This window comes from Drosophila hydei, unplaced genomic scaffold (genome assembly GCF_003285905.1).
Source record: "Drosophila hydei strain 15085-1641.00,03,60 unplaced genomic scaffold, DhydRS2 tig00000070-arrow-arrow-pilon, whole genome shotgun sequence".
NCBI lineage: Eukaryota > Metazoa > Arthropoda > Insecta > Diptera > Drosophilidae > Drosophila > Drosophila hydei.
The window spans coordinates 1-66,771 of NW_022045659.1; the positions used below are offsets into that span (position 1 = coordinate 1).

General features: G+C 42.3%; 5 protein-coding genes across 5 annotated transcripts; 1 reads left to right on the top strand and 4 right to left on the bottom strand.

The window, feature by feature from the left end:
• Nucleotides 1-9: 9 nt before the first annotated feature.
• LOC115482813 lies at nucleotides 10-1,241 on the bottom strand (the record flags this gene model as incomplete). Its single annotated transcript, XM_030222977.1, is given in 6 exon segments — nucleotides 10-139; nucleotides 199-470; nucleotides 473-488; nucleotides 550-741; nucleotides 805-1,035; nucleotides 1,125-1,241. Coding segments are annotated over 6 exon segments (958 nt in total), but the record flags the coding sequence as incomplete, so codon positions are not given.
• Nucleotides 1,242-1,282: 41 nt separating this feature from the next.
• On the top strand, nucleotides 1,283-5,735 carry LOC115482815 (peroxidase-like; the record flags this gene model as incomplete). Its single annotated transcript, XM_030222979.1, has 8 exons — nucleotides 1,283-1,364; nucleotides 1,434-1,524; nucleotides 3,404-3,792; nucleotides 3,852-4,025; nucleotides 4,091-5,021; nucleotides 5,080-5,358; nucleotides 5,421-5,517; nucleotides 5,582-5,735. Coding segments are annotated over 8 exons (2,091 nt in total), but the record flags the coding sequence as incomplete, so codon positions are not given.
• Nucleotides 5,736-6,118: 383 nt separating this feature from the next.
• LOC111601442 (eclosion hormone) lies at nucleotides 6,119-6,802 on the bottom strand. The gene is made up of 2 exons (XM_023318018.2): nucleotides 6,694-6,802; nucleotides 6,119-6,626 (listed from the first exon to the last, which is right to left on the bottom strand). Exons 1-2 carry the CDS (start codon nucleotides 6,800-6,802, stop codon nucleotides 6,442-6,444), a joined length of 294 nt encoding a protein of 97 aa, XP_023173786.1. The 3' UTR covers nucleotides 6,119-6,441.
• A 9,150-nt stretch (nucleotides 6,803-15,952) lies between these two features.
• LOC111601516 lies at nucleotides 15,953-16,489 on the bottom strand. The gene has a single exon (XM_023318122.2). The coding sequence runs from the start codon at nucleotides 16,439-16,441 to the stop codon at nucleotides 16,079-16,081; it is 363 nt and encodes a 120-aa protein (XP_023173890.2). The 5' UTR covers nucleotides 16,442-16,489; the 3' UTR covers nucleotides 15,953-16,078.
• A 19,639-nt stretch (nucleotides 16,490-36,128) lies between these two features.
• Nucleotides 36,129-58,629, bottom strand: LOC115482814 (Down syndrome cell adhesion molecule-like protein Dscam2). Its single transcript, XM_030222978.1, is given in 41 exon segments — nucleotides 36,129-36,569; nucleotides 36,694-36,939; nucleotides 37,111-37,306; nucleotides 37,367-37,588; nucleotides 37,644-37,889; nucleotides 37,979-38,142; nucleotides 38,535-38,850; nucleotides 39,416-39,515; nucleotides 39,517-39,542; nucleotides 39,713-40,087; nucleotides 40,161-40,340; nucleotides 40,552-40,707; nucleotides 40,808-41,116; nucleotides 41,782-41,925; nucleotides 42,137-42,392; nucleotides 42,452-42,662; nucleotides 42,728-43,157; nucleotides 43,160-43,249; nucleotides 43,330-43,482; nucleotides 43,660-43,779; nucleotides 44,078-44,213; nucleotides 44,357-44,452; nucleotides 44,454-44,503; nucleotides 44,579-44,728; nucleotides 44,849-44,980; nucleotides 46,324-46,393; nucleotides 46,395-46,529; nucleotides 46,698-46,798; nucleotides 46,929-46,971; nucleotides 46,973-47,057; nucleotides 49,175-49,401; nucleotides 51,343-51,423; nucleotides 51,425-51,464; nucleotides 53,054-53,174; nucleotides 53,262-53,411; nucleotides 53,760-53,920; nucleotides 54,382-54,402; nucleotides 55,097-55,185; nucleotides 55,187-55,223; nucleotides 57,683-57,923; nucleotides 58,504-58,629. Coding segments are annotated over 41 exon segments (6,192 nt in total). The 5' UTR covers nucleotides 58,538-58,629; the 3' UTR covers nucleotides 36,129-36,517.
• Between the last annotated feature and the right edge of the window lie 8,142 nt (nucleotides 58,630-66,771).

A 66,771-nucleotide genomic window follows, 5' to 3' on the forward strand; every position in this document is an offset into this window, starting at 1 on the left:
TTCACTTACTTATATCTCCCTGTTGCACGAGCCATCGAAGCGCTTGGCATTGAAAGTAGCATTCGGGTGGCGGCACCAGCAGCCAGCGCTTGTTGCCTGCCAGCTGCGCCTGCCACGACGGCAGACGCACATTGTCAATCTGGCAAGAATTGAGGAATGCATCACATTTATGCTTATGCCTAAGACGTCCTTACTCACATGCATTTGGGCGCCCAGTCCCGCGGTGCCGATAAAAAACCAATCAACGGCATTGTTCTCCGAGCGCTCTGGCAGAAAATAGGGCCTGCCATAATGCCGACGGAACTCTTCGGCTGTTTCCGCATGACAGTTGCTCCAGCCGAAGTACCAAGGTGACTCGTCCGACTCCGAGTTGACGCGCGTCTGCGACATGTCCAAAGCCTCGTAAATATCCCGAAAGCCCGTCTTGTAGGGCAGGAACTGACAGTCGCGTATGCGCTGCTTGCGCTTAAGTACCAGTAATTAAAGAGCTAATCATAGTATGTGTGAGCCAAGAGGGCGTACTTCGTTTGTCTAACATAGCCAACTCACCGTTGAGGCTGTCCAGTTTTGCATGGCATCGCTCACTATGACGGGTGCGCCGCTGTATGCGTACTCCGCCTCGAATCGGGCTGGAGTAAGATTGCTAATGCGAGGCACGCTTTGAATATTCGCACAAAAATCACAGCGCTCAGGTGGCCGCAGCGCGTAGCGCAGAGGGCGTGGCAGTGTTAAAGCACAGCGCTATAAATATTTCTCGATTTTTATACGTAAATTATTTCAATGATTCTAAACATATGCAATCACCTGTCCCTGCAACTCCGCTAGGTAGTAATTCAAGAAATATATGGCCAAGACACAAATTAACAAAATTTTTGTCAACTTGAGCAGCTTTTTGCTTAATGCAGATGCTGAGCAGTACCTGTGCAGCAGCTGCTGCATTGTTGTAGTCAAATCAGTTGGGCGATGGGTCCACAATATGCGCCTCAACTGGCTGCGTGCTTGTTCCATGTTGCCTCGACCAAGGCACGTAGCCAACTGTGGCCGACATTTCCGTTTCCTGTTTGCCTTGCTACATCTTGCCTGCTGCTCTACTCGGTGGCCCGTCAATAACTCGATTATCAGACTAAGTGCAGACAGTGTGGGCGTGTGTGCTGCTGCTGCTGGTGGTGGTGGTGGTTGAGTATTGTGTGCGCCTGGTTAGCATGCGATAGCGACAAATTGCTTGATATTGGCAATAGCATTTCATAATCGAATTGTGTGTCCTTGCCTTTGTCATTGCAGAAATCCTTACAACAGTGGTGCGGGCACTTGCATCACCTACGATGCCATCAATGCGGCGTACGCAGATGCACGTAAGCGCATACGTAAGTATACATATTCATAGTACATATATATATAGATGTGTTTAAATGCATATCTGGTGCACTTTACAGGTGTGGCCGAGCCCAAGTCCGATTGGAAGCCAGAGGAGCTGGCCACCGTGGGCGAGCTACTGCTCGATATATCCATACAGCTGGCTCGCACGTAAGTAAATGTTACGGTAATAAATGCTAAACGCATTTGAAAGTTGCGCCTGGCACGCCCACAGCCCCAATAAACGATTGCCAAATAACGCATGACATGGCACTTAAGTCGTGCTCGTGCTAAAGCTGATGCTGGAGCCCGTCCAGACCGCCTGCAGTCATAAATATGTATGAGCGCAAAGCTGGAACTGAACTAAACTGAATTGGTGCTGCGCCTGGTCTCAAGGTTCTGCGGCTTTAGATGAATTTGAAAGTTTGGCACATGCAAATGCTAATTGCAATGCCAAATTTGCTGTCGTCGTCGCTGTCGGTGGCTTTGACTGATGGCCACTTGGCCACCTGTAGCCAGGGTGCCTAGCTCCATCGATGGGGCAACAACAATCTTCTTCAAACTGGCGCAACTGCATTTTTTCAACCTGCTTCCAAAAAAACTATGAAAATATGTTTGCCAGTTATTTGCTGTGATCGCTACGCGGGATGGCAGTCGCAGTGAGAGTGCTCGCAGCTGTCCCCCCGACAAGAAAACGAGCAGAAGCCAACTGAGGATGCAACAAAGTATTACCAGTTTTACGGTTGGCCAACTGTCGCTTGTGGGTAATCGTGTTGCCGAGTCAGTTGGTCACAGCAGCCGTTTTGCAGTTCCATTCACAGTCGTTGCCTGTGCTTTAACCCATTTGACTTTCTTTTTTGCTCACTCCCCCCGCACTTGGCTCATCTAACATGAATGCAAAGCTTGGCTTTGAGGATCAGCAGCTGCAGCAGTAGTTGTATAATCCTACGATTATTTTACAGTCCCGGCTGCTGACCAATTATTATCAGATATCAGCGTTTTATATGTGAAGTCACTTTTATTAGGATTAGAATGGAGATTTGAAGCAAGCACACGATGGTACTAAGACTGTCATAAATCAGTTTACTTCATATATTTTTCAATTGTTGCACAATCACTCCAAGGTGTGTTGAAATTTCAGCTCAAGCTGCTAACTTAATGAACGAAATGTACTGCTGAGTTTAAAGTCTTCGTTATTAGTCTTGGCTATAATTAGCATATTTTTAATTACCAACAACTGTGTTGGCTTTTGACTTATGTATATACCTTCTCAAGAAATAAAAATAAAATAACAGCAAAAAAAACCAAATTACAATAAATCGTCTCTGTTCAAGATCGGTTAGTTTGTAATGCTTTTTGGAAAGGTTTTCAACGCTCTGCTTAAGGTTTCCCTTTAACAACCTCAACTTCTGGCCATTTCCTCAGTTGGTCTAATTTATAGACCTTCAGTCTATTTAACTGCCAGCCCAATCGACTATGAAGCTGTTTTGTTTTTCACTTTATATCAGCTTGCACTATCTCTGCCAGGGGCAACAACAATAGCTTTGGCCTACCTTCAGCGCCCTTCCCAGTGCTCAGTTTGTTGCACTTTTTCTCACTTTCCCATGCACTTGAGGAAGTGTCGGACAGCAATTTATTTTGCAGCAGTCCCAGAGCTGCATTAGATAAACGATAAGCCACGTTCAGTTCACGGACCACAGAGCTCGCAGTCCGATTCAATAAAACGGCAACTGGCTTCAATTTGCCATTGATGTCGACGTCAAATCTCAAGTATCCACATCAGTGTCTGGCACGGTAAGCCGGGCCAAAAGCGCGTTAATTGCATGCCGCTTACGAACCGGGCTAATTCGATAATTTTGCAATTTTTTGACAAGATTGAAAAATAACAGCTCAAAGGAGAACCAAACGAGCTAAACAGCTGGCGCGACAGGAAAACGCCAAGTTGGGCGATATCCGCAGCTGCTGGCAGCCAATACAGATATAGTTAGATATAATTTGTCAATATTTAGCCATAGTTGGCAGGTAGCTAATTGGCTATTTTGTGTTGCAGCTATGGACTGTCCTATGAGGAAATCGAGAAGGGCCTGCCCACCATAGACACCTCGAAGACACTGATTCGAGAGGTCTGCCCGCCGTTCTTTGCGGGCGTCGAGTGCCGACCGGGCAAATATCGTCGCTTCGATGGCCTGTGCAATAATATTGAGCATCCCACCTGGGGCGCTGCCAATTCGCCATTTCAGCGCCTAATCGGTCCACTCTATGCGGATGGCATCAACGCGCCGCGCATTTCGGTAACCGGTCGCGACTTGCCCTACTCACGTGTGGTCTCGCGCACAATGCACCCAGACGATGGGTATCATGATCACGCAGGCACTGTTATGGTCATTGCCTGGGGCCAGTTCATGGATCACGACTTTACGCTGACTGGCACGCCTCTGGGTAGGTCGAGCAACTGTGCGAATTGAATAGTTGAATAGAACCCTTCACTCCGATTACAGATCCCATCAATCGCAACGATCCGGAGGAGTGCTGCAAGCGACCGCTGCACAAGAAGCATCCATATTGCAATGAGATACGCATTCCAGATGACGATTACTTCTATCGTCTCTTTAATGTCAAGTGTATTGATTTCGTGCGAGGCTTTCCATCGCCGAGACCCGGCTGTCGCTTGGGTGAGTTACGCCCAATAAAGCCAATTGATGATAGCGCATACTCATGCCTTGCACTGCTCTCTTAGGTTCCCGTCAGCAGTTCAATACCTTGACTGGCGTGATTGATGCCAACACTGTGTATGGCGTTAAGGAATCGTTTGCACGCAAGCTACGCACTGGCTACGGGGGACTGATGCGCATGAATCCCGTGTTCCAGGAGTATGGCTTGAAGGACTTGCTGCCACTCAAACTGGATATACCTGATGAGGGCTGCACGCGGCCCAACAAGAGCATGTACTGCTTTGAGGGCGGCGAGATCCGCGTTAATGAGCAGCTAGTGTTGACCTGCATGCACACCCTAATGGCCAGGGAGCACAATCGTCTGGCCACGGGCCTGGCTCATATTAACCACCACTGGGATGACGAGACGCTGTTCCAGGAGGCACGTCGCATCAACATTGCCATCGTCCAGCATGTCACATTTAATGAGTTCTTGCCCATTCTGCTGGGCAAAGAAGTGATGGAGAAGTTTGGCCTGGTGCTGCAGAAGGACGGCTACTGGGATGGCTATGATCCGAACGTCAATCCGGGCATCATTGACTCGTTCGCTGGCGCTGCCTTCCGGTTCGGTCACTCATTGTTGCCCACCGCAGTGGAGCGCTGGTCCAAGGCCCACAAATTCATAGCCTCGAAGCGTTTGTCAGACTTGATTCGACGTCCGTACGATTTGTATAGAGCTGGCGTGCTAGATGAATACTTTATGGGCCTGATGAATCAAGTGGCCCAAGCCATGGATGACTCTATCACCCAAGAGGTTACCAATCACCTTTTCAAAAAGGAGGGCGCACGCTTTGGCATGGACTTGGTGTCATTCAACATGCAGCGTGGACGCGAGTTTGGCATACCCGGCTACATGGAGTTCCGCAAATTCTGTGGCCTGCCCACCTCGAATACCTGGGATGAGATGTATGGCTCCATGCCAAATGAGACTGTACTCCGTTATGGCAGTATATTCGAGTGAGTAATTGAGGCTGCTTCTGGATTAGCTTGTTAATCATCTGCTATCATTACCTAGACATCCTGCTGACATTGATTTATGGTCTGGTGGCGTGTCGGAGAAGTCGCTGCCTGGCTCCATGCTGGGACCCACCTTTGCTTGTGTAATCGCCACACAGATGAGCTACTTGCGTCGGGGCGATCGTTTCTGGTATGAGCTGCCCAACCAGCCGTCCTCCTTTACGCCCGAACAGCTGCAGGAAATACGCAAGGCCAAACTCTCACGTTTGATTTGCGACAATACCGACTTAATTGATACCGTGCAAATCTATCCTATGGTTCTGCCAGATCATGAAATGTAAGTTAAGAACTGTCAGTCTGTCCTGATCTGATCTGACTTAACTTTGGCTTAATCCTCAGCAATCCACGCGTGCCCTGCAAGAGCGGCATTATACCCTCAATTGACCTGAGCAAGTGGGCTGACTTTGGCAGCCACGGCCTGGACCCATCTATCTACGTAAGTCAAGCCCATTGAATATAATGGAACAAGATATTGTACAATGTCTTCTTCTTACTTTTAGAACTACATCAACGAAATACCCGAAACGCTGCTCAACTTTAGAAAGTAAACATCATTTAATACAATTTCTATACACCATTTCGGAAGCACCTCTATACCTTTACCTTTGGCAAGAAGAAGCCCACATGTCTTCAGCATTTAGTTTCTGACTCTACTCTCCCACTCTTCATGTCTCCCACTACCGCTTAGTCTCTTTTACTAGTCTTCTCTCTTGCTGCAACGCCACTTTCGCTCTGATACATCCTAAAGCCAGTCAGTTGTAGCTTCACACTGCCATTTTCTATAGTGATTCCAACATTTCCATGCATGATCCATACATTTTTTGTATATATGTATTATTTTAAAATAGCAAAAGTACAGGGTAAGTGAAAAGAAAAGAAAGGAATAAGGTCGTCAATGACACGCAAGGCCTTTAGTAATGTTAAACCATACGAATATTTCGTTTGTAAGTTTTGTATATGCAAAATCTATGATTTAAATAAAATAAAAACAGAGTTAATATTTGTTCAAATTCTTGTATTTATTTTATGTTGGTTAAGACTATTCAGATAAGTATGTATATAAGTAGGTGCTATAGGAACTTCATTAGTTGCGTGTTGTGCGGCAAAGCCATGTTAGGACTTGCCGGAAACTCTAGGTAAGCATTGTAGTTAAAGCCATTAAATCGTATAGTAAGCGCCAGTTTCAGTGTCGTCGTTGTCGTCGTCGTGGTAGTCATCAGCCAAGATCGTGTTAAGCATCGCATCGCATCGCATCGCATTGACCCAAATACGCGTCTGAGTCACAGGCGATGAATAAACACACACACACACACATATCTATATATACTGTTAATATGATGTCTCCGCATCTTTGAAAGCTCTACTCGAGCGCGTTAAGAAACGGCGCTATGGAGCCAATATCTTCGCAGTCGGGGATCGCTTTGCCTTTAAACTTGAGACAGGACTCGGCGCAGGTCTGACCCTGGAAGTAGTCTCCAAACATTTTCTTGCACTGAGCGCAATTGTTGAGGCAAATCTGTATGAAATCAATGCCACCCATGGGATCTACAAGTCAAAAAGATCAATTAGCATAAGAGTGACTTATGCTATGCCCTTGCCTGCCACGACTTACCAAATCGCTTGCCATAGTGCCCGATCGAGGGCAACGCCTCTCCGTATTGCAGCAGACAAAGAGTAGCCAGCGCTATGCTAGCCAGCAGTAGGGTGTTCTTGCTGCACATGGCTGATAAAGGTCAAGATCTAAGTCAAGCAAATAGTTAAATATATATATATATATGAATATATACGATCAACAAGATTGTGGCTTCTGGTAGAGTACAGCGCTGCGACCGTTGCGCGCCAAGTGCGAAGTTGAAATAATTAAACGCCACGTTTGTCTCTTCTTATTTTATAGGCGACCCAAACACAGATGCGAAAGCTCAACAACGTCAAGAAGTCTGAAACGTTGCCAGCAACGGCAATAACTACGACAGCACTCCAAGCCGGTCTCAGAGAGCCCGCTGTACGTCAGATATTCAAACAAACAGAAGAAAAAAATAGAAACTCAATACAGATTCCACAAACTGCCAATTTGTCTGATATTCGTATGCAAATGTCTATCAGAAATTCTATTTGTTTTTGTCAGGAGTCGCGTGGATCTTTGATAATATAAACTGTCAATCGATTTAATTTTAATAACAATGATTATAACAAGCAAAATATTTATCATCTCACAACGAAATATGTAAATGGGCCCGTTTAGAAAACATCAATTTTAATGCTTGCGAGTTTCTAGATTGCTTAAAAGTGATAAAAAAGTGCGTTGTAAGCTATGGGCAAGATAAACTAGAAAACAAAATACGTCGAAATGTTATCGATTCACGATCGTACGATACTTGGAGACCTGGGGTAGTTGGCACAAAAATCCCCACTCTCAAGAACAAATACTAACTTTGGGAAAGAAAGTTGAGAGAATCGCACGGAAAGTAACAGCAGGAAGTATCGTGGAAACGGGCAGAGCCCAACTGCAGCCGCTGTCATGTTTTAAATAAACTGCATTTAATGCAAATTGCATGAGGCCAAGTTGTTGGTTGCCCAATCGGCGTTCGACCGTTCGCCCGATCGCTCATTAATTAATGACTGCAGCTTAAGGGCATACAACGTAGAACAGAGTTGGGCGAGCCTGTCCAGATGGCAGCGGGTGTTGGCGCTGGCGCCAGCGTAGTCGACCCAGCCGGAGCAACCATAAAATAAGTTACGCCCAATAAAATGCGTGAAATTCTTTTGTTCCAACCGGACACGATGCCAGCGACTGGTTTAGCACTACAGCCAGCCAGCGGCTACACGCTGTCTGGCAGCTTGTCAACAGTAGCGTCACTTTCATTACCCTCGCAGAGGGTAAGTTAGCTATGCCAGAAGCTTTCTAACGCACAGAACTAGACAGAGCCAATTTCACAAAGTGAAATGTTCCTAAACTTCTTCTGCTAAAAATTTATTTGCTCTAACCTCATGTATTTCTTGAATAAAGACAAATTGGTTGCATAAAACAGTTCAGATCAATCCAAAGCAAACCATGCTTTATGCAATATCAATCAATGTCGAACAATATAAAGCCTGCAAGAGTATTTACTCATCGATATTTCGAGCTTTGATTGAGCTTGTATTGTTTACACTTTATACAGTTTTTAGCACAAACAAAATCAGACGTTAACTAGTCAGCTATGTAAATCGTGGGAAAATATCAAGTTATGCTAATTTTATGCACATAGACAGTTTTGCTATTATTATTATTTCAAGCTAATTGCTAACACGCGCCGTACGTATGAGTAATGTGAATTGAGTGCTTAATGCAGCTGCTACGTCACAGACGTTTTGTGGGCGGGACACTTGACACTTGAGCTGGCAACAGCTTTTTGTCTAATTGCTCTGGTGACGTACACAGACTACACAGAGTACTCGGCACTCACCGGTAGTTGATCTTAAGATCTGGAAACGTTTTGTGAGCTCAAGCGCGTACGTGGGTTCGTTGCCAAATCGAAGATTCGGTGTTGGCGGCGTGTTGTTTGCTGAAAACTGGTTCTACACCGACTGTTGCCGAAGTGCAGAGTTCTTATTGTATTATATGTTGTCAGGGAAGCTTTGGGTTTCTACTCACAAATTAATCAATTTGTCTCAGCAACAAACACCTAATTGAATATATGCTCGCCAGTGAGCAAAAAACAAAACTTACTTCCGCTGGCAGCGGTGGCAGCCACTTTCTTGAGTGGTTTTCTCAGCGGTGCTCGGGCTGGATGTCGCTTATCCAGTTTAATTGCGTTTCTTTCGTGACAACTGTAGAAGTCGCTGCGGACTTAAAGCAGGAAATATTAGCAAAGCTTGTTCAACTTATAGGGTTTGCGTTTTCCTTGCCTATAAATCTCGCTCCATAAATCATGAATCTGTAATAATAGACTAAATAGTTGTCTATGTTAAATGTTTGATTCTTAACAATTGCAATTTATTTATACGATATTGCGACTTATATATCGCATGCATCTGGTAAGCAAAAGACTTTGGAGAGCATCCTTCACTTTTACATATGAACTGCTTTACACTGCTTGCTTTGTGTAGAACTTAAGCATTTTCCAGTTATTGAAATAATTATTTTTATTTGATAAAAATAATTAATTGTTTGTTGAAAGTAATGATCTAAGTAATTATATATATAATATTTATTTAGTCAGTATAAAATAATAGAAGATATATAGACTAATATTGGATTTCAGCAGCAATTAAACGAATTATAATAAAAATTTGTAGCTTAATTTGTCCGTTGCAGTGACAAATTTAAATATACATTAAAATACTGCTTGATTAACGACTTCTGTGCACTGCTTGCTGACTACTTATTTTGATCAATGTGGCAGCACTGAGACGCAAGCTTGCAGAAATTTCCGGTAGCTGGCGCCACGCAATGCATTCTGTTATTTGTCATGAGTGCTGTTACTATAGTATATAGTAAGAATATTATTAAATTACCAACTGCGTAGGCAGCACATTATCTGTATACCAATCCGGGACTAGAGCTCGAATTATCGCTGTTATGTTTAGTTTAATCAAGTCATCTACCAAAAAACTGTTAGAGTAAAAAATTATGATACTTATAGCACCGGTTACTTAAGTATTTCTAATAGGCAGTGATCTGATTTATTAAGTCTGATGGCCGCTTATAACGGTATCAAATAAAGGGGAGAATAAACCAAGTTTAGATGAAACTATTCCCCCAACAGTCAATCAACTGCGCTTCAATACAAATCTCATTATTAAAGTGTTGGCCAAATTAAGTTTTTCCCGGGCGTACGTGTGCTGGGAAGTTAGATGATGCCGGATGCTGCTTGCCCTGTGGTTGATAGCCATTTGCTGTTGAAATTCCACAAAAGCCAAAAATTTTCTCCGCTGACCGGCATTTGTGAGTGTTTGTGTGTGTGTTTGTGTGTGAGTGATTGTGTGTGTGAGTGTGGAACCACATTGAAAGTATTGCCGCACAACAAACATCAGCGGCTACGATCTGCAGAAACTTTTATTAGTGGCTGGCTGCAGCACTCGCGGCTCAGCGGGTAAATCAGCAAAAGATTTTCTTCAATGCAGTGCAATTTTATTGCATTTTCTTCCCTTTTTTCTTGTTTTTTTTTTCGTTTAATTTTATTTTGCAACATCAACTTTTATTTTAAGGCAAGGCAAGGCAAGGTTTTCTGCGTTTATTTATGAGCTTTGCTCGCAATCGATGCGTTCATGTGCGCCAATACATTGCAACAGTTTTTCTTATCCTTCCTCATATGCTCGACGAAGGCTCCACATTTCAGTCGACTCGGTCACGTAAGCATTAAATTTTGAAGCAGACAATACGTTCATTGTCCCAGTGATTTGAGCTTAAAGATATATTGGCAGCGAGCAGCGTTTCGAGAACATGACAATGGCCCAATGAAGCCTATTTGTAGCCTGGCTGCAAACTTTTACAATGCGAACAAAAGTTTATTTAAATGTTCATAATCCCTGCACTCGGGAGCCAGTCACGCAGAAGGGCAGGCTAGCAAAGGGGACTAATGAGATACTTAATATAGTTTCAGTTTTTAATAATAGACAGGTGCATGCATCGGTGGCACATACACAATTTTGGCCATGCCAAAAATAAAATGAATGCTTTAAAAATAATTGGTAACTATAAACCCGTTTCATGCACAGCTGGGCACTGGGTTTTCCCTAATAGACTGAAGAACTGCTCGTCAACGTGTCGTATGCGTAATTAAGCATTGAATCCCTCACGCTTTTGACCTTCTCTTGTGCGCTGCCGGGACATGTAAAAAACGTGTTAATCCACAAACTAATTTGATGTTGACGTGCGGGTTTTAGGGGTAGACGAGTTAATTGTTTTTCGTCTCACTTTACACTGGCGCTGGCTGTTGTGGGGCTTTAAAGGCGAGTCATTAGAGCGTTAAAAATTTGTGCGCACTCATTAAAGCCAGAGCTAAAGGTAGAAGTAAAGTTAATTGTGTGGCCAGCTGACAATGGGTCGCATCTTAAAATTGCTGCAATTCAGATTAATGCATCATTCTGCGCATTCAATTGGCGTCAACTTGCTTCAAGCTGCCATCTCTGTTGGTGGTAACAAAAAGGCTTTTGGCATCGGCAACATTCAGGACAGCCCATCGCCCACCTCCCGCAGCTGACAGCTCCCCGCCTGTCGCCCGTCTCACTCAATGTGCTCAAAATGAAATCAGTGAAATGCTGGAAATTAAAAAATAACGAGATAATTAAAAGCTACCCCGCAGTTATTTGCGTGTGTGTCCTTTGCGCACGTAAAGCAGCTTAAGTAGCGGCATTGTGGCTGCCCTTGCGGGATGCTGTTCTCGCTGTTGATGCTGTTGTTCTTCGTCTACTTTTTGTTGACGTCTCCATGCTAGGCCATCCGTTAACGCTTGAGTATGTGTGCCCTCCCTCCGTACTTACCCACATCAGAGCTGATAATCACGTCAGTTTCTTCTTCCACATTTTCACTGCCATTCACAGCTCAAGCTTAGCTCGCTTCCCATCATTGTTAGGTAATTAATATTTGTACAAAGTCAACGACCTAATTGTCTAACTGAAGTACTTAACAGTTATTAATGGATTTCAATAAAATAACAAAGGTACACGAGCGTGCTCTTGTTTTGTAAGTGAATGACAATGTCGATAATGATATACTGCATATTATCTTTAGAATATAATATACAATATTTACAGGTCTGCTACAGGTTCACTATTTTATTCGCTTGTTAAGTACCAACACACAAAAACACTCTAGCGTACTTGTGATCCAATGATACATAGCAGAATATACGATATGCTTCATTTGGGATACGATACGATACGGTATTTAGGGTTTTGCAGTATACAGTGTACCCGCTTGTTCTCTACACTCACGCACAATATACGATATTCAATATTACGATATTTGCAATTATATTGTTTCTGTATTCTGTATTTGCTGGTACGATATACGGTACGAAATCTGCAGTTATGTTTCTGTAAGCCCACTCACACCCACTCTTTGACACTTACGTATATACCATAATAAACATCTATTAAGACTACTTTGCATAGCTTGAGGCAAAATAAATTTAATTTTTAATATTTATGCGCATTTAATTGCTTAAATTATTTGAATTCTTTTATTTCAATGATTTTATGAAGCTCACAATGTTTTTATGAGCATTTATTTTTATTCTGACTTTCACATATTATTCAAGAATTTTTTGAAAATAAAAAAATGATATTTTGTTAGTTGTTGCGTTTGTTGGACGGCATATGATTTCCTATTGCCGCCGTAGGGCATCAGATATGCTGATGTGCTTGATGCAAATGTATCCGAAATGCCAAACATTTTTAATTAAACATTTATTAGTTGGCCAACTGAATAAAACAACAGCTTTTGTAATATAAGTAAATATAATTGTAAAACCTACTCAAACGTACTTTACGCTAATACAATTAAAGAGCATTTAGCTTTTAGAGATGCCCGTCGACTGCACTTGCACAATGCCACGAAAATCAAATGAAGTGCAAAACTGTCTATCTCTTTCTCTCTTTCTATGCTTGTTGCTATCCCCGCGCATCAATTAATTCACTCATCGAGCAATGCCTGTCAATTACGAGCAGTTGTTTTAATGACCGCGAAAAATTGACCAAGACTCGACAAAAAATACACAAATGCTACATAATTAGGACACATTCAGGAATTTACTAATTAAGTTCATAATATGGCGCACACATGTAATTACAACTAATTACTGACTGAGCTGTCTGGGGTAGCAGCAAGAGCGATGAATGCAGAAACTAATTAAGCTCCAACTGAAGTACAGTTGACAAACAGTTCGTGGTTTGTGACATTTATCGATGAACGTTTCTGATTAACAGCAGAAATTAACATTTACTTGTTTAATTACAAAGTACAATTAAGTACAAAGTGCATGATAAATTTGAAGAATAGAATCCCTATTTCGATAAAATGTTAACAATTTGCTAGCCTTGCTCTGCCATACGCTTATTTACAATAAAATGTCAAACTAAACCCACATAAAAGCAACTATCAGCTGCTAAATGGGTTGTCTACAGAAGACAGTGTAGCCAACTCAAAGTTGTAAGCCTCTAAAAAACACACTTAAGTAATAACAATATGGTAGCTTCAGATGGACTTATAAATTATGTATTCCGCCCATGGAGGAGTGACAAATTTCAACAAAAAAATTTTGCTATTTTGAAGTCTCAACAAATATTTTGCAATCGCTTGTGCCCAACCGTAAAACTCTAGCGTTTGGAAATGCATAATGAAAGAAACACAATTTTGACATAAATTAACTATTTTAAAGGCAAAAACTGTGAATGCTAACTTTGCCCCTTCACTTCATGCTTTGGGGTGATAGTTTATTAAATCTTTGTTAAAAATAGAGCAGCATTAATATTACAAAGAGGAAAACAATACTGGCTTTTGACAAATTTATAAAGAAATGAATGCAAAACCACTTAATAAAAACGATATTAGATGCTGAAAGCCGTCAGACTATGTCTAAATAGCAAAGCCACATCCTTTCTTTATGGAAAATTAAAATGTTGCAGTAAAAAGTGCTACGAATATTGACTGGAACTGACAGACGTGTAAGGAGCTCATAACTTATTGGCTGCGCAGCTAAGCCAGCTCGCATCGAAGCCAACTCGCATCTAAGCTGGCTATCAACAGCAAACAACAGGCTAATGCTGAAGGAGAAATCGAAAGAGCTTGAACTTTTGAGAATAAGGTAAATAATATAATAGAAATATAATAAAGTCTAAATAAAGGATACATTTGCTGGCTCAGAGACCCACTCACTAGTTAAGGCTTAGATAAAGTCTAAGACAATAATGTTGGAAGCTTGTTGGTAACTCGGACACCAATCATACGAAGTAAAGGCTTCAGCTGACTCAGTATAATTCGATTTGTATTTTGTGATCTATTGTCAAAGGACAAAAGCAAAGAATAGAAATTAGGAAATAGGAAGCAGAATTGAATAAAAAAAATGGTAAGAGAGTTAATTAAATTATTGAATGTAAAGCTTTCATTTGACTTTATTTTTAAAAATTTACTATAAATATATATATAATAGTATCATCAATAATTAAAGTAAGGAATGTAAAGCTTTCATTTCACTTTTTGAGAGTAAAACCTAAGTTTAATATACATACAAATAGTATTATCAATAATTAAAGGGTATAGTCCAGCAGTCCATTAGTATGGAATTCATTGGCTGTCATAACTGAAATGTGATTATCAGAAGTTTGATTGTTTCGCAGCTAGATTATGTAACCCAATAGAGCCACTTCATTACTGTGACAAAAGAGCTTTGTTTAAGCTAGGTTATAGACATATTGTCATATTGTGCTGAGTTTCCTGTAACTAAACAACAAAGAGTGGAGGGCGAGAGTGCAGGCTTGTGATTACACTGTTTCAATAGATTGTAATATTGTCAAGCCGTTGGCCGAATGCATTCACAGCTTGGATGGGGCAACTTCAAAGAGCTGGGGCTTCACGATAAATAAACCATCGCATAGCCACAGGCCTTGCAAGAGCAGAGGAGGCTTAAAGCCCGTACATCAGTTATTCAAGTTGAGCTTAAAGAGGGCTGAGAACAAACTGTTTATTGAATCTGCCACCATTTTGGCGCTGAAAATAAGCAAGGCTCGCATTGGCCCAAAAATAGCCTTGAAGTTACATTTAGTAACTTGCAGCGCCGATGTCCGTATCGTGCGGCATTGTAAAACTTTTCTGCTGCTGGAGCGTTTTTTATTTGAGTTTTCACTTACCTGGCGCTTAAGTGTTCCATCGCCAGGACCATTTGCCATTTGTTTTGGTACAACACACGCAACGGAGGCAGGCGGCGGCGGCAAGCGGCAGCAGCCGTGGCACCCAGGAAAAGTTTGCGCCAAAGGTAGCCTAGTCTGACAGGCAGCTGGGCGTGCGGGCTACTTTTATGATTATTGCTTTCTGACGCTGCCGCTGCCTCTGCCGCCTTGGAATGAAGGTATTTGTATCTATGCGAACGATTGTGTATCTTCTTACAGATGGTCTTAAGTGTGCCTTAATGTGGATTTTAAGCATTTCTGAGCATAAGCTTGAGATTTAAGGCGCCCAGCCTTGGCGTGCTGCCATTATACGGTGACAACCCCTCTTTATGCATGCTCTCTCTCTCCCTCTCTATGTGTGTGTCTTTCAAGTGGCAACCCTCTTCTGCTGCCGTCTGTCTCTGTGTCTACCTTGAGTCGCACTTCACTTTGTCTAATTGTAAAATAAATAAATGAAATAAAAACGTGAAGTGGCGCGAGCTGCAAAACATGCTAAGGAAATGGCAAATTGTGCACGAGCTGCAACGCCTGGCAGCTACCACACACTTCTAATGCACGCCCACGCACACGCGAGCACACAATGTTTAAATTGAAGTGCAGGCAAAGCCACGCGAAAAGAAACAACTGTCAAAAATAATAAATCAACATGGTGGATACATTGAAAAATGCAAGGTGTTGTCTGCCACTTGGCAGTTCTCTTTGCCAAAGACAGTAGCAGCAGCAGCAGCAGCAGCAGCAGCAGAAAGCTTTCAATTTCTAGAGCAAACCACTAAGCAGGCAGCCGACAGGGCGATCCCGACACTTGGCTGACTAGCTGACTAGCTGAGCAGAGGACTGCCAGACTGACAACCTGACTGACAGCGCTCAGTTATAAAACTCACTCAACAACAACAATCAAAAGCAACCCCTGCAGGGCTTTCAGCTTTCAGCTATCATCGCCCCGTTCCCCATTCTCCTTCAATCTGTGGCCAGCATCAGCTCGACAAGAGTCGACGAAGTTGTTTAAGTACTTTGCGGGCAAAATGGCTTGCCGCCGCAATTTAGATAAATTTTAATTTTAATAAAGTGTTTGTGCTGCACTCCCGGCACACTCCAGCTGATACTCATAGAATTATGAATTAATTATATCAGCCTGATGTTGGCTTTGGTTCGTTTCGTCTAATTTTGGGTTTCTGGTATTTTTTGGGCTTCGCGTATTTCACCTTGTTTCTGCTAGCACCGCTTTTCCCAGTTGCCCTCCTCGGCTTGGGCGGCTGACGTTGCGGAGTGATATAGTAACGTGATCGTACTTTTATAATCACCTTACATTTCAGGCAACTTTCGAGAGCATCCTTGACGATCGTGTTGCATGCATTGGCGGGAAATCCGCTTCGAGCACCAAAATAGTAGCCCAGCTTTTGAAACGTGACGCCTTGTCCGAGTTCAGTTAGTGCAGTCAACACTAGGTCAATAGGTGTCTCAATGGTAACATCGTGATAGATGAGCGCCATGGAAACTTTGAGAATTACTTACTGAATAATTTAACTACAGTTGCTTTGATAAATACAAATAGTTTGAATATATTTTTTATAAAATGTTTCCCATTAAATAATTCGCTTTGATTTTATTTATCGCGAAGCAATTTAATGAGCTTGCCGCCGATTTAGTAGCTCCTTTAATGGGGCAGATGGCAAAGCCTGTTCCGCTGACTGGAGAACAATGCCAAAAGTTCAAGCCCGGCCAAAAGTTGCTGGCGCACAATTTGAATGAAGCGCGCAAATTGAATAAAAGGGCAACGCCACAGCTCAAGCTGAAAAAATGCTGGCCGTGATAAAATCATCAGTTTGCCAGCTCTTTCAGAAATGTTTTCCTTTTTTGTTTTCCCTTTTGCCTTCCTTTTCTTGTCTTCCTTTTTAGATTTTTCTCATTTGTTTTTTTTTTTGCATTTTTACGCTTTGTGATCGACCCTGTGGAAGGTGTGGGTGTGGGAGTGGGAGTTGGAGTTGAAGCTGGAGCTAGCCATGCGGGCGGGCTGAACATAAATTTTTATTGCACAAGCGAATTCAATAAAGTGGGCGTTGGATGTACCAATGTATTCGGCTGGAGCCATCGGCCAATTCTTAATTTAATTAGATTTTCATTGCAATGGAGACAAGGCCAGAGACAGCAAATAAAAGGAAATAGGTAAACAGACAACAAACACAATCAAGTTGCAGCTGGAAATTGGGATTTGTACTTAAAAGATTTCATTACGTCAGCGTTAATCTAGTTGATTGAATAGAATGCTCTTATTGAGTTTTAATTAAAAATGATTTAGTAACTGTGTTGGCTTTCGATTGAGTCTGAAATCATTTAGTTGCCAGTAATTTATTATCAATGTGATATAAGAGTGACAAAGCTCCCTGTCTATCTAACTGCAATATATTCACTACAAATTATGTAAATGACTGCAAAAAACGATGATTCCATAACAAAAGCAGCCAAATGGGCGTGACTAAAGCGGTTGGGGCATTATATCAAATTTGAATCCATTGACCAAAACTGCGTATTACGCAAACTTAATGCGGCCAGATAACCACAACTTAGTGTTCTTGTATGTATGAGTGTGTGTGTGTGTGGGTGTGGGTGTATTTTGGCGGGTGTGATGTATATGAGAGACAGAGAGAGAGAGAGGGCCATATTTATGGCTCTCTGTATGCATGGAGATATGTGAATGAATTGAATTTAATTTTATGCATTTGCAGTATGAACGCATAAATTATGATAAAAGGCATAAAATATGCATGTGTGGGGTAAGGGAAGTGGGTTAAGCTAGGGAAGTAGGAGTAACTAAACTAACGCAGCCGACTAAATTATGTTGATGGGCCGGAAGTGCGGATGTATAGCCTCCCACTGGGTCGAAATAATCGACATTAATATTCAGGTCCATTCTCTAGGTTGGGTGTTATGCAAAAACAATGTCAAAGCTCAGCTGCCACAGATGTTCACTAAATTAGTTCGGCACACACTCACACACGCACACACATAAATTTATGGCGAAGCGGAAAAAAGGGGCAAAGTTCAGGCAAATGTTTGCACAGGCTCAGAGGACCACCTGTTCACAGTTGTCATATGTAGAATGAAACTGGACATCAGCTAATCCAGCTGAGCGCCAATTTGGCGTACATGTCGTCGGTTTCAGTTCTCGTTTTTTCGTTTTTGCTATTCGCTTTTGCGCCCATTTGGAAGACGAGTTGCCTAGTTACCTGGCCAGCTGAAATTGTGAACGTGTGTGCGCAATTAGCAGATAGCTCTCTGTGTGCTTGTGTGTGCTCAAAGCCAAAGCCAAAGCCAAATCCAAAGCACTGGGAGGCTGTTTGGCTTCCATTAATATGCCGCCAGCAGGCGAGCCATTAGATGCAGCTCACAGTCACTTTATGAACAATCCATAGAAAAAAATGGAAAATTCTGTATAAAGCGTATTCCAAGCTAATTGAAAACACTTTGCATCATCAATAACAAAAGCCAATTCATCGAGCCACCTATTGCCGAATGGCAGATGCACAAAGCGTCGAATTGCTTGGCAAAAACAACCCTTTGATAAGGACAACCCTTCGATAAGCCTTCAATTATAGGCTGCTGTGGCTAGTCAGGGCAGAGCTTCGATACGAGAAATATGTAGATTCATGACGCATAGGCTGACAATGCTGGTTTCAACTAGACTTAAGCTTGAACACAAAAAATCACGTGATTTGAATGTCCTGCATAATTTGTTCAGGCGTTGAAAAATCGCACACACACACACAGACATCAAGCCAACCATGGCTTATGAACTGATTTAAAGATGTATATATGTATGCTGTATTCAGGTGGACTTCGATATTGAGCCCTCAACAATAAGTTGATAAAATGCCTTTCATTTTTCCTTTGTGTGTTCCTTCTGCCTGCTACAAAATCAATTTACAACGGAAGCTTGCTTGCATAACCCTTGAGACACGTAATCCTGTTTATATGTTTGTACGGCTATGCCTGCACGAGTCTATCCCACACGTTCGTGCTATACGTAATTGTGTATGTGTGCGTGTGTGTGTGGTTGTTTGCGTGTGTGTGTGTGTGCCTCCCTTGGCATTTTGCAAAATAGTATCACAGGTTGAGTCTGAATGTCTGAGGACAATGTCAATGTATATCCTACGCCTCAAAGATGTTGTTGTGGACTAGTTGCAGTTTTCGCATATCGATCACATTGTCTTTTGGGACGGCACGTGACCCAATGCCACTAGCAAGCTCATCCTGCATATATATATATGTATATTATATATATGTATTTGTGTGTGTGTGTTCCTCAGCTTGTAAATGATTCGATTGCACTTTATAATTGCTTTATGCCTGTCAGTATTTATTTGGCCTGGTTTGCTTATCTCTTTCTGGCCAAACTTTAATAAATATTCAGCTGAGGCATTGATTGCTTATCATCTGTCTCCTTTTTAATTGTATTATTTGCTGTTTTCAAGCATTCATTTCTAAGCACATACCTCGCAAATTTCAATAATTGAATCGTGTGAAAAGTTTGAATTTTTGCTTTGAAAACTTTTGATTTTCTTATTCCTAAGGCAAAAGTTTATAAGTACTTCTTGTTGCCAACCTACAGCTAATTTCATGTTACATATTTTCATAGTTCAAGTATATTTCAATTTATATCTACACAATGTAAAGTTGGTTGCATACAAACAATTAATTAAAGATATTTGGGCAGAGCTCATAAGATTTTTTGATGCGGACCTTCAATAGAAAATATATTCAAATCAGAAAAGTCTGTTTTTATTCTTTGAAATGTTTTTTTTTTCACAAAAAAGTTTAAAAATTTGAATATCCTTTAGAAGAAGTATCTACCTTGCTCGAACCTGCATCGTTCTATATGAATACTATAGAATGGATAATGTTTATTAAAAATGTAATAAAACTGTTATACACAGAGACTCTGCTCATTGACCGACTTAAGAATTTTTACGAAATTTTCCAGATTTGTCTGCAATTAATTCTTAAAACGCAGTCTCAGAATTTATTCCTTTTATTGATATTATATTTTTACAATTATATTTTATTATATTTATTCCACTTATCCATTTAGTTCCTTTCCTCTCTCGGTTCAATGCATTCGTGCTAAACCCTAAGGAATAAAATGTAGATGTCTTAATGGAATTCAAAACGAAATATGCAGTAAACAACTAACTTTTTGTTAGCTTAGCAAAAAGAAAACTACATCAGTAACTAATGGATAGGCAAGAATTATTAGCAGCAAAGAGTTCAAATATTCTTTATAATGCAAATGCAGCTGGAGTTGATTGCGCTGGCTGACTGACACTTGGACTGGACAGCTGGCTGAGTAAATTAGATTAAAGACATCGAAAGCCACTCAAAGTCCACTTGACTGCACTACACGAGCCGTGCCCTGGCAGCCACTTAAACTTTTCCAAAGTTTGTGCGCAACAACTCATTGTTGAGCAGAGTGGATTGCCCTTCAGCTGATGCACCTTTTGTGCTGCTTGCAGTCAAAGTTGCATTTGCAGGGGCTTAGCAACATTGCACAAATTCAATTGATTTGCCTTTGAAGTGCAACGAGTTTAAGCACTGCACAAATACAACTAATGCAATGCATGCCCCAAGAACTTGGCTAAGTGATTTTGCAAAGTTCTTCTTTAATGAAACTGTATGCAAGTGCTCTCTCTCTCTCTCCGTCTCTTGTCTCTCTTCGCCCTTTATATGTAATTAAAATGATTGATTTTTCGGATTTGGCCAAAAGTATTCGCCATTCGTACTTTTGTGCTTGCCATGCACTTATATCCGATTTTTTTGACTGTTTGCTTAGTTCTTTGGATTTAAAAGGGCTTACCAAACATTTGGCAAGCCGAGTTGCGAACCGAACAACCCACCAAGCGGATTCTGGCCGAGAAGCAGCAACTGGGGCGGGCCATAATTTATGCGGCTCTGTTTTTCAACAATTTTATTGGCATTTTCAGTTGGCGTAACAAGTTTGGCTAATTTATTACAATGGACGCCTCGTAAATTGCGAGCTCGCGTCCGTGTCCGTGTCCGTTTCCGTGCCCGACTGACATTCGTTGAGCAATGAGGATGTTAATGCCCAAAATTTATACGCATCGTCCGCGCAATATGGCAAGCAGCTCACGCTTCTCAATTTCATTTATATAGCACGGAACTGGCGTGTCTTTCGAATGTGCGCACACTGCATAATCCCGGCTAATTAGCTTCAATTGTCGCTGTCATAAAGCGCATCCTTGCGGCCCTCTTAAGCGCGCCATTAACAAGTAAGGCGACTTGTCAACCTTGGCAGGTGGTAGCAGCAGCGGCTTATTGCCAAATTAATTAGCTGTCAATTATGTGAAAAGTTTCATTTGAGCAGCGGTCCACAAGTTTAATTAAGTTTCCGCTTAACTCTGAAGAGCTTCTGCTTGTATTGGAATATGCGTGTTTGTTGTTGTGTGAGGTCTTCAAATAGGAATTCCTTGGCTGTCACATCCAACTAACCACAATACAAATTACTTGGGCACGCAATGGGCCAAGAGCTTCGCACCTGCTGCACTTGACAACTATGCGACATAACTAAAATGCTTTAATTAGATTTAAAGGAAAATATCCCAATCGTAGCCTAAACAGAGAATATGAAAAAAAATAAAACAAAAATAATATGGCTTTTATTACTGAGATTCTATTATAATTGAAGACACTTGAAGAGACCAATGCATACAAAGGATCATCAGAAGCTCCATGGAGGGCAAATTAGTTCAGATTCACCTAGCTTAGTCCAGCAAAACAAAGCTTGTTGCCCAAGACAGCTGAACACAATAATGATGCTTTGAAGCGTCTCTTTGTTCCAAAAATACCATTTACAAAAATAAAAAAAACTCATTAATAAATCTCTTGACAGCCTCTAGCTCCATCTTTTTAAGTCTTCGCCTACCTTGACTCAAAATACTTGCAAATTCTCAAATCGCGATCAGTCGTTCGACCTGTAAAGACGTGAATTCGAACAGCCTTCGCTTAAGCTCTACTGCTGCAGAGTTCTAAAAATAGAACTTTGCGGTGCATTCTTCAACGCAACAGCAACAAAAACCGCACACGCAGCGTTTTCTTATCGCTTGCTTCCGCGTAACTCAATTGCTTTAATTGCAATTTACGAAATTTCGTCGCTTGGCGCGAGTGCGCCTGCACTCAAAAGCACAATCCGCGATGACATCTAATGTCAATAACCTCGCTACAGCTGTAAAGGTAAATGCAGAAATGCAAGCCCAGCTTAACGTTGTGATGGCAAATAGGCAAGCCTCCATCATGCCAATAAACTCAAAAATAGATATCGCCTCCGTGCAAGGCATCACTAACAACAAAAACACGAAACGTAAACAGCCAAATTCACCAAAAACCATCAAGAAAAGGCTCATCTTCGACGAACCAAGCACCAGCAATGCAGCATTAATATCAGAAAATCGATTTTCACTGCTCGTAGAAGAAGATGAAGACTACAGCGAATCACCTGTAGCTCCAGAAGCCCCAGTATTGACCGACCAGCAAACTACTCCGAAACCTCGTCCGCCCCCCATATGGTGTCCAAACATCAAGTCTGTGGCCCTACTTCAACAGATAATAGATAAAGTAATTGATGCTAAATCATACGTAATTAAGCCAAAGAAGAATAACATAGGTGTATTAACCCAATGCAGTGAGGACTATCGCAGAGTTATAGACCACTTTACTAAGCTGGAATTGGAGTTCCACTGCTACCAGCTTAAGGAGGACAAACCATATAGAGTCGTGTTCAAAGGGCTTCACTCCAGCACTGATACAACACTAATTAAAAAGGAATTGGAAACCAAAGGCCACACAATTACAAATGTGCACAACCCACTGAGCCGTATGGACAAAACACCGCTAAATATATTTTTTGTTGACGTGGCTCAGGCCCCCAACAACAAAGAAATTTTGGACATTCGAGTTGTCTGCAGGCAACGCTGCACAGTGGAACTGCCAAGAAGATACAACGACCTGACACAATGCCATCGCTGTCAAGAATTTGGACACACACAACGCTACTGCCACAAAGCTCCCAGATGTGTGCGTTGCGCCGGGAAACACGCATCCAAAGACTGCACCCGCGAAAAGGACCAGGCACCAACTTGTGTGCACTGTGAGTTACAGCACCCAGCCAACTATAAGGGCTGCCAAGTATACAAGCGGTTGCGCAAATTGCAATCCCCAGCACAAAAAAGGAGTCCCACACAAACACCGTCTACGGGTCCGAGTACTGCTTCCGAAATTACAAGGCCCCGGAGCATTACCCAAGCCACGAGCTTTGCAACGCCTATTAGTGGTGTTTCTTACGCACAGGCCGCTAGAGGTGGACCGTCAAATAAGAATACCACAAGTGACACTTTGTTCACTGAAATGCTTCAGCAACAACAACGTCAGTTTGACGCAATTAATGCCGAGCTCAAAGCGATGCGAGAAGTACAATCCCAACAAGCAACCATGCTAAACAGTTTAATGGCCATCATAACCAAGCTTGCCTACAAATAATGGCTTTACGTGTGGGTATCTGGAACGCCAATGGCCTGAGAAACAAGACTCAGGAACTGGCTGCGTTTCTCTCACAAGAAAACATAGATATAATGTTAATAACAGAAACTCATGAGTGCCCCACTACACAAATTTTCGGATACGAACACTATCAGGCTCATGGTGAAGGAGCAAACTGCTTTGGTGGATCCTCAATCCTCATACGAGCAACAATACCGCATACACCTTTACTGCCAATTTGCAACGCAACAATGCAGGTCTCAGCCATCACCCTGCCTACGTCTATTGGAGCGATCGAAGTTGCGTCAATTTATCTTCCGCCAAACACTGGTCTGTGTGATCATCACATGGAACAGGTTCTAGGCCAAAGGTTGAATAAGACCCTCATCGGCGGCGACTGGAATGGATGGCACCCATTTTGGGGAAGCAATAGTGCGAATCGTCGCGGAGAAGTCATATTTGAGGCGATTCAAAACTTACAATTCAGCATATTGGCGACTGGAGCCCCCACCCGTTACCCAATTAATGGACACAGGCCCTCGGCAATCGACTTCGCTGTCTACAAAGGCATCTGTGACCGGCAATTGACCATTGAAGAATCCTTGGACCTATCCTCTGACCACCTGCCACTAATAGTCACAATCCACGCGCAGCCACAGCCCTTGCCCATTAGGAAACAACTACTGCCAGCAGGATCAGATTTAGGAGTCTTTAGGCGCGAGCTCCATTACTCTTTGCACATAGAAATGGAACTTAACACTCCTGAAGACGTGGACTACGCAGCAAACAAACTGCAGGAAGAAATAGTCAAAGCTGCGCACCAAGCCGCCCCACCATCTTGCCAAACAAGACAACAGTCTCCGTACAACATCCCCCTCACCTTGGAGGCCCAACACCTACTAATACACAAAAGATGGGCCAGGAGACGCTGGTTAAGATTACGCACGCCTGATGCCAAATCCATGTACAACGAAGCCACGAGGCATCTTAAAGCTGCTCTCGCCCTGCTTCAAAAGAGGTGTATCAGCGATGCGCTGGTACGAGCTGAATCGCCCACTGACGCAGAGTTTCAATTATGGAAATTTACAAGAAAGCTCAAACGGCAGCCAATACGACGTCATCCCATTCGGAGCATTTCTGGTTCCTGGCACATTGGAGACGAAGCTCAAGCTGAGGCTTTTGCAAACCACCTTCAAGACCAATTCACGCCGGTGATTACCGCAGAGGCCTCAGAAATCGAAGCAACAGAAGACATCGTTCTCTCGCCCCTCCCAGCTGAAGACCAGATAACTGGATGTACAAAAGAAGAGGTTCTTGAACACATCAGAAGAGTGAAGGCAAAAAAATCCCCTGGATATGATCTAATAAACGGCAGAGTCCTTAGAGCACTGCCTGACTCCACCATAGACTACATAACTATGGTGTACAACGCCATGCTCCGCATCCGGCACTTTCCAGCCTGCTGGAAGCGCGCCGTGATTGTGATGATTCCTAAGCCTGGCAAACCCGTGGGAGAAATTGAGTCGTACAGACCAATTAGCCTGTTGCCAGTACTCTCCAAAATATTCGAAAGAATATTTCTGGAACGAGTACTGACACATCTGGGACGCCAGGAGGCCATTCCAAACCATCAGTTTGGCTTCAGGAGACAGCATGGAACACCGGAACAGGTTCACAGAGTTGTGCACCATATCCTTGGAGCCTTTGAAGAAAAGATGTACTGCTCTGCCGTCTTTTTAGACATCAAACAGGCGTTTGATCGAGTTTGGCACCTGGGACTGCTGCAGAAAGTGAGGACCACCCTTCCAGCCCCATTTTTCGCGTTGCTATCCTCATACCTTATTGGAAGAACCTTCCAAGTGTCAAGGGGGCAAACAGTATCCTTGACTAGACCAATTATGGCTGGAGTACCACAGGGTAGTGTTCTAGGCCCAACACTTTATACTTTATTCACAGGAGATATGCCAACTCCCGAGCCAAATATAGGAAGTACAGATGCAGTACTCATAGCGACCTATGCAGATGACACCGCCATCTTATCACGTCACGTATCTGCGCAAGAAGCTTCAGACTCACTACAAAAATATCTGGACTCTTTCGGACGCTGGGCAAAACGGTGGTGTATCACCATTAATGCACAAAAGTCTGTACATACTACCTTCGCCACTAGAAGAGGAGATTGCCCAAGCGTTGCATTGGGGCCCACTATTCCCAAAGCCTCAAAAGTAAAGTACCTTGGTATCACTCTTGACAGAAGGCTGACTTTTAAAGCGCACATAAGTCAAGTAACCTCAAAATGCAAAAGCAAGCTAAAAACCCTCGACTGGATGCTGAGAGCTTCAAGCAAGTTGTCTTACAGCAGCAAGGCCGCCATCTACAAGGCAATAGTTGTCCCAACCTTCGTATATGGTATCTCTCTATGGGGCTCCTCGGCGAAGACTACAAGGAACAAAATTCAGACCCTGCAGAATAAAGCACTACGCAGATGGACTGGAGCCAGCTGGTTTGTAAGAAACTCAGTCTTACATAGGGATTTAGCAATTCCCACAGTTGCTGAACTCATTGGGCGACACAGTTCAAGATACGCGGACAGACTTGCAGCGCATCCTAACCATCTCGCAAGCAACCTGGCTATAAACAACAATAGGCGAAGACTGAAGAGATTGCATCCTCTAGACAATATTAGAACTAATTAAGATAGTAGCTACAAGTGCAGAATAATTGGCATATCTGCCCTCCCATTAGTTAAGGTTTAGAGCTAAATGCGCTATAGAGTCTAAGACAATAAGCTGCAACAAAATAAAGAAATAAAAAACTTGCAAATTCTCTTAAACCAACGCATGTTTTTTTAGACTTACATAAGTTTAAATTGAAATAAAATACAAAAATATATACTAAATATCAATAAAATGGGCTCTGTATTAGATATAACATTTGATAGTATTAATCTTTATTATGGAGCATCAAATTTGACAATAATTACCATCATGACCATCATCGTTTTTGAAGACATATAGACCAACGACTCCACATACCATAAAGCCATGAACAGTGGTTTTCTGTGTATGTAATGATGTTTCGTCAAAAACTTATGGATTATGCCCACTCCCAATGCGACAATTCTGCTTATTTGCGTATCCATTCAACCAAAACTGAGCTTCGTCTTTGTACGCCATAAAATGGACGAAGTCCACGATAAGTTTGACAAACATAACCCTTATTTTTATAAAAATTCAAACAACTTGGAATCATTGCACTGATGTAAGTCTATCCACATTAAAATGAAAACGAAATAAAACAAGCAATCGTTAAATGAGTTATCAAAATTTATTATTTTTAACTAGAATATAAAATATGTAAGCTCTGCAGCGTCTGCCACATCCTTGTTGCTAAAATTCCATTTATAATATAAAGAGATATACAGCTTATACTTAACATAAATATTGAGTTAGTGAGTTATACATCCGACTTTGACTTAGAAAAACATGTTAAATATATATAGACATCCACGTCATATAGCTCCACAGTATATAGGTAAGCAATGTTAACAATTATCCTGACGTTTTATTACTTCTTATAAATCAGTTAACTTGGAAATAAACTCTGCTATAACTAGAAAGTAGAGTAGGGCAATCAGTTAAGTGCTTTCGCATATCTTTTGACGCTGTGGGAGGACATGGCAGTTACACCTCTCAAAGCAAGTGCTTTGTATTCATACTCTTAATGTCAGTACTTACGCATTGAATGTATGGAAAATGATAAAAACATATCAGTTTAACAACATTTCGATGTGCTTTTGTTGCTATTGTTCTTAGAGGGAATAATGCTCTCATGCTTAATAGCGCTATAAATATTAGAATGTTGTGCAAATGGAATTGCATAAATAATAGCAACAAGCTCGACTTCCTTTGAACAACAACTTCCGCTGGCATTGACGGCTGCCATAGCAGAAGTATAAGAAAAATAAAAAATGAAAAAAAGCAAAAGCGCATTTCCGGTCGTTGCTAGTTGCTGCCGGCGTATCAGTTGACAATTGGCCATAAGAAATTCTGTGCCAAGTGCACAGCTAACGAGCGTACAACACACATATGTGTATGTTGTTGCTAACAGGGACTCAAATGCACAAAGTGACATTTGCCGAGTCCATGCTGCAGCTGCGATGCCATCAAAAATGTATGAATTTGTTGATTTGACGGAAGTAAATATTTGGCTAACGGATGTGCGCTCCACTTGTGTCGAGCCATCGTCGTAAACGCTGTCGAGTTGCTCTCGGGCGTTCAAGCGCTTCATAAAAATTTGATTAGTTCGCCAAGAGCAATTGAAAGATGACATTTCAAATTCAAATTCTATCAAAGATATAAAGCCAGAGGCCTAGGCCAACAACGCATGCCCAGCCCAAATTTGCAATTATTTTGATCTGCAATTTTGATAGATATATATATTTATAGCAAGTGTGCGTATGTGTGTTTGTGGGTGTGTGTGTGGGCGTGTGCGTGTGTCTGTGATCACGTAAATGCTATCAGCGTCAAAATGTATGCTTGATTCAATAATTTGGGTCTCTGGCCTCAGGACTTGTGGGTTTGGGCAAACGCAATCTCTGACGCGCTTGCAACGCGTGCTCAATCTCAAAAGTGGCATATTCAAATGGAGCAACATTTTGCGAATGTTGCATGTTGCAGTTGCATGCGCTCGCGTGATGTGTTCATGTGTGTATGTGTGCATTAACGCACGCACAGACAGCAAAAATGGCTGCCACTGCCGCTGTCTGTGTGTGCTCAACTAAGCATATCGACGTCAATAAATCATCCAATAATGCGCTGATGCTGATGCTGCTGCTGATGCTGACGCTGATGGCGCCTCTTGCAGCAGCCCTCTGCCAATGGTAGTGGGCGTGACAGAGGAGAGCGGCACAAGTCTGCTGAGCTAGCTGCCATGTCTTTTGCCATTTCCGGAGTTACGTACGAGCTGCTGTTGTTAGCTGAGTGCTTTTTAACTTCGGCTGTGGCAATCGCCGTCTGACTCGTAGCAGCAGACGGTGCCGCCGTCCCAGCCTCAATGGCTGTGCTGCACTTATGTTTGCAGATTGTCAGCATAAAATGCAAGAAGAGCATTTCACAGATTGAATTTTATTCGGTTGCGGTTATTTCGAGCCATTACCAGTGGCCTGTGTATGCGTGTGTGGCAGCAAGGAGTGCATACATCAATTTACTAAATCACGCTTAGCTCGAGAAGATGCAATGTCTGCTCTGCAAACTAGAAACGCTCTTCCCGTTAAGTGGCTGCCATTTGTTGTGCAGCATATTCTGGCGCCAATTTTGTTTTGTTAACCCACAGCCGACAGCCCAGCTCCTGCCATACTATGCGCCACTAAGTTAATTATATTCTGTTTGCTTTCCAGCTGCATCGCTCTGCTTTTGTATAACCAATGTGCAGCAGCTTGTGGCACGTTGGCGGTACCTCGCGTAACAGCTAATCAATTTTGCCGTTAATGTGACGTTTGCAGCAGGCTATGACTATGCAGCAAGGTCTCCTCTTGTCACCCTCTCTCTGACCCTGCTTTCACCTCTCACCACCTAAGCGCAGTCGTGTGAAAAATAGTTTCGTTATGGCAGGCACGCACACATATTCCCAACCGTTCGCCGTCTAGCAAATGACATTACTTAACGCTGCTCCATCGACATTAATGCGATTTTAATGCGCTGATTTGATTGAAGCCAATTGACAGTTTGCTCTTTGCCCTCTGCAAACAGGCGAAGGTGCTGCACGCGAAGAAAGCACGAACCAGGTCTCTATAAAGGAAATGCAGATTTTATATTCAAATGGAAAATGAAAAATTGTAAATGTCTAGAAATTTTTTCTTGGACGGAAATTTCAATTTCCCTTGCTCAGTCGTCGAACTGCCGCCAACAGTTGTGCGTCCGGCGACAATTTTTGAAATTGTTTATATTTAATCAAATACACTTGCTATAACATTGAATATTTACTTTAGTTGATGTCGACATAGTTTATAGTAGCTGAAGCGATAAATAAATATGAGAGTCGTCAAAATATAAAAAGCATAGAATTTCTCTTGCGTAAAACTCTCAGCTCATCTCCTGAATTGATTTGCAAACATAATTAACTATATAAAAGCTAAGCTTATGAGCTTTTGTTGCGAGTGAGTAACTATTGGTCGAATTATAATTAACTAAAACGAACATCCAATAAAGCGTAATTGAATTCCTCTTAATGAAGCGCGTGCAAGGCGAAAATTTTAATTTTCACCGAACACCGCCAGACCATAAAACACAATAATTTTCGAGCTCATAACTCACAACAATTTTTGGTAGTTGTAACTTCATCCAAGTCCAACTTATATGCGCCATAAAATTAATGTAAAATTAAGTCCATGACGAACCATTTCTTTGATAGTCCACATTGAATGTCTTATAAACTCTCAAATGGGCATCTAATAGAACTTAAAAAATAGCCAATGCAAAGCACTACAAAGCTACAACTACTTTTCAATTCTATTCCAAATGGACATCTAAAGGTTTCTTTTGGATATGTACATATGTAAAAGGCAGAGGGCAGCTACTTGGTTCCCACAAAAATGTATTTTCCTTCGAATTGGCAGTGCATGTTGTATATGCTTAATGCTTTTTGTGTCGGTGTGCTTATTATATCTGAGTCCTACCTTATTTGTTTCTGCCAGTAGTACACATACGAGTCTTTATCTTCACCCTTTCTGCGTCGCATTGTGACTTCGGCATTTATCAATTTAACTAAGTACATTGCTGCCTGACATGCAATGCTGGCATAAACGAAACAACTTTTGTAGTTTTGCAATTGATTAGCCCGATAGCAAAATATGCTTTGGTGCACTATGTGCGTCAGAGTCAAAAGGCCATCTGCATAGCTGGCTGCATATCAAATTTGGGGTCAGTCAGCCTGGCAATCGGCCGAGGACATTTGCAAATTCTGTTGGTCCATCTCTAATTAACCTTTGCAGCTGGTCGCTGTGCTTCGTTGCAAAATTCGACATGGCACATGGCATATATAGGTGTAAGCAGGGTGAACACACACACACACAAACACACACATACATACACACATATAGTACATATAGTACAGGCAAAAGGTGAACTAACCGCTTGTCCCAAAAATTGACAGCGTGGCCGCTCAACGTTTAATTAGAGTAATTAAAGCCAGGCAAGCGTTGCATTAATAAGCTGCAGCCAACCAGTAACCTGAAGACCTGACGAACTGGCAACCTGGCAACCTGGCAACCTGGCAACCTGCTCGCCTAGTGGGTGATGCTGACCTGCAATGTGGCTGGACGTTTATGCAAATCAACGCAGAGCGAAGGCGGCATATTTAAGCTGCTTCTCCCAAATGCTAAATCTGCGATTGAAGATTGCAGTGAGTGAAATTTATGCATAGCCAGGAACAATGCTTTGATTTAAATATTTCTGCTATGCCTTTGTTGCACCATGGTTAATAAGTATAATGATTACCATTTGAGATTTGCATTCACTCAACTTTTTGGCATGCAAATCAGGCAGAGGTAATTATACATATATTCGATGCATATCATTAGCATGCATGGGCAATGAGTGCACTCTGAAGAGCTGAGAGCCGAGTACGAGATTGGAGCTGGAGACGTTGGCACAGCTGCCCCTGCTGGTGTTGCTGCATATTTTATAAGGCCAAAGGCAATTGGCTTTTTAAATATTGCGACTCGTTTTCAATTTCTCAGCAGCAATTCCATTTGCATTTTTGCCTTTGACATTATTGTGAGCTCCACTCTATTGACATGGGACTGCAGGGGAACTGTCCATCCGTTCCGGCAAAGCAAGTAGCCGTGCCGTGCTCAGTCCGGCTATGAATTTCCGCTTCCGGTACCATGCAACACGCTTTGCCCGACCACTCAAGTGTAAAAAGTGCCTTTCAAGTTATTTTCCTGTTTCTATTTTACCATCTTCGTTTCCTTTTGCTTCGATTCCAGCTGCTGCTGCTGCTGCCACTGTATCCATCGCTGAATCTGCGTCTGTCACAGTTGCCTTTGTTTCGTGTTTTTTTCTTTTGATTAGAGTTTTGTTGTCATGAATTTTCATTTCCGTTGTTGAATTTTTTGAATTTGCAATGCTTATCTCGTCATTCAATTCCTTAGAGCTCTGCCGATACAACAACAGCACCAAAAATAAAAATAAAAATAAAAATAAATAAATATAAGTGAACTGCAATGTCCAGTGCACAGCTGAAAATGTTTTCAATATTATATATACAACTATATGAATCCCTTTGTGTATTCCTCTATGTGGTAGAAACATATATACTTTTGTGTATTCCCTAAGAAGCGACCAGTTGTTTGCCTGATTACTGAATCGCAGCCTCTAGCCTTGCCTACTAAGCCTTCAACTAAGTTTTAATTAAAAGCAGCACTTTCCCTGCTTATATTTCAATAATTACAATTTCTGATTTTATCATAAGTAATTCGACTAGTGTCGAAACTCAAATACGATGATGCAAATGGATTTAATTAAAGGCAAAACAATTACATAATTATTATTGTAAATTGGTTTCCATCAACAATGCACAAACTTCGTGAAATTTGATATGCTTATTGCTGCCTGTTACAAACAAAAGCCATATTCGAATTTATTTGATTTCTAAGAGTTGCTGCTATTCAAATATTTAATTGAAATACACAGAAGCTATGCGAATGACAGTTACAATGCAAATAAAGTAACAGATGTTTAAATGAATACAAAATGAAGCATATTTCTCTTATACCTCTATAAGACTCGATGGCAAACTATTTTCTTCATTTTCATAAATTCTTAATCTAATTTAATTGACTTCACTTACCTGGCATTCCTCAGGATGTTCACCTGCCTGCTCGCACAGCACTCGACACTTAGACCTTTAAGTACGGAATGTTACTTTGTCTTGTTCAAGTTCCATTCGATTTTCATAAACGTACACCGTTTGAATGGCTTCGCTTACACTCAATTGGCTGCGTTTCCACTTGAATCAGTTTCCATTTTCCTAGGCCTTGCAGACGACAGACAGAGGCCATCTCCCACACTCACTTTCCAGCATATTGAAGCGATCAACTTTGAATGAGCAAAGACAATGGAGCGAGGCCTTAAACTAACTGTGTAAAATGTAAAATGCCTTTCACAATATTAACAAGTTGCCATTGTCGTTGCATGTTTGAATGTTTCGATCTTAAATATCACAAAGATCATAAAGAGAGCATGTTTAAGCCGCAGGCAACTGCAGCATGTTTCAGTTTCTGTGACCAACAAAAGCCGAGACGAACATGACTGATAGGAATCTCTAATGCTGTCAAGCTCAATTGATATGAACCAACTACCATTTAACGCTCATGTTACCTATTAATCTTTGCAGTTACAGTCGTCGCAAACGATTCAATTACAGTGATTGGCATACAGACTAATCGGAGTAGACAAAGGCTCTAGAGTAAAAGAGTTAAGCGTTACTAAGAATATTGTTATGTTTTAATGGAATGCAGCCAGTGTGGATTGGATGAGCAAAACCTGTGATAATTCAAATAATGATGACGCTTAAGCTACAACAGCAGGAGGAGCAGCCGCAACAGGAGCAGGAAGAAGAGCAGGAACAAGAGCAGGAGCAGAGCAAACAAGCAGCCGCAACCACATTGCAGCATCCGCCGCCGCATCCGTCTGGCGGGCAATGCAAAAGCACTTTATTTAAGTGAGTCCCACATGAATAGCCCTCAGCTGGCGGGCGAGCGGGCTGTTGCATGTCGGAGTATGGTTGAGTTTGTATTTGTAACACTTCTTGCATTTTTTTTATATTTATTTATTCACTGTCTTTATAAAGCATGCATATGCACAGCCAACGCTTTAGCGGCTGCCGTAGCCGCAGCTGTGCCCCACCCAAGACCAATCTTATCTGTGTGACTGATGCACTTGAAAAAAGTTTTATAAATTTAATAAATAAGTAAATGAAATAAGAATGAAATCAAGTTCATTTCTAAAATTTTCATTCAGTCATTTACAGTTTGTACTTGAATTTAAAAACATGAAGATCAGTTCACATTTAACCCTTTTCAATTCTTTTTTCTTCAAGTGTACTTTAATATGTGTGCATGCACACATACGACGATATCAAGTGCCGTTGGCAGCAGCTGTTCGGCAGGTCTGTGGCTTTGGCTGGGCTGCGGTAGCCTGCGCTGCGCTTGCCTCATTATGTTGAGTTGGCTGTTTGTCTTATTGCAGCGAGCCAAGTGAAATGCAGATAGCTTAATATGCGCTTTAAAAGTCGCTAGCTCGCATTTGCTTGTTTCGTATTCTAATCCTTTTAGGTGCAAGTGCTTAATCACTCAAGCAACGTTTGTGAATTTTCTAATTTATTTTCTACAGCATTATTCATAAGTCTTATGGGCCTAAAGTTCAGCTGACCGACTGACCAGACTGGCCTTTGTTGGCCAAAGTGTAGACAGTTTATGCAGCAATTTATGACCACTGCGCCATAAAATGAAATTGTAATGAAAATGAAAATAATTTACCTTTTAGTAATTTGAAAATTTTAATTAAATGCAATGCCTGGCAGCTGCCAAGCTAGACAATCCGACAATCTCAGCTATGGGCCAAACGACAGCAAGGCCCATTCAGTTAGTCGCTGGGCGCCATGTGCAGCTGCATCAACGCACATTTGCATTCGGTCAAGGCCTGTGTAGATAATGTCCTACGCACGGCAGGCGGCTCAGAGTTCAGTGCAGTCAAACATGGCAATAATAGAACGCATACACACATGCAAACACACACACATACGCACACACCCACACATACACACATGTGCTTACATGAACTAGCTGTTATTAAATGCAAGTGCAGCAATCGCCCACGCCTTTGCCCCTTGCAGCGGTTGACTGTCGAGCTGCGTTAGCTGTGGCTAACTATATACATAACTGTGTGTGTGGGCTCTGTGTGTATTGCGTGTGTATCCTGTCAGCATTACAAGTACATTTTGAACAAGTGGGCTGCTTGTACTACTAACCTTAGCATTTTCGGGTTTTGAATTTGCTTAAATTGCTTTGCTGCTGCTGTTGCTACTGCTGTTGTTGTTGCTGTAGTTGTTTTAATTGTTGTTGGCGCTGCTGCTAGCCTTTATATCTCCGTGCCATTTAGTGATTATTTGCATAGGCTAACAGCCAGGAGCCTTAACTAATTGATATCGATTTTGGCCAAGACTCGTGTGTACTTCTCCAACCGCCTCCAACTGGTAGGTGGGCACATAATAGTAGCTCACATAATAGTTGTCATGAGTGCGGCTATTAAATCGATTTTGGATTTCCGTTCGCAACCTAAAGCTGTTAAATTCTGCATGTATAGAAAGTGCACTTAAGCTTTCTCGCAAAACAAACTTCCGCCTTTGTCGTAGCTGCGCAACGTCTCTTCATATCTCTTTAGAGTGTTTTCTTGAATGGCCAATGCGCCCGGCCCATAAGCCGCTCAAAGTAGCTTCAACTACACATTAAAGCCGGCAAAAAGACAAGAAGCAGCTAATTAGCAAACTGATTGTCCCGGTGAAACCTTAATCAGCTACATAAGACATAGGTCGCAGCAACTAGATATCTTAGCTTAGCTAGAAGGCAAACTGAATTTAATTGCGTATACGCAGTGTTTCGCCTAAAAGAGGCCACTCTTTTCATGACTTGGGAGCTGTCAAAGGGCAAGACAGTGAACAAATGTTGCTCTATTGACACGACTTTGAGGAAAGTTGGCAACATTCCTAAAATTTACAAAGTTTCTCCGGAAGCAGGTAAACACTGCAACATCATGCCATGCATGCATAATATAGCGCCATTCAACGTGCAGTGGCATTCGAGTCTTTTCTTGAGTGCGTGTGAGCGTGCAGGCAGCTATCAACGACATCTTGGGGTTGAGCTTTCGAGCTGAAATTGCAGCCATATTGTGGTGTGGTGCTAAAATACAACTGATTGCCTAACTAAGGTGCATTCAGCTCTGTTGTTGCAAACTGGGTTTGTTTACGGCAACCGCTGGCTTGTGGTTGGCCCGTAGTGCATTTGATTGATTTGGTTAGTCTCATTTGCTAATGCAAATATTGGCAGAGTGGCTATAGTTGTTGAGCGGTGCCCAGCCAGTTGGGTTGTTGGTTTGCCTGTGGGTTCCAATTTAAAAATGTAGTTTTAATGAAATTACCAGGGCTTTGATTTTGTTTATCCTTGCACACCTTTTATTTAATTAATTTGCTGTTAGTATTTGCATATTGTTTTGTTTTGATTCACATACATGTATACCATACGCATATATATATATATATATATATATATATGTTTATTTATTTAATATTTACCTAAGATACCAATACAATTTCATTGTTGATTATCTATTTTAATTAAATGTAATATATAATTATATCATAATTTAAGTAAATTAAATAACGACAGCCTACATTAAAAATAATGTAAATGGCTCCTTTGTTAATAGATTATCGATAGAAAAAATAAATTGAATAATGTTAAAATGAAATGAAATCAATGGAGACGCCCTTAAAATCAATTGAAGAACAATTTCCTTTTTGAACAATACAATTTATCACATCAAATACATATAGAGATTTATATATTTATGCTGTTTGTGTTTAATCTTATGGCTAACAGACATTTAACGAGCATTAATGAGTAATGAGTACTTCTGAAAATCTGTGATAACTCTTGTGGGTGTACAGTCAGTTTTACATACATTTAGATTTTGTAAAGTCTTTGTTTTGCAGTAGCGAGAATTACGCGGATTGGCTTACGTTCTAGAGTTTAGTTTATACACTTAATGAACAACAATTAGAGTTGAGTTTGAGCTGTCGATTTGCTCGGCTACGGTAAATGCATTTAAATGCTTTCAATTTTATTTTCTTTTTTTGGGCTGTTTAGTGTCGATATTTTTGGATTATTTTTTGTTTGCTTTGTAATTTTTAGTTCTGGCCAAGTTAGTCAGAGTTAGCTCTTGCTACTTGCGGTCAGGTTAGTATTAAACGTGTATCGCGTATTCTTGGCGCTCCTGCTCCTTCTTCTCGTGATACCTAGGGGTCGCAGGCTGGTTAGTTTTTGCGATTCAAGGTTCAAGTTCAAGGTTGGTAGACGCTACAGGCATGCAACAAACTACAGTCAAGCACTGGGAGCATCGATTCTACACATTTCACTTACCTTGCCAACAGTGAGGTCAACTCCTCGCGGTCCAATTTCGCCAGCTGCGCTTCGCTCGTGTTCTCCATCACGCGCTGTACCTCTAAGTCCAAGGCGCGCTGTTCCCGCTCGCACTCGGCCTGGTCGCCAAACTCGCGTGCATCATGAAAGCCGACCGGCGGGCGAAAGCCGCTGGTCAAATCGCCGCCAGTCAATGCGGCTATGGAGGCGGCCAATGAGGCGGCTGTCTCCACCTCACTGCCAGCGCTGTAATTAGGGGCAATGGAAGGACCATATTGGGGGAGCTTATATATTTCATATTGTCAAAATTAATTTCTAATCATAATGGAAATTGAATTTTTAATTTTTGTGTATCGAGATTTATGTTTTTGTTGGGTGTTCGATTCGGATGGGTGAGGGTTTAGGTACCTGAACTACCTGTTGTTACTACCAGGGCACTTTCGTCGCTCCAATGTCTGGTTGCTGGACTGCAAGCCATGCTTTCGGTTCCGCTGTCCTGCACTGCGCTTCTCTAGTGGCATGCCAATGTGCCGCGGAGTATTGTGTCGTCGCTCCATCGCCGGAGAGCCTAGGTCATTGTTCGACTCGGTGCTGGAGTCAGGCCGGAACATATCTGTAAGAAAACAGGCATTGGCTGCGACTGCATGGCTGAATTCCCGGGCGGCATACGCACCTACGACTGCGCGCCCGTCGCTGCTGCGCGAAGATTTGCAAGGAACTCGATAAGTGGGCATGTTGGAGAACTCGGTGCTTGGGCTGATGCTAGTGTCCGACTCAGACTCGGCCACCACGCCGGCATTGCCGCTCTTGGCGCTGCGGGCACCACTCGACTTCTTGGAATGACCGGACTGCGAGCCAGCGACCATGGTCATAGACTTGCTCAACGTGGACTCATCTGGGAATGACGGCCTCAGCTTAAGTTGCTTAAGTAAAGATATTTAATCCCATACCATCAGTATAGTAGCGTTGCTTGTGCCAGCTGGACTTGCTCTTGACATGCCCAAAGCCTGTAGCTGGCAATAGCGGATAGGCCGTAGCGTTCAGACTCTCACCCTCCGGGTGTCCGAATGTTTTGAACTGCATGGTGTAGTCATGCGGCGTTTGGCCAGGCAGCCCGCGTGTGGGAGTCTTCGCCGGAGCGCCAGTTCGTCCGCCATTTACGCTGAACGTGGCATACGGTGATATCTCGTACATTTCTAAGTAAGTCACGAAGCAAAGAGACGAACGACAGGTGAGGGAAGCTAGTTAATTGCTACCTGCAGCTAGACACGCGTGCGCCACTCACCAGAATCATTGCTTTTGTCCACTGTCTTGACCGGCGAGGCGCTGTACACCTGCTGATTGCGTCGGTTCTCGTGCTCCTCCTTGTACTCCCCGGGCAGCGTCCGAGACTCATAGCCCTCGGCAATGGGGCCGCAAAGGGTGCGTCGATGCCTGATGGTCAGCGCGCTGCAAGAAAATTAAAACCTCGTCTCAGCGATTATGTGTTTAATTAACTAAAGCACTCCTTGAAATTGGAATTCGTTGACCGAAGGCAACTTATTGAGTTGCTTAGCTCTCAAGAAGTCGTTCAAATTGATAAAATGGATTTGTCGTTTGAGGAGCCAGCAAATATTATTAATTTCCTTGTATTCCATTAATAAACAGAGGTAAATTAAAAATGAAATAAGTTTTCAGCGCTTCACATGCACTGGGTGCGTCACCTGCACCCCAGTTAATTAAAGCTTAATTAAGGTTCGAAAGCAATTACGTGTCTTCAATTACGTTGCTCCCCTCAAAGCCCCAATTGAATTTGTCGCCCTCCAACCCATTTGTTCCCTCAGCCCCTCCCTCGCGCTTACATCGTCGTGATGGACAGTGTAATTATGACAACGACAATAAACGTTGCCAACCAATCACCGCTGGTTGGATTCGTCACATTTATCAGATTGTTCATCAAATCATTTTCGGTGGGAAAAACTGTTGGTGGTGGTATGACGCTGCCGTCGAGGTTAGTGGTGCTGAAATGATAATGCTCCGTCGTTTTAGCCGCATCGTTGGTGGCAGAGATGCGCAGCTGGTACCATTTCGCAGGTAAAAAGTCACAGAATATTAAATTTTCGCGGTTTTCCTCGGCGTTTGAAATATCCGATGTGACAACTGTCCAGCGTACGTCACCTGGGGGATAATAAAAAGGAAAGTAAGTAAAAAAGGAAGAGCTTGCACTCGGATGCTCGCTCATTGCGTCCCTAGACATATTTTCCGCAAGGATGAAAAAAATTGTATTATATTTTATATATATTTAACTTCATTAGCGCTATTTAAATTATTAAATTTAAAATATTTAAATATTTAAAAAACCAATATGCTCTTTTCACTTTCTGAATGAGCATAAAAAAGCAAACACATCATTTTTTTCGTTCGAAAGGAAATTATACTTCATACGCCATGTTGCACTTGGCTTCTCCATTCGCAATAAAAATTGTATAAATATTTATAAATAAATATGTATGTTCATTGCTCAGTTAATTGAAAACGTAAATAATTGCATTAATTGAATTTCATAAAAAATGAATGTTAATAATTGTTGTAGGCGGACCGAAACTTAAATGCTTTCGCACGGCTATAAACTTGATTCCTTTCGATGCTGATCTGAAGAACCTTTAGCGGAATATCTACTTATAGTAATGAGCTGATTTTTCATTCGGAAAATACTGAATATTCATTGTGTACTTAAACATACCGAGTGGCCGATGCTCTATGGAGAAATGATGAATGCTGCAGCCGCCATTGTGCCACGATGACAGCTTCAAATTCACACAGGTTGCATTTGTGGCAATTAGTTTCATTGCCGTTGGGCGCCTGCGAGGCTGTGTGGAATGTAAATGAATATGGAAATGAATGCATGTGGGAAATATTCAGCAGCGAGTGGTTACTGTGGTCAATGCAGCCGCAGCAAGTAGAGGCGCAGTAGAGTTGCTGCGCGACTGGTTCAGTTCGTTACCATGTAAATGCAAATGCATTGGGGCTGCGGACTCACCTTTTCCCTTGGTCCAGACATTAATTTCCTCACTGGCCGCACCATTGCCCACCAAATTGTGAGCTGACATTTTTATAATGTACTGATTTCCGCACTTCAGTCCCGTCATTGTGTAAGCGTTGTTCTCTGGCAGGAGCTCCGTCTGTGTCCAGCTATCACCAGCGGTGTGATATGAAATTGTGTAGCCCTGCAACGGCGCGCCGCCGTCATCGGGTGCATCCCAGCTGACACGTATGCTGTCAGCGGAAGCATACTGCACGATGATTTGTGGTGCGCCTGGTGGCTTCATAGCAATCACCTGATATTGGATTTCGTCACTACCAAAGAGATTGTTTGCCGTGCATGTATAATTTCCGGAGAGGCTGCCTTCAACTCCTGTTAAGAGTGCAACGCGAAAAGCGGATCAAAAGATGTAAATGCAAATATTCTGCATCACAGCCCTACTTACGGTGTATCCTCAAATTGCCCTCGTTGGTCACCTCGTAGAAGGGGCTGAATGTGACGGGGCGATCACGTGTTAACCAACGCGCTCGCGGTGTTGGATTGCCCACAGCGAGGCACTCCAGCACGAGTCTAGTGCCAATGGCCTTGCGCACCACCTGCCCAAATGAGGCGATGCGTGCAGGTGCTACAACAAGTGCACAGCAAAACAAAATTAAAACCATTGCATACAGTTAGGTGCACGGAATTTAAATATTGACAACGCTGTTGCGGTCATTTTGTGCAACATGGGCCCAGGACCATGTATGAAATTTTAATTAAAACGAAAATCACACAATCGCCTTTGATGGCATCATTTGAAGCGTGTAAAAACAGCTATAAAGCGCTGCAACGCCTACCTCGTGTATTGGTTGCCTGTGCCACAACAGATGTGGGCTCGCCCTCGCCCACGGATGTGGATGCAGATACCCAGAACTCGTACATTTGATTCTCGGCCAGGCTGCGTGCCTCGAATGTCACAGGATAGCCGTTTTCATCAACGCGCACCATATGAGCTGATCGCCATCAAAAACAAGAAAAATCAAACAAAAAAAGAGAAGAGAAAAGCAAACAGATTCACGCCATGTGTTAGCCACTCCCATTTCGGATACTCACTCTTGGTTTGACCCTTTCGACCGGCCTCACGCGCATATACCGTGTAATGCGATATGATACCATTGCGATTCTTCGGCGGGAGCCATGAAATTAAAATCGAATCAGCCGTCAAGGCAGCAGCTTTAATGGCCGCCGGAGCATCGGGCACATCGTCATCCGTTTGGCAAAATAACGGCTGACTGGCCAAGCCATCGCCGGTGGCCGTATAGGCCAGAGCCCGTATCGAGTAGTTGGTGGCCTTGAGCAACGTATGCAGATACGTTTCCAGGTTCGAAGTGCGTTTTATCTCCAGTTTGGCGGGGAAGTCGACTGTGAAATTGAATTGATAAGCCATATTGTTATGGTTATGTGAAAGTCAAACCAGCAACAACCTTACTGCTTAACTTAATTACAGGGCTGAAAATTACTTTAAGTTAAAAATGATTACTGAGTAGTCGAACAACAGAGACCGGCCTAATGCAAGCTTTCATGACGAACATGGCTAGCTAGAACATTTTTATGACACCGACGACATCTTTGAAGCCTTACCAATTTCGTGACAAGGCTACAAAAACCTCCTGTAAGTAGCATCTTCTAATAAACTGTTCATAATAACAAAAGCGAAGTCACATTGAGGCTAATCGATTTAAGTAGAAGAAACCGGAAGATGCTTGAGCCGTGTAAATAGTATCGATTCCCAAGTACGTACATTGATTTGATAAGCTGTGCCAATATCCACAACTTGCCGCCTCATCAATGTGCTGACGCACAGCTCGGCGCCAAAACCAATAAACCAAGCAACTAGCTTGCCTTCACTTCTTATTTCTAGCAGCCTCAGGCCCCACTTCCGCTTCGCCCCGCTGCAGACTACACAGTCATATCGATTGCTGTTTACACAGCGCTCGTCGCTTGCAATATCAACAAAATCAGCGCCATAAAGTGCCAACTGGCAACCGCAAAATCTAGATGCGCTGGCCTGGGCAGCCAATACTCACTCTGATGCACTATGGGGCGATATAAAATTTTATAGCCTTGTATAATGCCGCCATGGAATTGCAGCGGCGGCTCCATCCATGATATCTTCAAGCTCTGCGAGGATAGCGAGGAGCAGTTAACGGTTTGCGGCGCGGCCTCAGGTACTGCAAATATTCAAATCGATTGGAAATTAAGTTTTATGATTTTTGTTTGGAATTAAAAAGTCTCTTGAATAAAACTACTCAAATATCAGATAATCAGATAAGTTCAGTTTCAAAAGAACTTGAATAGAATGTTTCTTTTTTTTTCAAATTAAAGTCCAGCTTTGTTAAGTCAATGCAATCTGAGTAAGATGACAATTTTAGTGGCACTTACCGCCTTCGGCTGTGGTGCCAAAGATGGGCGCACTCCAGGGACCGGATCCGAAGCTGTTGAGAGCCCGCACAGTGACTGCATAGCGCGTGTACTTGCGCAGGCCACGCAGAGTGGCCTTGGTAGTTGCCCAGCCGCTGACAATGACCGACTTGAGGGAGCTGTTCACCACGCTGATGTAGTTAATGTTTTGCTTCTCTTCAGTGCAGTTAACAGTGTAGCCGATAAGCTCACCGTTCCAGGACTCGCGTGGCGGTATCTGCAATTGGTTAGTGTAGTGTGATTGGGAACTGGGGTGTTTCGAGCTGGTCCACCCACCTGCCAGGTAATAATCAGATCGCTCTCGCCGCCCGTTTGCACCTGCACGTTTGATGGTGCCTCAGTGGGCGCTTCCTCCTGGGTTTTAAGCACAATGGCGTCCGTATACGAGCTGCGCTCAATCTCGTTGATGGCCTGCATGCGTATGAGGAAGGTCGTAGCCGGGGACAGGCCAGCCACAATCGCATTTTCGCGTAGATCGCTATCATAGCTAAGAAGAAAGAAGAGCAGAGTCTCTCAGGGATTCATAAGCTGAGGCAATCAATAAACACACACCTGCGACTAATGCTCGTCGATGGCAGCGTGACATTGATGACATTAGCACCATTCCAATCACCGCCAGCGGTGCCAAGCGCCGAGTGCGACTGCAGATACTTGAGCGCCTGATACTGCACCAGGTAGCTGAGCACAGGCGAGTTGCCATCGAAGGGACGCCGCCAGCTGAGCTTGACGGTGCGAGAGCCGACCTCGAAGACCTCCAGATTGGATGGGGTATCGGGTCGCTCCTGCACGGCAAGAAAAACAATTTGCTCGGCACGGCCATACGGGTTCTCGGCAATGCAACGATATACTCCGGAATCATGGCGATCCGAGTGGCCGATGGTTAGTTGAGAGTCCACGCCCATCTCCGTTTTCATTTCCGCAATGCTAAAGCGAAAGTTATTCATATCGATGCGGCCATTGTTGTGTGTCCAGGCAATGCTTATGGCTCGTCACCCTTCGCATGGCAATCCAATGTAACCGGATCGTTGCGACGTGAGCTGACATTACGGGCAGGCTGCTCGAAACGCGCCGGCTCTGCATGATGCATAGAGTGGAATGGAGTTGGTAATCAGTAGTTATTTGAATGCTGTCAATGAGCCAGTCATTTGAATTACCGTTCACATTGATGCGTATTATCTTCTTGAGGCCGGGGCCAATTTCATTGGTTGCCTGGCACATGTAGGAGCCTTCATCGTTGTCAGTGGCCAGATTAAGGACCAGCGAGTGGTTGCGCATATTTAGAGGCTTGAAGTCTTTTGATGCTTTTCCTGCAAGCGACCCTTAATTAAACTAATTGCTGCTCTCATTCAAATGGGACTGAGCTAATTAATAAGCCAACGTTTGACTTTGGCGCTGGGTCTGCACGTTTAACCCATCCAATTTGAATGAGCTGAGGCGACAGGCTGAGGGCCGAAGCTGCATAGCCAGCAAATTGGCAAACTTACCCTGTCCTTTGAACCAGGTAATTGCTGGAATCGGATATCCTTCCGCCTCGCAATTTATCGATATTGTATTGCCCAACATAATGGCCGTGTCCATGGGCTCGTAGCTCCAGCGCGGCGCAACTGAAACGTGACCGGGACACAATACCGAAATGTAACGAATGAAAGCGCGCCAAGTAAACAACAAAATTAACAACTTGCTGTTTGTGTTTCTCTCTATACGGATGTGTGTGCAGTGTGTATTTGTTTCAGTGTGTAGCCCGAGAAACGGCAAAGTGCTGGCAGGACAGGCACACAAATCCTGCGTGATTTATTTGAAACAGCAGCAAAGCGCATCAATAGCTACAGCAACCGAAGCAACCGGAGCCACTGCGAGCCGCCCATTCTATTTCTTTTGCTTTTCATGGCCGAACAAACTTACCGCGCACTTGTAGTTCCGCCGTGTAGTTCACCTTGGCAGCAGCGTTGCTGGCGTAGCAGGTGTATTTGCCGCTGTGCCTGGCGCTGATATCCTTAAACACCAGCAGCGAGTAGAACTCTTCCTTCTTTTCAGTAATCTTGTAAATTGAAACACACACACACGCACATGAAAGACGCAGCATCAGCAGCAGCAGCAGCAGTAGAAGTAGCAAGAACAAAAATGTTTCACAAGTTGCGCTAAATGCAATGCTCGTTCGACATCTTTGGATTGCCAACTCACCTGCAGGCTGAGGGGAATGACACTGTCATCCTTTCTCCAGGTAAAGTAGATGGGCATGTCGCCAGAGGATACCGCGCAGGTGATTTGCGCGCGCCCCGCCCTCCTGCAGGTTCTTGGGAAACTTGAAGGCTTCAATGACAGGCGGACCTGGTGAGCGATTAGCCAACGTGGCAGAACATTAATGCGACATCCAACTGAAGGTGAGTTCCCTCTTCAACTTACTGTTCACGTTCAATTGCATGTCGCGACGCGCCTCCTCGCCCGCCCGGCTCCTAACGATGCACGTGTAGATGCCCTGATCACGCCCAGGCTCCACATTCTGGATGACAAGCTGTCCGCCCTCCGCCACTGGGGCGAGTGTATAGTGAGCGCCTTGGCCAAAGACAAAATAAAAATGTGTATCAAATTCTGCTATTCGCTCGAACGTCTATTGCAGCTGCCACGCCCTGCTCCCTACTCCTTGCCCATTCCCTCTATTGCAATTTGTCTTACTTGTTGTCAGCTCCTGATGTGCCTTCTCCCAGCGAATTTGGTCAATTGGATAGCCAGCAAACGGACAGCGCACAATTATGTCCTCGCCAGCAACGGCTTTAATGGGCCCAATGGCTCGTACATACGGTGGACCTGTAAAAGGGTGTATATATGTGTGTGTATGTGTGTATATGTGTGTGTGTGCATGCATTTGTGTTCGAGAGCAGTGTAATTTATTAAATTAGTTACAAAATGCAATTAGGCAGCAACGCAACGCCAATGCTTAATAATTCAAATTATATTTTGTTCGGGACAGATGCGATGTTAATGCATGAACTGCATTCGTGGCTGGCGCCACAGGGTGCAATTTGTAGTGCCACTAATGCAGCACGTTGCCTGCGTAAATACGTTGCATAAATTGCACTATTTATAATTAAACAGCCTGCTCTACACTGCACACCCAGTGCAGCAGCGCATTTACACAGCCCTAAACAAAATATTGATTGGTTTTCGAACTGGCATCTGTATATTTTGTTATATTTTTCAAATGCTTAAGCCTCTGAGCCTATTATCGAAATATGCAACAGTGTATTATCTCGTTTATATATTTCTCTTTCTATTGCTGTGCTGTCCTCTTGATTACAAATTAATTGCAGATCATATTAGAAATAAAAATAGCTAGCGATTGTATTAGAGAGCGTTGAGTAGTAGCCCATTTCAGTGCTCGAACTTCTATCTCACCTGTATTAATAGCTGTTGCTGCTTAGACCGGTGGATAGAGACCTAATTTGATTTTAGACTTCGCTGATTGTGGCGCACAAGCACACGTCATTTATCATCAATGTGCCCACTTAAATATCAAGTATACGCATACAGGCTGCCCCTAGGCAAGCCGAATGGCATAAGACAGCATCAATCATGAGGCAGGCTCAGGGGCATTCGCTTATGCATTATTAACACATTAAGATCGAATTATCAAAACAGCTTAAAATGCTCAAATTTGCTCCTAAGTGCTTGAGGCAGGAACTAGCTTTCGACGCGCGGCGCTCGGTGTTTGACGACCCTCACATATTTGTATTTTGAATGCCGAAGTTTCTTGTCTGATTGACAGTGATTATCCCGCTTGGCAGAGCTTGCGTTGGCCAAACCCTTGTTATCAATGGATAATATTGGCAACATATCGATGGCGACCCCATCGAACCCATCGCCGCTGGGGATTTTTCTTGGAATTTTTTGCTGTATATGCGGGTATTTTTTGTGTCATGTCCTACTGCTGCCTTTTGTCACGTTGCCTTGACAAAATGTATTTTCAATCAGTGAGGATGCGACGAGAGCACTAACAAAATTCATGGCTCAGCGTCTTTTGTGATTTGCATTGTGCGCCACACAAAAGATCCGTTCGAAATGCTGCAGGAGGGCTGGCTGGGTATATCTTTCAAGTTGCACAATGGGGGTCATGTCGAATAATTGATTTCGCTGGCAATATATTAACTCACCGTAAACATTCAGCCGAGCGGAGTGCTCAACACTGCCCATGGTGTTGGTAGCCACGCACCTGTACAGGCCCGCCATCATCGGGGCGTACATGGGAAATATTTAAATGACTTATCACATCGCCAGCGATATCGACAAATTGGCCAATTGCGAAGCGATGATGCAGAGATACATCCATAATGGGCTGCGAGTCCAGAAGCCATGCAAACTGCAATGAAAATCGCAGCGGATAATCACTAAGAAGTCGCCCGGATATGGTCAGTGCATAATTTGTACGCTTAATCAGCCATGCATGTGTGTGTGTGCGTGGTGTGCGTGCGTGTGTGTGTAATGATATAGCAATGCATAATAATAGCAATAAAACATTCGAACTTACTTGGGGCGGTGGCGAGCCGCTGGCTGAGCACTTAAGCGATATTAATGGCCCCGGACGCACATTCTGCTCAATGAACGTGTAAATCAATTCGGGCACAGTGTCTGCGGAGAGGCAAAAGTAGCACGGGCTGATAAATGCCAAGCCCTGTCTCATAAACTATGCATGAGTGGGTAGATGAGGAGCTACATCCACATCCAAGGCAGACAGCCCACAACACCCATGTCAACTTACCGCCCAGCTTCAGCTCTGCCATGGCCTGTGCGCTGGCCCGCTGGGTTCTCCACGAGACATTGATAGACACCGCGGTCGCGTCGTCCCACGTTCGACAACAGCAGCGAAGTCTTCGATAGAAAGCGTATGCTGGCAGCAAAATAAAAGGATGGAATTTTTCGAAAAGAAGTCAGCACACAATATGCTAAATGTTGAAGAAATTCCTATTTAAACTAAGACAGGAAAATAAGAAAAAACGCTGCTCCAAAACTGACAACGTTGCACGAAAGAGTCTGAACATACAATATGCCATAAACTGACGCCATTTTGTAAGCTAAAAGTGTTAGATGTGTATGTAAATGTATCTCTGTGTGTATGAGTGCGTGTGTGGGTGTATTTTCTCTGCTTTTTTCGATGTGGATGCGTGTGTGTGTGAGCACTGGCCTTTTGTTCACTCAGGCGAAATTTGTTATTTATTTTATTAGCATAAGCATAAAAATTTCTGGTTGATTTGTTATGCTGATTTGCTGGAGCTCAGCTCGGCTTTCCCCTTTCTATTGTGCTCTCGCTCTCGCTCTGCTTGACCGCTTTTGCTTTGGCATATATCCTTGGGCAACAGCTGGTCAGTTCGCCCGCATAAACACACACACACACACACGCACACACCCACACACAACAGTTGAGAACACACATACTCGACACGATGTTTGTTTTTACAGGCTGTTTGTACTCGAGGCTGTTTGCCAACTTCAATATATTTATGTATGTAAGGATATTTTGTGCTGATGCTGATGCTGATGCGGCTGGGCTATGCGAGTTTGCATTTGGCTCGGCCAGACTGCGTATTATGCTGATTTCACGTAATTTGCATTAATTATCAAGATGTGTTCAACCCATTTAAACAGATGTGTGTGTGCACAGTGTCCACTCGGCAGTCGCAAGCAGCTGGGCAATCTGCCGCTACTAAGATTAACATAATTTATGTTTTGTAGACACATGCATGTGCCTGCTTTCTATTTAATTTTAATTACTTGAACTAATGAATGATAACAAAGGTATGCTAATAGCATGATCTAGTTTAGTTTGCCTGACTGTGGCTCTGTGTGTATCGAAGACGGCCAGAATAGCCAGAGCAGCCCGGCTAAAGTTGAGCTTTGTTTTCAATCAATCATCCGAATGATGTTCTCTCTCCCGAAATTTGATTGAAATTCTTGAATATTCATCGCAATCAATTAACATATTTCAAACAATGACCCTTACATGCATCAGCTAATGGAAAACGGTAGAAATAATAAAGCAAAACTCTTAAACAATCTGTGAATAGCTGACATCAAAAAGCTGCAACTAAAAACGAACCAAAATATCGAAAAATCCGCTGATAAATAAAGTGCCGAACAATAGGGAAAAAATGAAATTGTTGAGGGCAACAAATGTAGTTCTGCTCCACCGACCCACAGCTATGGCATCGCTCATCAATAATAATACAGAGCGATAAAACATTTTTGGCTCGGAGCAGCCTTAACAACGCCTCTGCAAGCACAACAACAACATGTAATCTACGGCTTTTACCCAATCTATTTTCTGTATACCCTGAGCCCATTGCAAATGGCTAGAAAGGGTATAATGTGTTTGTAATGTATGTAAAAAACAAAAGTAGAACGAGCTTATAACATCTATGCCATATATAATGAGGATATCTCGTAGGCTAGACTCTGAAAATTATTTAACATCACTGATCCTTAAAGCTATAGACACCTGATTTAGTATTGAGCTTATGAAAGCAATGTACAGATGAATGGAGATTAAAACCAAATTGTATAAAACTTATTTCTAGAGACTTGAAGCTTCCTCAGGGTATGCGCTGACAATATACTGAGATCTAATCTAGATCAAAATCTAGAACCAAGGATCATAACAGGGATTATCTGGTTAAGTCTGCATATATAGAAGCTATTACTTTCCAGTTTTATTCTATATGAATGCTGCCACATAAGCTTCTCATAATAGGATATCTCTTAGTTGCAAAATCCAGCTTAGCATAGCTTACACATATATTGCTTCTTTTTTTTCGTTTTAATTTTGACGAGCACAAAAATTTTGCAACTTTGATAGAAAAAAGAAAAGAAAGGAGAGGGAGATACAATTTGAAATGGCCTATGCTCAGTGCTACACACAATGTTGCATGTTTGAGTTGCATGTTGCTGTTGCTGTTGCTGGCGCTGGCGCTGGCACTATTGCCGCTTGTTACACGCTGCTAGTATACTTACTTATCCCGACCGGTGCTGAGTGCATTATTCGCTTGCAGCGGTTTGCCATTGTGGAGCCAGTCGATGCCATCGATCGCCGAGCCCGTTGTCGTGCAATTGAAAATTGCCGTTCCGCCCCGAATTGACAATTTGTACTTGCGGGTAGTATGTGCACAGATACGAAACGTATTTACACTGAGCCGAATTTCGATGCGCTGCTCTCCAAACTGATTCGATGCCTGGCAAATCTGCAAAAAGAGCCAGTCACATAAAATGTAGTAGGGGCCAGTGCTACGTAAGCCAGTCAAAATCAATCAACTCTGTCATATATATCACAGCGATATATGGCACAATGTTCGAGCACTGCAAGCACGTATGTATATACACTGCGGAGCATAACTATAAGCGCACCCACTTTTTCCAGTGTAGAGTCCGTTATAGATGGAATACCGAAAAAGTGTAAATGAGGAATTAAAGATAATCGAAAATAATATTATTTGAGACCAAAACAAAAACAACAATATTAACGGTACTTTTCTTATCTGCTTTAATGTGGTTTTTGCGCTAGTGCATAACTATAAGCGCACATAGAAAATTTTGGAATTAGGTCTTTACTTAACACTTATTTATTAGATGTTCAATTTTTTTAAAATTTCAATAATGAGTATAGCCTCCATTATTTTGAATTAGTTCAAATAAAGCGGTTGGGCAATGCTCGAAATTAAATTTTCAAGGGTACTTATTGGAATTTGTTCCCAAGCACTAATTACGGCGGCTTTAAGCTCTCGGATTGTGTCGAATTGCTTATTTTTGTCATAAATGGACCTCACCAGGATAACCCCATAGGTTCTCGATTGGATTTAGGTCGGGGGAGCATGATGGCCATTTTAATACCTCAATTTTGTGTGTGTCCAGCCACTCCAAAGTTTGCCGGCTTCGATGCACAGCAGCATTATCCTGCTGGAACACCCACTTCCTTGCTCCTCTTCTTCGAAATGTCGGCAGTAAATCATCTGCAACACTTCTATATACTCTGCAGAATTCATACGCGTGCTGGGAAATGCCAATTCCAAGCAGCCCATTTACTGCGAACGCACCCCAGACCATTAGAGATCCGCCTCCAAAGTTTCTCTTAGAGAAATATCGTGGATCCTTACGCAAATCCCTCCAATATCCATTGAAGCCATCGGGACCGTCCAAATTAAACTTTTTTTCGTCAGAAAAAATAGTCTGTAAAGTTAAAATAATTAAAATTGAAAACCCTATTGTCCAAATATGTTTTGGAAATTTTTTGTACATTTTTCCAGTCCCTTGCCATGTTGATTCTGGCAAAAATCCAGGCGATCTACAATGTGTCGGCTTAGCAACCGAGGTGCTGGTTGAAGCTTTTGTCTTGTAATTACTTTTGACTTCTTTAAAACCCGGTGAATTGTCCAGCGGGACACACTTTGGCCACATTCATCGGCGATTTCACGTGCCGTCTTCATCGAATTGCTGGCAGAACTAATGATCCGTCGCTGGGATCGATCCGAAATTTTCGATTTTGGGCCACCAGTCTTATTTTTACCATAATTTGTGGTATCTTTAAAAAAATTTCTTACTACACAATCGGAACGACCAATCCGGCGAGCTATCTCCCTCTTGGAGACTCCTTCATGAATAAGGGCTAAGATTTTCCCATTCTCTATGTCACTTAAGTATGTACCACGTGGCATTCTCAAATTTGAATATTTTTAAATAATGCTAATCTTCAATTAATGCGCGTAAGTCTAAAGCCAACGAGATTATGAAAGAACAATAGGTGCGCTTATAGTTATGCACTAGCGCAAAAACCACATTAAAGCAGATAAGAAAAGTACCGTTAATATTGTTGTTTTTGTTTTGGTCTCAAATAATATTATTTTCGATTATCTTTAATTCCTCATTTACACTTTTTCGGTATTCCATCTATAACGGACTCTACACTGGAAAAAAGTGGGTGCGCTTATAGTTATGCTCCGCAGTGTATATATGTATATATGGCAGCAGACTGTGCATTAAATACAATATTCCGCTGTCAGACGCTATGGCAAGATAGTCCAAACTGCTTGCCCTTTAGCCATTTGATTGACTGACTAACTGACAGTCAGCGCCTGTCAACGAATTGAGGTTGCTTGGGTGGTGTCTGCCTGCCAATTGATAATACTTACCCATTTGCCTGCGTCCCCGCCTCGTCAGCAATTTTTGATAAGCAACAATGTGCGCGAGACTATGACGCGCTGCGAGGATGGGTATCGGATAAAGCGCTGCCGAGTCTGAAACGCGATACCAACTGAAAAGCAAATTGGATATCAATGCCAACTAGTTGATTATTGAATGGAATATTTATGTGTTATAATTATATATAAATATGTATAAATATATATAAATATATGTATACCTTGAAGTTAATTGAAACTTCACAAAGCAAGCAGGTAGAATCGGATAAGACAGCTGATTCAAACTGACTGACCACAACCATCAAGTCAAGCTCTAGAATACATCTATACTGTACATCTAATATTTCTTCCATATTAATATTCAAAATGTAAACATATTTTAAAATTACAATTGATATTCCCATGTGCAGTGTAATGTCCTATTCTATGCATTTAACACTCATGAAGAAGCTGTGAGAGTATGACAAATGCATGACTACAATACGCCCACATTTGATATAACTTATTTATGAACACGAATGTAATCTTCTATACGAAAAAGTAAATATTTCAGATATTAGGCCTCTCTCTCTTGGGGTACACACACGCATAGTAAATATAAATACTTCAGATGAAATCAATAAGAAAGCTCTCAGGCCGTAAGCCATAAACCCGATTTTCACTCATTGGCCATGCCAGACACGTAGGCAGCTCGGACTAAACTTCAACTAAAACAAAATTATCGCATTTTTTCTCGCATTTATCGTAATCATAACGTGCCAGAGGCACTCGGCGCATCGGAGAGAGTTGGGAGAGCAGTGCTTACTGAAAATATGCTGTATAAATCTCGCGTCCCTGCCTTTGTCCGCCACTTGGCTGCTCTGTGGGTTGGCATTTGAAAATATTCTGGCATTTCACGTAGCAAGCAGTCGGAGAGCAGCGGCTTTTTTGCATGTTTGTCTGGTGTTTGTTTGGATATTCCATGGCAGTTGTGTGCGTCGCTCTACGCCCTTGCTCAGGCGCCTCAGCAAACCGACTTATTCTGAGCCACAGTCAAGCTACTTCTCCATCATCTCTCTCTCTTGCTCTCTTTGTAGGCACACATCAAGTGCTTATGGCTGCATGAAATTTTAATAAGCCCGGCGGATGGGAAAGAGATTGCCAAATTTCGCCTTTGCCACAGACGCATCGGCCTGTCAATTAACCAGGGTTTTTATGCTGCTAATTAGTGCCAAATGTCTGATGTTATTTGATACATTTTATTTGCTGACTTTGAGTGCTGTTTTTTTTTATTGTTTGCTGTTTACCCAAATAGGTCTTTATTGTTTGGCAGCAAAATGTTGACTTTTGTAAGTCGATACATTGAGCACTACATAAACAAGATGATTAAGTATTTGCCAAGTAACTTGGCTGAGCGCCAGCTGCTTTATTAGTTTGTTTTTGTCAGCAAAGAAAACACATGGCTAATGTTGGGCTATCAAAAAGCTTTCTGCATTTTGCCAGACAGATCTCAGTGTAAAGCCCATATAATTAGCTGACGCACGGCTGCCTCTAGTATGTAATAAAACCTGTGCCCCACGCAGACAGCCAAATGCACTTAAGTGTCCTTTATTAACGTTGCCCCGCCTAGCTCTCTCCATATGACTGTTGCTCTTTTATTGGCAGAGATAGAAGCTGTGTGGATGAATATAGTCGGCAAAGAGGTTATGGGGGCAGTACTCACGTAAATATGGGAAATGGATTGCCCTGTATGTTGCAAGGGAGATGCACATCGTTGCCACGCTCCACTTGGATTTCCATAACCGGCTTTTGGCTGGTGCTTGGCGCCAAGTTCTTGCTGAGCTCTGTAACGAACGTCGAACGTCGAACGTTGATTCCGCAATGTTTTAGTTAGCGCATAGTTGCCCCAATCAGCTTGCTTTTCGCCTTACCTTTCACCTGAAGCATGACCGCCTCACTGCGCTGCCGGTCCCCATTCAATGTGTTGGTAACGAGGCAGCTGAGCTTCACCAGGCCATCCTCCGTGCGCACTGACCGCACATACAGATCTCCGGAGGCAGCCAGCACCACGTAGCGACCAGCTGCAGCGAAGCCAATATCAGGGAGTCGTAATTCAAAAATTGCATAAAACAATCGCAGCAATAAAAAAAACAAAAACAACAACAAACTGCTCGACAACCAAAAATGCATAGTGAAATCAAGTTGCTCGCTGCGTATACGTAACATTTATCAATAATGTCAACGCTAACAGCAATGGCAAGAGCGGAGCAGCAACTGCACATCCCTCAGGGCATGCTGTAATCGCAATAGCAAACAAGCCACAGCACAATGCTAGCATGGTGTACATAAATTTCAGCTGCAGATAAACACCCCGCACAAGCACACGCATAGCTATCTGTGTGTCTCTGTAAAAATGTGGCAACACTCACCAACATCCGACAGTTCCGGCAGCAGTATCTCCTCGCCTCGATGCCAACTGGCCACGCGCACATAAGGCCGCACATATTCCGGTATAGCGCACTTAATCAACGCCGAATTTCCCAAATAGACTTCAGTGTTTTCCACGTGCACATGAACAGCCGACGAACCACTGCAAAAACAGCCAACAGAGAGCAGAACCAGAGTAAAAAAATAAAGAAACAGATGAGAAAGCTGAGAAATTGCCGAAAATCAACAATTGTTGCGTGCCTTTTGGGCCGAACGTACTCTTCGACTGGAAACATAAAACGCTTTGGGGTAGCCCATCGGGCGCGGGAAACCCACTGCAACCAGTGAAAAAAGTGCTACCGTAGAGGGCCAACGTGCAGACAATAAGAGCTGTGCAATGCAATGCAAAAATGGCAGCAGTTTAGAATGAATGAATGAAATTGCTTGAAATTACATGCGAAACGGAAGTGAACAGATCATAAAGAAAGAAAGAAAACCACGGGAGCAAAGGGAAAACCAAAAAATACCATGCGCAATATATGACTCGTAAAAATATCAGAAATGATATATTCGGAAAATTCGCAGCGTAAATATTGAATGAGATTTTAAACGACTATCATCAGCATCGCATGTTGTTCATTCACGCTGGCCAGTCGGCCTACGTCTGCTGACTATATGACTGACTATATTTAAATTAAATCAGCATTGACAATGCCCGAATGTTGTCGAGGTCGGGGGCTATTTTGATTTGATTTTGATATGAAATATTTGAATAGAGGGTAGGCAAGAGCTGCCTCCAACAAGTTTCGTAGTAAATCATTTAAAGCTTCAACACGCTTTAAGTTAATATTATTACATAACACATGCATTCAACAGTCTTCAATTTGCTTTTGTCAAATATTGTGCATAATCTTGACAGAGCATCAACATTAATTTAGTGGCAAACCGCTGCGAGGCATGCGCCAGCAGAGTGTGATAGGAAATACGCAGCTTATTAGAGTGATGTGTGCAGAAATCAGAAACTAACTCGCAGTTGACAACTCTGACAAGCACAAGTGAGGTGCAGCCAAATCATGATAACTACACACACACAGCAAAACAAAAAGGCTGCGAGCAAATGGCAGGATAAAGCTACAGCAGCAGCTGCTGTACGTGAGCTGCTTATGAATGTGCACTGTACCCACGGTCTATGGGGTCTGTTTGTGGGTATTTGTATTTGCGGGCTGCAGTGCATGCTAATGGTGCCTACCATGCAGTACAACTCTATAGGTATAGCTGCAGTGTAAGCTACTTTAGTCTACTTTCCGCTTACCTGCTTGCACCTGCAAATATTGCGCACGCAAGTAGGGTGCCGGCCGCATTGCTAGCTCTGGGCAACGGTAAGGTGGCCTCGGTGGTACAATCCGTGCGATAATATTGCGCCAAAAAACGGTGGGAAGTGCAATGTGCCATTGCCAGATATGTTCGAACAGTAAAAAATTAAAAATAACATATAATAAAGAAACCAAATACAGAGAACAACAAAGGATATAAGCAGAAATGCAATATTTTAGTACGTTAAGTTCTTGGGCTTTCCTCGTTATTTATTTATACACAGTGAGAGCGCCGTTAACAACAAAAATTTGTTGCAGCAAAGCACCCGAAAATGGCAGCCACCTTTGCCGCCGGCGAACAATTTTTACTACTGCCCCAAAAACGCAACTATGCGAAGATTTGCATAAAAATTGCAATAAACCTGAGGATACTCCGACGAATAGAACGTGCCCGGACCTAAGCAAGCTGGCAAATGGCATTTTGCATCGACAGCTACTAACAATGCCAGACTTAATAAAGAGCAACAGTCCGCAACTCCATGCGCAAGACTATGCTGACTACAGAGAATAGTAGACTATTTATATAGAATATGCAATCTAAAACAGGGATTACAGGCATCAGAGTGCTATATGAAGCGAACTCACATGGGGTATTATAGTACTTACATTTCGTACATATGAATTATAAAGATATTTGATATTTTTTAAGTATTTCTCCCGAACTCAATAGATATGAAGGAGAGTAACCAGGACAGTGCTCGCCCAATAGTCAGCTTAATCATCTAGCAGATTTCAAGTTATCAACTATGCAGTATGCAGCAGAAAGCAAAGGCCAGCCATTGCATGCGGAGCACAAAGCATTGGATTCCCATCCAACAGTCGCTAATCATCACAGTTGAAACCAACTAACAAGCAACAACACGGAGCATGCGACCGAGCAGTGGGTGGACAGCAACTGGAACAGCAGCAAAAACCAACTAAAAAGTTCATCAAGCGCAGTTTTCAAAAATGCTTAAGTGCTGGCAATTTGTTAGCGTCTATTGCATTTGCGTAGAGCTAAATTTAAAGCGAAAAAATATACAGGAATAAATGTGTAAATAAAGCCTTTACTGTTTGTGGGTTTCCCAGATAAGTACACATTCCATACACTCCTGTCCACACAGGTCACTTGAATTCAACTATGCTCTTTAGCAGCTTAAAATAAAATTTGTTTCATTTACATCTAGTTCCACTTTCGGGACCAAACACATAGCCCGCAGAAGCAAAGCCTTTTCACGATGAATATTACGTGAATTGCCTGGCTTACATATAAATCGTATATATACATTTATATATATGCATATATTTGTGTGTGTGTTTGGCATAACCAAGTACTTTGAGTGACTTTTAATTTTGCAAAACACACAAATTCTCTTAGTCCACATTGTCATTGATATGCTGTGGGGCAAGTGTTGACATTTTTATTATATTTTATTTTTGACCAATTCACAAATATGAATATTTTTTAATATAATATATATGTATATAAAAAAATGTATATATATATATATATATATATATATATATATATATATATATATATATATATATATATATATATATATATATATATATATATATATATATATATATATATATATATATATATATATATTGACACATTTTTTAAATCAAACATTAATCATATCCAGCTTATTAAATGTACTTAGTTCATTTAGCTGAAGCCATCAAAAGCGTTTTCTAATTATTAAAAATATATGAGAATCATTTACGAAGCTAGAAATTATCCACTCTAGACTATATTTCTTTTATATCTACACATATTTATTTTGCTTAGATGTTAAGCTCCAAACAAGTCGAATGAATGCATCCCTTCGCTTTTTTTTCGTTTCATACACGCTTCATCTCCAGTTAAAAGTAGATAAACACGAAATTGTATGCATTTGTGTATCTACATGCAAAGTCACATTTTAATTCAACATTTAAGTTTTCATAGTGCATGCAGCGTCAACAACAACAGCAATGGCAAGAAGAGAAGAACAACTAGAGCCTGACAACATTTTAATATTTTAAAAGTTAACAAAGCGCTGACAGGGCGGACGGACAGAGCGGGCTTCGGCTGCAAGTTGGATGCAGCTCGTCGTGCCTGGCTACATGACATTAACATATGAGTGCATTTAAAGCAATACGAGTCTGTTGCACACAAATGCAGTAATTGTTGTCGTTGCTGCGGCGGGCTGGCTGTTGTTGTTGTTGTGGTTGTGTGGCAGCAACGCATTACTTTTGTGTGTAATTTCTTTGGACTTTTGATGCGGGGCGCATTAAGAGTGCACTTTTTGTTCCTAGTCTCTTTCAGGCATAGAAATGCTCTTTCTCCTGGTTTCAATCTGTGCGCCTGTGACAACATCGATTTCGGGCAACCCGCTCATGCTGTAGAGCATAAGCACTTCACAGATTTTCTGGCACATTAATTGAATATAAACTAAAAAATACCTTCTTTATGCCTGCACGCTGAAGCCGCAACAATGTGACTGTTGCAACCGCAGACGCGTACCCCGACACACATACTTAATATTACTTATACGCATAGTTGTCGAAACCGCAAAACTCACCTCAGTCCGGGCAGCTGAGTTGCCAGCGTGCCGTCGCGCATTACCCAGGACACGACGGGCGGAGGGTTCCCATGCGCTGTACAACTAACCTGTGCGCCCGTATCGTTGCCAAACAGCAGGCGGGGCGAGGGCTCCAACAGGAACGTGGGCACACGTAAGCCGCTTGTGGCTTGTGATGGCACCGCCAGTTGGAAGGTTGCAACCGCCACAAGCAGCACCAGAGCATACTCGGCAATAATCGCTGGCAAAGGCAAACAGAAAGGTAAAACAGGATAATTATCATCTTTACGTAATTATGCAAATGTCGTTGTGCATGTGGATTGTTGTTTTAAACTTAAGGCCAGTCGGCTGCAAAAGCAGTTGCTGCCTGCCTGCCTGCTGCCTGCCGTTAGTTGCCCTCCACTAGTTGTGCGAGTCTGTTTCAAGTGCAACTTATAAAATGCAGCTAATTCGGTTCGGTTTCAGCGCACGGCCCTTGAGCCAGGCAGGCAGGCACAACGCCAACGCAGACGAAACACTTTATACTCCAGGCACTTGCGCACTTGTGCGTATGTGTTAGTCTGATTCCCTGTGTGTGTGCGTGTGTGCCATTTCACTTTCTGATATATTTATGGATGCTCGTGTGCGTATGTAGTTTGTTTACCCCGTTCAGAACTCGCTTTGCTGTTACACAAATGCAGTTTAAGTTGTTGCCAACAACAGCAATGACGGCAACTACTTGTTACAACAGCAGCAAACAGAAACAGAAACAGGAAAACAACAAGAAGCAACAACAGCAATAACTTTGGCAACATCAACAAACGATGCAATTAGTTACCCACCTTTCGCTCTGTTTAGAAGCCCTAATAAACCCATTTTGTTGCGTCTATCTTTTATTTGCGTGTGTGCATGCGTTTTCCTTGCCTTCACAGAAATTATTAAATTAGTTTTTGTTGACTTCTGTTCCAGCTTCTCCGCTTTTTCCACAGATTTTGGTCTGCTTCCGCTTAGTGTCTCCTTTATTAAGTCGTCGCCGTCCACCTGCAGGCAAACAAATTATGTTAACAAATTATATTTTACTGATTTTTTCTTTATAATTAGCAAAAATAATATGATAAGAATATACATTTTAAGTATTAGTTTCTTTATTCATTTTAATATATATTTATATATTTAATATTGCTAAATCTGAGATAAAGCAATTTTTAGAAACCTTTTCACTTTCATTTAGTAATCATGCATATTGAAAATCTACAACATCTATGTTTAAGTAAACACGAGGCAGCAAATCAGAAAATCTTTAGGTCGATTTAAGAGTATAAAAAACTTATAACACGCGCATTATTAATAATAATTAAATGAAATATGTAAAAATATAAAATAAATAAACTATAAAAATATGGAAGAGTTATCAGAACTCTACAGCCTAAGAATTTGCTAAGCATTTTTACTTTTATTTAAATTTAATATCCTCATTTCAATCAGTTATATACACGTCATATATATATACACATATGTTGAAAGTGACTAATTTAAAGAAATGAGATTTATGAAGTTAAATTGAAACAACTTTCATAAATACTAAATCACTTTATATCGCTTAAAGATCTTAGTGGAAACATTTTTAATGCTTAGGAAAAATAGCCACTCAAGCAATTTTCAAATATATATATATGGTGTGTATAAGAGTGTACATAAAATTTCTAGTTCTTATAGCTTGCACTAGTAATTACCAATTGATTGAGCAGAAAATCATGCCCACAATAATTCAATCAAAGCAGATTATTTGATAAACATAATAATATAAATACTCTAAATTTAAGGACTCTAGTCAACTTTAATTGCTATTACAAGCCTGCGATATATATTTAATGCATTCATATAGCTCAAGTCAGTTCAACTCGGGGCCAGAGCCATAACAACTGAGTAAACAACAATAGTAATTCCTATGCGCCGCAGAGAGAGTGTCGTGCACATAAACATTACTGAGCTGACGCAGCGGGATGGCAGGCCTGGCTGCCTAGCTTGCTGGCTGGCTGGCTGCTGGCTGGCTGGCTGGCTGGCTGGCTGGCTGGCTGGCTGGCTGGCTGGCTGGCTGACAGAGACCGCACAGATGTGTGGAACCAAGTCACCTTCTCCGCACTGGCTTCCCAGATCAGTCAGACGAGCAACAGCTTAGAATAACAAGGCAACGATTCCAGTTTGTATTGCTCTACAGCTTTGCTGCGTACTTGTAAATATGTTTAACGTGTATTTATGAGGCGGGCATACGAAAATGAATGACTCTGCATCATTAATGTTATTCGCAAGAGCCACGCCACATTACAACAATGCTGAAGATTCATATATGTTTTGGGGTCGAGGAGTTTTGCATGGCTGTGCTCATGACTTAACACTGATGTTTGTCTATCAAAATGAAAAACAGTTGAACGGACCTGCCAAAGCGAAATTCCCACTTTCGTATTATACAGTAGATTGCCACGCCCACTTCTTAGGCACTTTGCGACTAAGCAAACATCATCATGACACCCATTACAAGAATCGACGGCACGCCAATGGCAAGGCAACGGCGAGGGCGGGCAAGCAGCAGGGTCACACTCCAAAGTCCTTTCATGTTTGCAACTTGACACCTTTTCAGAGCAGCCAGCCCAGCACCGGATTGCGAATCGTGGTCTTGCTCCATGTGAGAGTCTGACGCGCTGCTTCTTCTGTTTGGCATTTAATTGAGAATTAAAATGATTTGTTTATTTTTTTTTTGCTGCGTCTTTTGTTGAGAAACTCGCTGCGAGCGTTTTGCTTCTTTGCTTAGCACTTGGTCGGTGTTGCGGTCACACAAAAAAGCGAGTGTGCAGACCAACTTCACACTGCCACAACCCCTAGCAATTGTCAATGTGTGTGTGAATTTGCTTGCCTTTCATTTTTAATGAGTTTTTATTTTCCACACTTTGTGTGCCGCTCTTTGCCCGTCTAACTGTCTGGCTGTTTGCGTTGGCTTCGCAAGCACGAGGACGAGAGACGGCGACTGGCACCCTTTAGCCTTCAGGATGCATGGCATATCCTTTGCGCTCACCAGCGTTTACTTTTCCTTATGCTTTGTGTGTCATAACTGCTGACTGTCTGAAAATTTGACGCTAAATGTGCTCAGGCGCTTTAAAATATGTCGCACTGGCTTACAATGCGGTTGTCTTAATGTCCCCATATCTGTGCGACGACTGCGTGTGGGTGTGTGCTTAACGCTTGTTTTTGTCATGTGTGAGTCGAGCTATAACAACTGTTTATCTGTTGGCAGTTTGTTGTGATAATCTGGTGGCTGCTGCTTGCTTTGTGTCAGCAAAAGGCCAACAGCTCATGATCCTTCGGTGCTGCTGCAGAAGGCCTCAAGCCAGCAATGCTGAATGAATGCGTAACCACAGCCTTTACTCGCAATAAAGAACGTAGCTCACAGCATTTCAAGTGCTTCGACATGGTGTTACAATGCCACTGACAAGAATTTAAATAAACAATTTCAGTTCTATTTATATAAGAAAAAGATTAAAAACCTTTAGATACTCTGAACGAGTCGAGTCACAACATTTAAATGTGGAAAGATTATACAGAATAAATGAATCGAACGAATAGCAATTTTTTTAATGCCAATTTACGCTCATTTATCGCCGTATATTTGATATATAGGGAATATTCAGTACGGACAATGAAACTTGAATTAAGTCTTTTATGAAGTGTGTTCCAATTCTAACTATATATCAGTCTAGAGCATTCATGCAGCGCTGCGAATTTGAATTCAATTGTCAATTGTCAATAGCCAAAAGCTGAATTGAATGCAATTGATTATTATTCCAGTTCAGTTATTTCATATTAGAATACCTGAATGTGTCAATTATCGACAGAGAAATAGATTTCAATTATTCACAGGCTGTTCAATTAAGGTACTCAAGCTGACAATAGGCAAAGCAAACAAAGCTTACTGTGCCGCATTTACAACTTGTCTAAAAAGCCGCAAGCTATTTCAAATTAAAAGCACTTCAGTGATGCATTGTTCATTGCATCGTTTGTCTTCATTAAGACACTGCTCGCATCGTCGCTCGAGCGTTATATAATTACGACTTAAGTACGTGCCCCGCCCCAAAGCAAGCAGCTTCAGTAATGGGCACGTTGTTAGCAGGGCAATCAATCTTGCACGAGAAATGGCCAAGCACACACAAAGAACAGGCGAGTGAGTGCCTTGCCTCGATATGGATGGCAGCTGGAGTCCTTTGGCAGTGCCACCCGAGTATCGTCAGTGAATGCGAAAACGCTTCGCTTTGCATTTCCACGCAGCTGGTACACTCCACTGTGTTTGTTTGTGCAACGTGAATGGCTTTAAGTGCAGCCCGCCACAAGCAAACAGCAACAAACGGCAACATGGACGCACGGCAACAGCGGCAACAACGGCGCTCACATGCACAACTGACCAGTTGCGGGCGTTGCATGTTGTTTCAGCGTCAGTCGAGCGCAAATGCAATGCGAAGGCGTCATTGAGAATACCGAAAAGTAGGCGTGGCTGGCGCTAAACGCTTTTGCAATCCGCCGCTGCCACCAGCGAGGCGTCAGCAATAATTTTTCTTCTTTTGAGTCGAGCTGTTTGAATCGTTTTAATTGCTCGTCACCTGAGTTGCTTTGTATATTTTATAGATGCCCTTTCATTGGGCAATAGGCTCAATGCGCTGAGCTTGAAATATTGGTATTTGAGCTCAAATAATATTGGCTGGGTAAGAATATTTGCTATAATTAACAGGCTTCATTCATTAGTTATATTATCCAATAAATTTAGGCAAGAAGACGCTATAAGTTAAATATTTTTGTAGCACTTAAAAAAAGCTGCCAAAAAATATTTTTATTATTAAAAAAGATGAGAATAATTAAAATATTTTTGGCAGCTTTTTTGAGTGATAAAAAATATTTAACCTAGATTCATAGATTTGGTGACTGCACTAGAACTCTATTCTTTTCTTCTTCTCCAATTTAATATTGGAGTATGTTTAGGCGAATGTAGGGTATATTGCTTTCGACTAGCATTTAGAAACTAATTTTTTCTGTTTTCTCCGCTATATTTTTGTACCTGAATGCGAGTGGGAAGAATGTGCGGCATACGCTACGGCTGTGCTTATGGTGAAACGGATGTGTTTGCGTTTAGCCCTGGTTGACAGCTTGGCAATTTATGTGGCCGTCTTCCTGCATGTGAGTTTAAAAAGCAACTTTAAGTCGCAGCCCCGACAATTTCCTGCTGGCCCTCGAACCACTCCAATAATACGCTCTCCTAATGTGAGACGTTTAAAACAATGGATCCATTTGCACACCCACGCAGGCTGAAGTGCAACTCTTTGGGGTACCCGGAGCACAATGGGTCGAGTCGAAAGTCAAAGAGCATCCGTTGCGAGCGCTGGGCGCGATGACAACGTACTCGTAAATGGCAGCGATTTTGCACAAAAGCGGCCACTGGAACAATGACAAGAGTCGGAATCGGAATCGGAATAGGAATCGGTCTCAAACCTAAACGCTGGCTGCTGACTGTTGGCTGTTGGCTGTTGGCTGTTGGCTGTTAGCTGTCGTCTGACGGCTAGCGGAAGCGCAGAGGCGACGAGCCACCTAATAACATTTTCCATCTCCAGCCACATTAGCAACGGCCAAGCATTATACCCATCTGGCTGTGGCAGCAGCGTTTCGCGTGTTCCAACAAATGTTTGGCCACCTTTTATATTACATCAATTCTGGCGCAACGATTGTGTAAAGAAAATTGTGGCGGGGCAGCCAGTGTTATGGTCGCGCATATTTTTTCTAAGCCATGAAGATATTCCATTGTTGTTGCTGCATTGCCAGCCCCACGGGGACTTAGCGATTCGTGGGGCCACATTGTCACATTGACTAACCGCCGACCAGACTCTCGTTTTATATTTTACATTTTACATTTTTTTTGTATTCAGCCTCTGCGAGGGGGCCTTTGGCGCTTTGGAGTGCCTTTGTTTTGTTGCTGCTGCTGCGGCTGTCGCTTCTGCATCTCATTGTGGTTGTAGCGGCCGTGGTTAGTATGAATAAAGCTGACTTGAGTGTATTTCTGCGACCGACTGTCACTGGCATCGCCCGAGTGTCTGACAAATAAATTTAATTGGTGCAAGGACCACAAAGCTTCCTAAACATTTCACAGTCTTATGAGAAGCGGCCGCCAGGTCAATTATTTTGATTGCTACTCAAGCAAGGTAGTGAAACTTGCCAAATAGTTAGAGTACTTGTCAGCAGTTTCCAAGTATCGAATTTAATTAAAAATTATATATGGACAAATGATAAAATTAAAGTGATTATGCTTACCTTACCCGTAACTCCAGCTGCTGCGCTTGGGCTGCATTATGGATTTTACTATGATTAGTCATTGAATAGGGAGGAATAAGCTGATGTATCCAAAATTCGAAATATGTTCACATGAACCTACAGAGTAAATTGGAAATGTCCAGCTTTTGTGGTAGTTATGCTTAAAACCCAAATCAAATGATCGATTTTTATCGATAAGAAAGAAAGGGCTAAGCTATCGGATAATCTGATAAACTCATAGTGCCATAGCATTCAGAAATGTACCTTTAAAATTTAAGTCCAGCTTAAGACTGTATATACATTATGGGTCTGCTACGCCTCCTTCTGTCTGTCACATGCATTTTAGCAGAATCATTATACCACGATTTTCCCATTTTTAGGGAGCGAGGAATACAAATAAATCATTAATAATATCATTTTATTGTACTCCCGCTAGAACAGAAAATAACAAATTTCGGCTATTCGCTGAGCGCTAATTGAGTAACTGATCAATTATCAGTTACTGGTAACGGAGTAACTGTTAAATAGGTACCTCTTAACTGAGTGACTGATCATTAATTAACTGTTGAGTAACTATTAACTGAGTCACTGGCAACTGAGTCACTGGTAACTGAGTAACTGCTAACTAAATAAATTCTAGCTAAAATCATATTGAATAGGCAAATATTTTTTGCCTGTATTAAATTTGATCGAATATTCACATTTACAGTTGCTCGTAATAACAATTGAATCACCCTTCTTCCGCTTAATCAACATGAAAATTTTTAATTACTTGAATATTTTCTCACACATTTTGATTTTACGGAAATTAAGCTCAAAAATCAAATAGAACTCGGTATTTCTCTTGTAACTTGATTACTTTTTGTATATTTTGTGTATTTTATCTATATTATATGCATATATTTGAGGATAAAAACAAGTGAAAACTAATTGATTTTCACTTTTCCCTTTACTTTCGGCAGTCCCCAGTCCATTTGCGCACTGTTCAATTACTACCCATGGCAAATGTAGAAATGTTTTCACAGATTAAACTTTAATAATCAATCCAACCCAAAGCCTCAACCGCAACATTTGCCTGTCCGAATCTTGTGCCAGACTTATGCAACATTTCAGCTTATCCCTGCTCTATGCATAATTCAACAGTTTGCCTGGGAAAACCACACACATACAGTCAAATATCAAGAGATAAAACAGCATTGGAGCAGCAACCCGAAATGAGTATTGAAATTTGGTGATTTGTGCCAACAGAAGAGCAAAGCAAAGCAAAGTTCAGCACGGCAAAGCTAAACTCAACTCGTTCAAACTAATTCGGGAAAGACAACAAACAAACAAACGAACGAAGAAACAAACAAAATTTAAGAGCTGCAAAATGAAAATTGTAAATCATTCAATGAAATTACCTCGTTATCTTTGGCCACAGAGCGCGGCGAGCAAGCGACTCGGAGTGCTCGGTGTGGGCAGCGGAACGATCCTAGGATCCTGGCCAGGCCGCAGTTACATTGAGTTGTCTGCATAAAATTGTGATTTTATTATTTTTGGCAGAGCGCCCAGAATGCGGCGCTTAGCAATTGCTATGTCGCACGCGCACAACCAAGCATACACACACACACACACTAAAGGTCCCACATATGCTGGCAGCTTTCACATGCAGCGATAACTGCTGGAACAAAAAACAGATTGTGGCTGCATTCAACAATTGCCAAAAGGTAGCCAAAAAAATCAAAAAAACAAAAAAGAATGAACCGTGACCATAAATTATACGCAGTGCATAGACGGAAATTTTTATGGACTGTGACTGGGTCTAGCCCAGACAGCGGCGGGGCTTTTTTAGTCTGTCTCTTTTTAGCCTTTTGGCATTGTTGCCGCAATTTTATCACACTTTGATAATCGTATAGCACATGCTTCACGACACGTCAGCGGACGCGATCACGCCGCCATTCGATTCAATTGGGCGAGGGCTCGCAGTTTTACACTCGATAAATTTCAACAAAGTGCCTTAGTCACTTAACGCGCGACTTAGTTTCAGGCCATGCCTTAAATTTGAATATATTTTCGCTCTTTGAATATATTTTCATTTGCATTTTCTTTTATTTGGTCACTCGTCACCTTATTCGGAGACCTTTTTCACACATTTTCCATTATGCGTCGCTTGCCGTTTTGGTTGCTGCGCTTAGCGCGCAAATTATTTCACCTTTTATTCAATTTACTTTATCCACCGAACGTGACACTAATGTACGGCTACAATGTGCATGTCTGTATGCGTGTGTGTGGCTCAGCAGCATCCATACTTCCGGCAGACCGTGGGCCGAAACACTAGCACACACACACTAACACACACAGAGAGAGAGAAGGTGTTTGGGGGCCAGCAAAATCCACTTTTGTTACATTTTTTATGAACACATTCGCTGGGACAAATAACCCGTAAAGTCAGTCAAATCCACGATAAAACCAAAATGCGCACACACAGACACACACATACAGAGAGAATGGAAGTGTGTGTGTGTGTGTCTCAAATGTCAGCAAACAAAATGCTGCTGCATAGTTTTAGGCTGCCGCATATATAGCGCTACACACACACAATACACTGCCGCACATAACGGTACAAATTCAGGCACTCACACACGCACACACATGCACACATATCCTGGCGGCCACTATCACCGATGGGCCCTTTCCGGCCCCGAGGCGTCGACAACGCCAGCATCCATTAATGCTTTTTCCATTAAATCCCCAAATAGTGCCTAACTCACACACTCGCACTAGTCCGA

Excerpts from the sequence above, each read along its gene's own strand:
- LOC111601442 (XM_023318018.2), bottom strand. The coding sequence starts at position 6,802 with ATGTGCAGCAAGAACACCCTACTGCTGGCTAGCATAGCGCTGGCTACT. Across the intron at positions 6,627-6,693 it reads GCACTATGGCAAGCGATTTG|ATCCCATGGGTGGCATTGAT; the intron begins GTAAGTCGTGGC and ends TTTGACTTGTAG.
- LOC111601516 (XM_023318122.2), bottom strand. The coding sequence starts at position 16,441 with ATGGCGCTCATCTATCACGATGTTACCATTGAGACACCTATTGACCTA.